This window comes from Lycium barbarum, chromosome 10 (genome assembly GCF_019175385.1).
Source record: "Lycium barbarum isolate Lr01 chromosome 10, ASM1917538v2, whole genome shotgun sequence".
Classification (NCBI taxonomy): Eukaryota; Viridiplantae; Streptophyta; class Magnoliopsida; order Solanales; family Solanaceae; genus Lycium; species Lycium barbarum.
In genome coordinates, this window is record NC_083346.1 from 91,827,575 (window position 1) to 91,899,663 (window position 72,089).

At 37.0% G+C, this 72,089-nt stretch overlaps 2 protein-coding genes across 3 annotated transcripts; one reads left to right on the plus strand and one right to left on the minus strand.

Moving 5' to 3' along the window:
• Nucleotides 1-4,201: 4,201 nt before the first annotated feature.
• On the minus strand, nt 4,202-4,816 carry LOC132613122 (uncharacterized). Its single transcript, XM_060327172.1, has 2 exons — nt 4,583-4,816; nt 4,202-4,453 (listed from the first exon to the last, which is right to left on the minus strand). The coding sequence occupies exons 1-2, from the start codon at nt 4,814-4,816 to the stop codon at nt 4,202-4,204; spliced, it is 486 nt and encodes a 161-aa protein (XP_060183155.1).
• A 30,124-nt stretch (nt 4,817-34,940) lies between these two features.
• LOC132615206 (potassium transporter 6-like) lies at nt 34,941-59,683 on the plus strand. 2 transcript variants are annotated; one of them, XM_060329770.1, is made up of 8 exons: nt 34,941-35,471; nt 36,539-37,031; nt 37,116-37,169; nt 38,314-38,574; nt 38,660-38,712; nt 39,647-39,770; nt 39,860-40,114; nt 59,362-59,683. In XM_060329770.1, exons 1-8 carry the CDS (start codon nt 35,433-35,435, stop codon nt 59,400-59,402), a joined length of 1,320 nt encoding a protein of 439 aa, XP_060185753.1. In that variant the 5' UTR covers nt 34,941-35,432; the 3' UTR covers nt 59,403-59,683. The 2 variants fall into 2 exon arrangements, with proteins under 2 accessions (XP_060185753.1, XP_060185752.1); XM_060329769.1 differs by lacking the exon at nt 59,362-59,683 and adding an exon at nt 40,564-41,760 and having other exon boundaries at nt 34,969-35,471.
• Nucleotides 59,684-72,089: the final 12,406 nt, after the last annotated feature.

The following is a 72,089-nucleotide window of genomic DNA, read 5'->3' on the forward strand; positions in this document are numbered from 1 at the left end:
AGTCAAAAATCGTACCAGAAACGATCCAAACGGACCGTTGGAAAATAATCCAAGCCTTACACATCGAAATAACAGTACAAGGAGGGTGTTTATTGATCAGCAATTCGGCACACACCATTTCCCTATTGTGGTGTGGTGACACAAGATGGCTAGAACCTTTTGGACTCGCCCATGGCATCCCACACCACGGAAAATGATGGGGAAATACCCATAAGGATCAAAAAATGGTAGATGAACGGTGAAATCAAGGTAGCATAGCGGTGGCGCCACCTTATCTAAACCCTAGCCGCCATCAGATTCTCTCAATAGAGAGACATGGTTAAGGTAGAAATGGGGTAAAAATGACGCGTAAATGAAAAAAAAAAGGGGGGGGAGGGGGGGAGGGGGAGGGGTAAGTATATTAATTACTCCCTGCCTTTCATAAAATATAACACATTTTTTTAAAATATAACACATAATTTAAGTTAATTAGCTTAAAATACCCTCGTAAAATAATATTTCGACAAGAAAAAAATCATAAGACGTCGTTTTAAAATACGAGCTTCGAAACGAGCCCAATATTGATATACATTTAAGCAATATTTAAAAATGGAAACAAATGCAACAAAAATGGGCGGTAATTTATACGTCGACTTTAATTAACAATTTTTCCGAGTTGGATGGGGCAAGATATGTATCTTCTTTTCAAATCACGTTTGTGACAGTAAATAACTCATAATTTCTTATAATTATTAATTTTTTATGAAAATAATTATTAAATGTCAATTTTTGCAATTTTCTCGGGATTTTTAAATTTTTAATTTTTAAAGCGCATCCTTGCTCCGTCTTTGACTTGAAAATTTTGAGAATTAAAATACGCGTCTTATGAGGTGAAAATTAGGTGTCAACAATTGCCCCTTCGGAGTTCGAGGATGGCAAGGCCATCCTTGAGCTACGAATTTGACAATCCTATTTTTTACCGAATAATAGAAATTACAGCTCTTTTGCGCAAAATTTTGAAAGTATGGCCGGACCCTGACTTCTGGGCTTCCTGCACAGGCTAAATGATAATTCAGGTCGTTTGTAGTTCTGACTCTATGAGGACTGTATAAAAAAATAGGGATTTTCTTTAAACTACCTCGAGGTGTCTCGAGGTAATTATAGGGTCGAGCCTCGAATTTTGAGTAGCCTACATACCCTTTGCTTTGGGAATCAGGCCAATTGTAGTTCGACTTGATAGCCCGAAAAGGAATATCCCTTTATGTGGGAATCCCTTTGACTATTTCCGGTGAAAAACCCGACTGGAAGCGATTTTCAAAAGTTTATGAGTGCAGTTCCTTAAAGTGATGTTTCAATCTTGGTGTAGAAAGATTGACTCTCGTACACGATTTTTGACCAGTAGCCCAAGAAGAGTTCCACGTTTGCTCCGCATGTCTTGATTCTGGCTCTCTAGCTCCTATCTCGGTAGCTTTCAGCAATCTCCAAATGCTGAGTCCTGCGTGTTAGTTTTTTTGAAAATTTTGATTTTAATATGGTCATACCTGAATGGCGTTTCGCCATTTTGTTGACATTGAAATCGTCTTCCAATATTATGTCCGTCTTTTTGCAAATGCTCATCAGTCATTTTTCTTTTCTCCTGTAAGTATGTGTTTCGTGTATTTTTGAAAAGATGATCTACTCTGGATAATAATCACGATACTTTGACCGGCTCTTTTTTCATTATTTTCAGATGTTTTCATCGTTCAATGATAACTTCTGTTGGGATCTGGGTCGGGCTATACTACATTTTTGCGAACCTACACACCCCAGTCCGATTGTCATTTTCGTAAGCAAGATGTTACTAATGAGAACCATGTTCTCAAGTGCGGGGTCATTTTTGTTTCTTACGACATCCGCCACCCCTGAAAATTTGGACTCATATCATTTTCACATATTGTGGTGATTGTTACAAATCTGGTGTCGACTAAGTCGTTATCCTCATACAAAGCTTAAGGTATACCAGTTCGGGACCACATCCCTTATAGTCAAAAATACCCAAATGTAGACTGCACATCAGAGTGTAGTATCATTTTCCTTTCATGATGACTACTAACCTCTGTGTCCAAAATTACAACATTTAGTCAGAATATTCAAGTTAACTACTGCATATTCAAGTGTGGAGCCTTTTCTCATGACTACCGCTATCCCTGAACCATGATTACATTAACTTAAAATAGACTGCGATAGCGAACGCAAATCTTGATGTAGGAATCACATTTGTACTTCAACGATTTTGGACATCAACCTCAGAATTATGCTACCTATTTTTGGCTATATATATGGATGACGACTCAGCCCCTTCGGTACGTAGTCGTTTAATCCATATCGTCATTTTGAGGAATGAAGTTTACCTCGGTGGCAAGACTGATACCTTCCTTTTTTTGACTCCGGGGAAGAATACCCGCCTTCGACAGGGTTCACATCTTCCAAAAGGACTAGACTCGATTGTGAATACGGCATTTCGATACCGATATCAACGCGTCGTTTTAAATTTTTAGATTTGTATGACGTCCACTCAGTCAATGTATCAAGGAAAGCCATGTGACGTCTAGGCCGGGGTCTCAATACCTTGACACAATACTATTTAGTGGAGACCAAGCTTTTGGTACCGTGATTATATCTTTAAGTAGTCTTTAAAAAATTTCTTTTGTAAAAAATCTTCGTGCTCTGCAAAATGAAAAAACTTATCAGGGTAAAGCAAACTTTACTTAGGGAGGGCTTCGTTACCCTTTCATACACTCTTTTGCGCCGCTATTTCTTGAAGCTTCTTCTTTACTTGGCTTGTTGTCGTTACCCTATTTTAAACATTCTAGCAAATGAGCTAGTGTGAAACATCCATGCTTGTTTGTTCCTGCATCTACAGAAAATTTGTTAGTTTCCAATATGGTTGACCGCTCTCCCTGCGTATGGACTTCTTCCTTTCACATTTCGGCAGGAAAGGATGCTCATTTTCCTTAAAATCTTTTATTTTTCTAGCAGAGCTGAAAAAGTTTTTGGGAGATTATTTTTTCGAGAATATATGTATTTTAGTATATTATATATGTTTCGAAAATGATATATTTTACACACGCCCTTTTAATGTCATAACATTGGTTACTCAAACAAGGTCTCCCGTCTCTTTTTCTCCTTCTTGATGTCGACTTGTGAAATTTTCGAATCCCTTTCGAAAATTTTGCCCCAGATTTTATGCACCTTTATACCAACTCGAATTTTGCTATGTCGAAGGAATTTTTGAGACCCTCTCAAAAATGTTGCCCCAGTGTAAGTGTGTACTTGTCAATTCTTGATTTCACCATGCTTGAGAAATTTTTGAGATCCTTCTCAAAATTTCTGCCCCAGTGTAGAAATTTTAATCAGTGCTTTCCTTAGAGCTGATATATTTAAAGAATTTTTGAGGTTCTCTAAAAAAAACCTCAAAAATTCTGCCCCAGTTTCCTTGTGGGGTTACCTTTATCTTCCTCTCACTAAAACATTTCTGAGGTTTCCTAAGTTTTTTTTTTTTTTTGGGGGGGGCGGGGGGGGGGGGGGGGGGGGGGGGATTTTGTTTGGAATGACTGAGCTCGAGAGAGCTCCTACATATCCCAAACGGGAATCAGGTCATAACGTAGTTCAAAATACATAATTTTGGATTTTTGGTTAAAGCGACCGAGCTTGGAAAAGCGCCTACGTATCCCCTTATAAGTATAGAGAATCAGGTCCTTGCGTAGTTCGTACATGGTTTTGGATTTGGTTTTTTTTCTAAAAATACCAAATTATAAGAAAACGAAACGTAATCAAAGCAGCATAAACTATAAAAACTCTGAATCTTCGCAGTCGTCTTCTTCTTCACACGTAGTATCTCTTGATGGCATCTGAATTTATTTCTCTTGGCCACTCTTGACCATCCATTTCAGCAAGTACTATGGCTCCTCTTGATAGTACTTTTCGCACCATATAGGGCCCTTGCCAGTTTGGTACAAACTTTCCTTTGTATTCTTCTTGGTTTGGGAATATTCGTTTGAGCACCAATTGCCCAATTTGAAAAATACCTGGTTCTTACATGCTTGTTGAAAACTCGTGCCATTCTTTGTTGGTACAATCGACCATGACAAACAGCGATCATTCGCTTTTCATTTATCAAAGCAAGTTGCTCATACCTCTTACGGATCCATTCTGCATCGTCCAACTCAGCCTTTTGTATTATTCAAAGTGAAGGGATTTCTACCTCAGTTGGTATTACTGCTTCAGTGCCATACACCAACAAGTATGGAGTGTCCCCAGTTGAAGTTCTGGCTGTGGTGCGATATCCCAATAATGCATAAGGCAGTTGTTCATGCCAGTCTTTGTAGTTATCAATCTTTTTTCTGAGGATCTTATTGATATTTTTATTGACGTCTTCCACAGGTCCATTCATTTGTGGCTGATATGCAGTTGAATTTCGATGAGTGATTCGGAACTGCGCACACGTGTCTTTCATCAAGTGGCTATTCAAATTAGCCCCATTGCCTGTTATGATTGATTCTGGGATACCAAATCGGCATATGATGTTGTTGCACACAAAATGTATGACTATTTTCTTTGTTACTGATGAAGAAGATGCCGCTTCCACCCACTTGGTGAAGTAGTCTATGGCGACCAAAATGAAGCGGTGTTTGTTTGAGGCATCTACCTCAATTGGTCCTATGACATCAATGCCCCAAGCGGCAAATGGCCAAGGCGGCGCTATGGCATTCAGTTCTGTCGGAGGAACCATTATCAAATCTCCATGAATTTGGCACTTATGGCATTTCTGGACGAATTTGCTATAATCATTCTCCATGGTCATCCAGTAATACCCAGTTCTTAGTATGTGTTTGAACTTGACTTCTTGGAACCGATTTGCCAATCTTTGCACAAGTCCGACATACGGTATGATCTTTTCATTTTAGTGGCCCACTCTCCTCGAACCTGCTGAATTAGCAAATCCGAGTCGCCAATTTCCTGAAGATCTTTCACATCTATGCTGAGGGCTAAACGTCGACCCAGGATACATGCTTGGTATTCAGCCATGTTGTTGGTGCAACTGAAGCTCAACTTGGTTGCCACTGGATAGTATTGGCCTGAGTCTGAAACCAAGACGGCTCCGATTCCTGATCCTTTAAAGTTGACTGCTCCATCAAAGTATACTTTCCATCCTAATTCATATTCATTTTCTTCACCCTTGATTGTCATTATTTCTTCATCTGGGAAGTAAGTCCACAAAGGTACGGTATTGTCATCTACTGGACTTCTTGCCAGTGCTTGCCCTTTAACTGCTTTCTGTGCGACGTATTGAATATCGAACTCACTTTGGCCATTTGGCCAACTTCCCTACGGGCATAGGCTGGGGAAAGTTGTACCTTAGGGGATCCATTCTTGAGATCAAACGAGTCGTGTATGCAGCTATATAGTGTCTTAGTTTCTGAGACACCTATGTCAGAGCGCAACACGTCTTTTCCACCAAGGAATATCTAGATTCACAGGGTGTGAACTTCTTACTAATGTAATAGATGGCTCTCTTTTTCTTGCCTGTTTCGTCATTTTGTGCCAACATGCACCCAAAAGCATTTTCTGATATTGACATATACAGCAGCAAAGGGCTTCCCGGCCTTGGAGGGACCAAAACGGGTGGATTTGACAGGTACCTTTTAAACGTGTCAAAGGCTTTCTGACAGTCCTCCGTCCATTTAGTTGGAGCATCTTTCTTAAGGAGTTTAAGGATTGGTTCTATGATTACTGTGGACTGGGCGATGAACCGTCCAATTTAATTCAACCTTCCTAAGAAACTCATGACCTCTTTCTTCGTTCTTGGCGGTCGTAGTTCTTGGATAGCTTTGTTCTTTGTGGGATCTAACTCAATACCACGACGATTGACTACGAATCTAAGTAATTTTCCAGCAGGCACTGCTAATGCGCATTTAGCAGGATTCAACTTCGAATCGTACTTGCGGAGTCTGTCAAAAAATCTTCTTAAATGTTCAAGGTAGTCTTCACCCACTCGGGATTTGGTGACGATGTCATCCTGTCACACCTCGAAACCCACCCTAGACGTGACCGGCATCCAACGTCATGAACAACATCGGAAGAACCTAAAATATGCAATAATAGCACTTGAACCCGCCAGGTTCAGTATTCACCTCCAACAGTTTATAGAATAAATTCAAACGAAAGCATGATAAATGAATTAAATCAGCAGAAGTCTTTAATAACATAAACCTTAATCAAGCGTATCATATGCCCAAGAGTTAAATAAAACTCAACATCTACCCACAAGAATGTATACTATGGAGCTTCTCAGATAAAAAGTAATTATCTGACACATTGGGACGCAGCCCGCTAAAACTAGAATAATAAATGAATATGCTAAGGGGTGTCCTACGAATGAACATGTGGGCTCACCAAGTTAGCAGCAACAGCAAGTCCTTCTTAACCGCCTGAAGTATCAAGAACCTACTCTTCTCTGTTTGCTAACATACCATCAAAAACAACAATGGTGTGCCTGAGTACTTCGTACTCAGTGAGTGACTCGGGGAAAACAATTAATATGGAAATCAAGTACAATGATGCTTAAATAAATCAATTCTGAAAACCATGTGAAATCAATGTAAAAGCAGTTATTCAACTTGTGTATCTCAATAAGAATTATCAAAACTGATTATAAATCCTCTTGTTAAGTTACAACTTTCAAATATGCATTTCAATTTGATCATGATTGTCAACAACAGTTCCAAGAAAGAATAAGGAATATCAAACTTGCCAATACAGGCCCAAGAATCAATCACATCGAAGGAATGACAGTAGAGGTTCCCTAATCACAGCGCACCACACCGGAATATGTGATTCCCGGTGGCTATCCTTCCTCCCGAATAGCTAGACATTAATCGCACTCCGGGTGGCGAACCCGACAGTGGCCACTCTTCCTCCCGAATGGCTAGGCATTACCACACTAGGATCCGTAGTACTACCCTTCCTCCCAAGCAGCTAGGCCAACACAACAATAAAGTTCATAACATAGAAGCCGATTCACAATTTGTCTCAAGGTAGTCACATCATCAATTAGCATTAAAGCTCATTATGTCATATCATAAAGATAAATCATTTCAAAGAATGTCTTGAAAACGTTTACACTTCTTTAACCAAGATTTCAATGTCATAATTCAACATGAAAATAATATTATTAATACTTAACCATCATTATTGATCATCTCTTATAGAATATGATACAAACTAAGTTTAATGTGGGCTTGTCCGCTCACGCATGTTAACCTTAATTACGGCAAGAAGTAAAGTTTCAATTCATGAAAAGTTCACCTTTTTATTCAATAAAGAGCTTTGTAAAAGAGACATTCATCCAAAACCAATTTTCAAAAGAGAGACATACCTTAATTACGTTATACGCAGTTCAACAAATTACTTTCCTAGAGGAGAATCCCCCAAACCCTAGCTTGAACTCCCTTGAAATAGATTATCTTGCTACTCCTTTGAAATAGGAGGTTTTAAGAAGTAATTTTCGTACTTAGGGTTTTTGAACAACTGAAAAGTGATAAAATTAAATGAACCCTTGTTTTTAAAGTTTCTGAGGAATGCGGGGGAAGTACATCCAAGAAGGACATGACGTACTTCTAAGTACGGGCCGTTCTTTAAGGCCCTACTTCCCCAGAAATTTCCAGAGAGTTAATGTGAAGAGGCGGGAAAAGGACGGGCAACGTCCCATCCTTTGAAGTACGGGCCATACTTCTAGGTCGTACCTTCCCTAAAAATTCCAGAGAGTTCATATTTGAAAATACCAAAGAACGTCCGCAAAGTACGGGCCGTACTTTTGTCATAAAATCTCCCAGTTACCGTTGAAATGGGATTTTCATCCCAACACTCCCCGTTTTGGTTTCTAGGTCCCGAATTGTGAACACAACCTAAATTATAAGGTTCGAAATGACTCGTATAACGCTTTCATATTCCATACATATTTACGGGATATTACACATCCATCCATATACACCTCAACCTCTCTATGCATCATATCATGAAAAATGGTGGTCATCGCCCTCATGTAAGTAGCACCGGCATTCTTGAGCCCGAAGGGCATTACCCGGTAATGATACACTCCCCACGGTGTGATGAATGTCGTCTTATGAGCATCTTCTTCATCCATCAATATCTGATGATAGCCCGCCTAACAATCCAGAAAAGATTGCACTTCATGCTTGGCGCAGTTATCAATGAGTATGTGAATGTTCGGGAGTGGAAAATTATCCTTTGGGCTAGCGCGGTTCAGATCACGATAGTCCACAAAAATCCTTATTTTCCCATCTTTATTTGGTATCGGGATATGTTGGCTAACCATGTCGGGTACGGTGTCACCTTAACAACTCCTGACTGAATCTGTTTTTCTACTTCTTCTTTAATCTGGATGCTGACATCAGGTTTAGGCTGCCTGATTTTCTATTTTACCGGGGTAAATCCTTCAAGGATCAGCAACCTATGGGAAATAATGTTCATACTCAAACCCGACATATCGGCGTATGACCAAGAGAAAACATCTTCATATTCTTTCAGTAAACTCTGATACCCTTCTTTCTCAATTTCTGCCAAATGAACACTTATTCTAGTTTCCTAAACCAACTCCTCATTTCCTAGATTAACTGCCTCTGTTTCCTCTAGGTTTGGCATTGGTCTGTTCTCGTATTCGTCTTCGACATCTATCAACCCTTCTGGTTCAGTTACTATTTTTCTTGATCGTCATCTTGTTCGTCGTTGTTTTTACTTGTTTCGTAACATGTCATGACATTATTTGTGGCCTCTATATTATTACTATAAAACAAAATAGCACGATTATTAATCATGTAAAAGCAATTTTAATTATATATATTATAATTATATATATACTTATATAGGTGAAGTAGAACATTTTTGTCTTATTGTAAACTTCGAGGCATTTTCATTGAAATTTTTTAAAAGGAGCGGTACAAACTATGGTCCTGACTCGGAATGGAACATTGAGCCATTTTCGTTATTTAACAACACGTAATAAAAACATGAAAAGGCGACAAGCCGGGCCTCAAATCCGACTTTCGCTGTTTTTTCTGAAAATGAGCATTCTTTCTACCGCAGAGTGAACAGCGGGTTAGAAGTCCATGCGCTTGTTGTTTCTCCTGGTTCAGCATGATGAATCTCTAATGCTTTAAAGCATTCTTCAATGATGGCTGCGCATTCTTCTTCCCGAAACAACGTCCTTAAACCCTCTTCTGGATCTTCGCTGTTGTGACTCAACGGGCCTGCTGTGAAGGACTGGTATAGATGAGGGAACGGCTTTCTCATTTTAATGGGGCCTCTTGGTACATATTCTTCTTCTTCTTCTTCTGCCTCACATGGCTTGTATCTGACCCCAAATCGATATTTTTCATTTTTGATACTCACTGGTTCTTTGATTCCTTGTAAGTTCTTTCCCGGACCTTTCCTGGGCTCAAACCCATTCCTTATCATAGTTGTAGCAACCATTTTGTAGACTAGTGGCATAGGGATATCTTCATCATCTCCCCTACGATCTATCATGGCTAATTCAACAGTGTGAAAATGTGGTGACTTCTCTATGACTGGCACAGAGTTATCCGAATAGTTGTGGACACTTCATTTACCATAAATCACAACTTCTTGGTCATCCCATATGAATTTGAGAAACTGGTGTAACGATGATGCTACAACTCCGGTGGCGTGCAACCATGGTCGGCCTAATAATAGGTTATAGCTTGTTTTGATGTCCATTATGACGAATTCCACTATGAACTCCGCGGGGCCCATTTGTATGTGTAGATCTATTTCTCCAATTGGGTCGCTGGTTGCGCCATCATAAGTTTTTACGTTGGTTCTACTCTGACGGATCTTGCCAACATCATACCTGAGTTGTTTCAAGTCGTCACGGGGCATACATTTAACCCAGCTCCTCCATCAATCAGCACTCGAGGGATAATCTTGTCATGGTATTTGACTGTTATATGCAGGGCATTATTGTAGGACTTCCCTTCTCTTGGTAATTCATCATCATAAAATGATAGCCTATGCGCTTGTACAACATACCTTACGATCTCAGCCAATGTTTCACTTGTAGTGCCAATGGGCACTTGGACTTCATCCAAGGCTTTCATTAAAGCTAAGCGATGTTGAGACAAACTGAGTAGCAATGACATTACCGATATCCAGGCAGGAGTCTTATACAGGTGCTCAACAATCGAATAATCCTTGACTGGCATTTGCTTCTAGAAGTTTTCAGCTTCGCCTTCGGTGATTGGTCTTTTCTGAGGGTTTTCGCGATGTGGCGCTTCGAGCACAGGTTCTTCTGGGGCATAACACCTTCCTTACCTGGTCATACCCTGAACCACAACAGCTATCTCTTTTTCTTTATTGACCATCATCTGGTGCGACGTTTTGATCACAAAGGGTGTATTCTCAACTGGTCTTGATGTTTTGAGTATGAATGGATCGTTATGAATTCGAGCGACTGTCGATGGATATTTGAGTAGAAAAGGCTCTTTTTTGGCTACAACAGATGTCGCAGATTTCTTCCTCAGAGGGCTTAACAATTCTTTTCTCTCTTGTAGAGACAACGAGGCGACGGTGCTTTCTAAACCTTCAATATCTGGACGAATTGTTGCAGGGCTCTCTTTCTATTCGTCACCTCTTTCTATCATGTGAATTTGATTACCTCTATGTTTTGGGAGGGGATTTGTGTCCACATTTGGAGGCGTTGGTTCCAGGATAAGCTCATGATTGTCAATCATATCTTGTAATTTGTGCCTTAGGTTTATGTAATATTCGGTGGCATAGATAACTTGGTTGGAATGATAGGCGCAAGTGAAATTCAGCATGTACCATCGATCCGTGGGGTTAGCAGGTTTTGGTGGAATATCGTTCATTCGCCCGGCATCTCTTAGCTTAGCAAATCAACTAGTCCTTGATTCTAGCAAAGGAGTGAATGCTCTCACAGGTTTCTTTTGGGGTGCCTCATAGTTTGCTGGCGGAGGCTGGTTTTGGAAAGTCTGTTTTTGTGGAGCTTGGTTATTGGGTGCTGGCATTCGATAATTTGGTCGTGGAGCTCGGTTGCTAGGTGCTGGTATTTGATAATTTGGTTACGGAGCTTGGTAGCTAGGTTGTGCGTAGCACACAGACATTGGGCTATATTGGGGTGAAGTGGTTATATAGTTAGTTGGTGGAGGTGATTGGTAGTTATCTTGATTTTTGTGGGTTATCTCCTTTCCCCGGATTTTTGGGCTAGTTGTTCTAGAAACATAGGCTATATCTTCTCTCTCTTTTTTGCCACCTGTGGCACCAGACGCACCTGATCTATTTAGTAGACTAACAATCCAGCCGGTCTTGAGGCCATCTTCGATATCTTCCCCAACGGCGACTAAATCTGAAAAGGAACTCCCTTTCATAGTTATCATTTTGTCAAAGAAATCAGCTTCTTGGTACCGTATGAATGCGGCTACAAGCTCAGCTTCAGTCATAGGTGACATGCACTGCTTCGTCTCTCCAGCGACTCGCATATTCTTTGTAGGTTTCAGTCGATTTCAGACAAATTTTCTCCAATGAGAAGCGATCAGGCACATTTTCCACATTGAAGCGGAATCTTTCCATGAATGAACTTACCATCTCTTCCCATGTTTTCCATCAGCTAATGTCTTGAGAGATAAACCATTCCATGGTTGTTCCCGACAAGCTTCGACTAAACAACCTCATGAGCAAAGTTTCATTTCCGCCATTTCTAACCAATTGGTCGTAATAAGCCCTCAAGTGGGCTCTGGGGTTTCCCGACCCATTAAAATGATCAAATTTTGGAATTTTGAAGCCTCTTGGCAGACCCAGGTCTGGATGTATGCATAATTCAGAGTATCTCAACTCTTCTTTCTTTTTAGAGCCATGTTCCAGTTCAGCAATTTTCTTCCCTATTTCCTTTTTAATCTTGTCTATTCTTGCTTCAAAGAACATTTCCATGTTCTCCAGTTCTGGTGAAGAGTCAATATGGGTGACATGGTCATGAAAAGTGACATTTGGTTGCACGGGGTGAATCACAGGAACTCCTATCGCTCGAGGGGCTTGATGATAAGTATTCGCGTTTGTAGCATGAGCAGGTGTTTGAAAAGTTGGGTTTTGGTGGGAGGAATTCCCCACATGGGCGATATTTTGGCATAGTGGAGTTTGAAAAGTAGCCCTAGTCTGGGTTTGTGGGAAATGGTTAGGAATTGGTAGATCCAGATTTGGGAAATTGGATGGAGGTCTCCTAGCCTCAACATTAGTAGCATTTTCCTTTTTAGCCCTCAGGCGGTCCGCTTCTTCTCTAACTTCAGCCAATTGTCTCATCAGCAGGCTAACAACCTCTTCCAAAGGCATTCCAGCTATGTCGGCTGTAGGGGTACCCTCAACTAAAGCAGTTCTGTTCGGTGGCGGAGTTTCAGGCATGTTTTCTTCTTGAGGGTTTAAGGATGTTGCGGCCTCTTTTGATCGAGTAACTAGTGTCAGCGAATCGACCCCTATCTTTAAGAGAAAACAACTCAAAAGCTCCTAAGTTAGCGTTAAATTTTGGCACGAAACACAAGACATCACGTTGTTTGCAATTTATAGCACATAGATTCATATATTTTATTTCAACTCTTGACTGATTCACATTCCAAGGGTATTTTGGTCTTTTTATATTTTTGGGAATATTGATTTTTCGGTAACTGATTTTTATAGTTGATTTGCTTTTACCCATCCTATACTAAGGGGGGATTTTTAATTTTATTATAAGGACCGAGTCTTAAATAGACTGCCTACGTATCCCACCAAAGAGAAATCAGATCCATCTGTAGTTCAGGCATACACAGAAAAGGTTTTTCCTATGCTACCCGAAACTTAGTTTTTCACCCTGACCAGGCCTTATGTAGGCTTCCCACGTATCCCCAATCGGACATCAAGTCGACGTGGTTCCGTCTACATAAAAAGGGGAAAGGGATACTCTATCTTATTGAAAGCAGTAAAGGGATACTTATGTTTTTTTACCCAATCATACTAAGCAGGTCTTCATTGTCTTCTTCATCTCCATCTTCTATCCTTATCTTCCCACGACAATCCAAACATGGCCTTCATTGGCGTTCCAGTTCAAGCTTGAAATCCACACATTCTTCAATGTCGTGGCCAGGGCGGCTATGGTGATACACACAAACCCTTTCTTTCAGAGATCCTGGGTGACCCAGATAGGTTTGTGGCACTGCTCTTATATTCTTCATACTACATAGTAGGGAGTGGATCCTGGCGTATCACTCTTCGAATTTGGAAAAGTTGCTCCTCCAGAACCTAACCTTTGATATCATTTCTGGATGATTTCTTTCTTGGTCATAAGTCAGGAGAGAGTGGGGGCCCCACAGTTGGCTAATTCTCTCTTGTTCAATCCATTGGATAAGCTTCCTTTCCAATGCTCCACACTCATTGACCGTATGTCCTGACTAACTTCGGTGGTAGAGGCATCTTCTGTAAATCATAGAAGGAACGCATGGTGGCAACAGATTTGGACTTTGCGTATACACTCCATAACTTCCCAAAGTCTCCAAGAGTTATTATTTGGATAGTGATCGGAATATGGACCAATCAAGACTCCAGATAGCACCTATTATTTGGAGGTATCACCTATTAGCAAATCAACCTTTTAAAAGTGGAGCTAATTTTGGTTTTAGGGGTTGTTTTTTTTTTCATGGTTTTTCTTTTGGATAGTGATCGGAATATGGACCAATCAAGAGTTTCGACAAAATATATGATTGTCACACATCAGTTATATCAAATAAGCATTTAGACAATATATAATTCGCTTTCCTACACCTCGTTGCTTCGAGGTTACTAGCGTACGAAGCAGAATTGTGCTATACGTCTAACAAAATATATCGTTCCTGAAAAATAAAAATCCCAGTGCTTCTCATTAATAGTATTTTCCCAAGTGGGATTACCAAGCTTTTAAAGTAAATGAAATAATCAGAAAAAATCTACTCCAGAGATAGAAATATGCTCTTTATCATCTCGCGCCTTCTTGGTCCTTCGAAGGGCAGCCTGAATGGCTACATGGGCTGGCATCATCTTGATCCACTGACCTCTCTGGTCGTCAGTCAATGACGTCCCCATATCTATGGATTCCTTAACAAAAGTGGCGGGTCATTCCAAGATCTTCAATGAGGCATCTGCCTAGTCTGTCAAACTCTTAATTATCTCTTGGTCATATTCTGATTTTGCTTGATGATCCATTTCTCTTCCTTCTATTTGTCGCTTAATTCTTCTAACCTGAATTGCACTCGCGGCTTCCCTATCTACGGGAAGTTTGTACAGATACGGCCCTGGAACGGCAGTACCAGTTATCTCAGCCCTAAGCCACTCGTAGTAATTTTCATCATGACTTGGATTTTTGGATCCTTATCCAACTTATCTTCCCTTATCACATTCTTCCAATCTTTCTGAGCATCTTTTATACCTTCAATTCGACCTTCTTCATAATCTCGTACAAACTCTCCCATATTGCCAACATTCAGAAGAACCTGTCTCATACCAAACTGTCTAAGTACTCTCAATGGTGCGTAGGGTCTGATTCCCCTAATGCCCATAAGCGGTAGATATGGATGCTTATGGCTCTTTACACAAACAATCTTGGAATGAAAATCAGGTACTCTCCACCTGATAAGTTCTTCTCTCAGTCTAGAAAAAATGTGAGCCCATCCTTTCTTATCTTGAACCCCACAAAACATAGCAGCGACTCCCAAATCATCCTCTCTCAGGGCTGGATCTCGGCAGATAGATATACCACTCCTATCTAAATGCTTAAGTATCCACCATTGGACTAGGAGGTTGCAACCCTGGAAGTAATAATAATGGTCGCGACACTTTCCCAGAGCCCAGTATATATCTGATAAGATAATAGGGATGATGTCAAAATATTTAGTAAGCCCATTCGTTGTAACTCCCCTAAGAACAACATGGGCAACAAAGACAACTCGGGTATTAATAACTAGGGAAGAATCTAGTGGAGATACCTTGGTTCCCAGTAGATAGGTGATAAAGGCTAGTGTTTGGTTGGCTTCCCAGGACTGGAGTGAGCAAAACTCAAGAATGTGGCTCTCGTACCCCTGTTTAGATGAATACCTCCCATATAACTCTCTAAAGTCTATAGTGGGTCCCTGTGCCCAATCGGCTTTGTTGACAGCAAACATGTCTTTGATTTCTTTTGGGGTAGGTTTGTGAGAGATAAGGATATTTTAAGCCAACTTCTTTTTGGATCTGTTAGCGCTTCCTACGCTTTCCAAGACATCTCTAATCTCTTCTAAAGTAGGAGTCATCTCTATCTCTCAAAATCTGAACACCATTCTGTCGTTGTCCCAATAACCAGTAATAATCTCTAGCAGACCCAGATCCCCAGTCATATCCATCAACGAAGGTAGGTGCCATATACAACCCTTTATCTCTTTCTTCTGATCATTAGCTAAACCTTTCCACCACATCACTAAACCTGGTGGTGGACCCACAACCATATCAAACTGCACATCAGGAGACATCTGCAAGACAGAACACTGTTAGTTCCCCGCCCCCAAGAACAGTAATTTATTTCACACATGGCACAATAATGCTTCCAAATAGCAAATAGCGGGATGCAATGTCTTCAGGTTTTTACACCATCTGAACACAGTAAGGTGTCTTTCCTGTTCGATTCAGGTAGGTCTGAGATACCCAAACCGGTCTATGGTTAGCATGCGCTATATCAGTAGAGATTTGGTTTCACTCTATGCTAATTATTCTAGAGTGGTTTTCAAGCGAATGACACAGGTTACGAAAGCGGACAAGCTGGGGTTGGGCTCTCTAAGGCTGGGGGATGACCACATGCCCACTCGACCTTAGAGACCTCCAAAGAATATAACAAAAGGTATGTTAGTGACGGATGACCGCAACTCATCTCACGTCGTCATCCTTAAATGAAATGTAAAATAAATGCCAGAAGTGGCGGAGTATGCATGCATCAATGACAGTTATATTTTGCTGAAATTTAAACACATAAATAATTTATATCACTTAAACAATTTATATCACATAAACACACAAATTATTGGAACCCTTATGGTTAGAACCTTAAATTTTCCCCCAGCAAAGTCGCCATCTGTAGCGGTTCTATTTTTTTCGATTCGTATTTGCACTTAACTTATGTAAAAAGAAAAGTGTCCGGCGGAAGAATGGTTGTCAATCGTACCGGAAAAAAAGGAAAAAAAATATACTTCTACATGAATGGTGCTCTAAATGGACTTATTTTAGAGTTGCCACCTAATTTTTAGGAAATTAGGAAAACCAGTTCGAAAAGGGTTCATTCAAAACGGTTAAATTTTAAAAGAATCCTAATCTAACCAAAGTATGAGTAAGGGTTCTGGTGATCCCCCAGGGAAGGTGTTAGGCACCCCGGTATTAAGGATTCGTAAAATACGGTTGACCTACGGGTTCCACTAATATGCCTTTATTGATATAATTTGTTTATGGTGAAAAAACTGTTTCAGCTTATATTTCCACAACAAAAAGATTTTAGTCATTAATAAAATATTCCTTGCTTCAAGAAATAAAAATGGTTAAAATTTGCCCAAAATTGGGCGTCTTAGTGTCGGACTAGAACACTTAGGCAAATACCCGAAGGCTCTTAGCCTAAGTAGGACTCTACATAAGTCCACCCAAACATAATTTTGAAAAATATTTTAGAGTATAGGAAAATAGTTTTTAAGAAAATAATTTAGGTATACTATTATAGTCCATATAATATTCTACATATATATAGTCCATTTTTTATTCTATCTTTTGCTAAGTTTTAGTCAAATTTTATTTTTAGTCTAAGTCTAGATAATCATAATTAGTCCCACAAGTCTTGAACATCGATCCAAATCAGTCCACATGTCATAAGTCCACAGGTTTCATAAATATTCAAATCAGTCCCAAACTTCATAAAAGTCGGAAGTTTTGGTCCCTTTAAACCAAATCAGTCCCAATTTGTATTAATGCCTCAAAATTAGTCTTATCTTTTATAGTAAACTCATTTTTGGCGACTTTAAAATAAGACAATCTCATAGGGGTTCCAATTGACATAATAATTGCGCAAATAATAATTTAAAGTGCATAATTTAAATGAGGTAGAGAATTTGGGCCGACCAAGCCCATAAAAGGAAATTTTTTGTGCAATCAATCCCGTCTTAATTCCAACGTGTGCTCCATTTCGCTCAAAGTTGGGTTGACTCGATCTAGATACTTTAGTGGGCCCCAACGGGTTTTGGATGGACAGAGAGGTAAAAGACATACATGACATTAGCAAATACTCACAAATTAAATTAAGTACTAGATTAAAAGCTATAATGATAATTATTACCATGCCCCCAAAAAATAAATTACATCAGATTTAGGCCAAGCCCATGTAATGACAACTCAAATACTGCCCCAAACATCGCGAAAAGGAAGCCCAAAACAATGATAGTAGCTCAGATACACAGATCACAAATGACGGGGCCAAGCAGTGGGCCCAAATTCACTCTCTTCTTAAATTTCTCTTTAAGTGTCAAAGCTGTGGTATACACAATATACCACTGATATACTACTTAGTTTTCTTCTTAAATTACTAAGTGTCAAGACTCTAATATACATGATATACTATCAGTGTATCACTAATATATGAAGAGCAAAACCCTTTAAAGGGCATACCCTCCATATACACTTGATATTCACTACACATTCCATTAACATTAATTCCAAAACACCACATTCAAGTCACTTAACAGCTTCAAATTTCTCAAAAAGGAATTCCATATTTTCAAAGTTAAACATTTAACTATCAGTCAAGGCTAGCAGCCAGCAAAACTCCATAGCATGTAATTTTAAATGTCAATTCTCAACACAATTAAGGCATAAGTATCATAAAAGAGTTCGACCAATCACAAAGGTCGTTTCACACAAGCAGGACCCTAGGTGTGAAAGATCATTTTTCTAGTTAAACAAACCATGAATGAAGGCAGCCTCAAACAGGAAGCCATAAAGGTTCACATAATGTAAAACTGAAATTGAGCTGATACATGTCATCATCTTAGACTCAAAATATTATATTACACATGTTATGGTCTCCAACAAGTAGGCAGGGGGGTAGGGAACCATGCCTAAGAACCCCGGCAATTGACAAATAGAGTTATACAAGTAAAGTTCAAATAGTAAGACACCATATTTATCCTTTTAAAAAAAGTAGTTTTGATTTCAATCTTTAACAATGCACTAGGTTCTGCAAATTCCAATTTCAGAGCAGATACATAACTAGAAGCAGTGCACAGAAGAGGCCAAGTGCTCATAAAATGACAAAACAAGTTCATGCCACCTCTCCTAAGTCAAAAAGTAGCCTGCTTAAGATCAATGTAGAAAGATAGTATATAAAAAATAACATATACAAGTGACAAGACTAATGATAGGAAAGGAGAGAAAGGAAGATCTAAACTTGTCATTATACTTAGCTCAGAATTCTCTTTTAAGATTAAACTTAGTCTCCATTGGCTTCTATATGGTTAGCCTCTAGTGATCTAGCAAGTAATAGGAGTTTGAAGTCTTGCTAATCAAACAAGCTCAAACAGGACACTTTACACACAATAATTTGGATTAACAATAGGCTTGAGAGAAAAGAATGAGTCACAGGAAGAACACAAACAACACACCATAGTTTAGCCTCTTATTTTTTCAATTTTAGGCAAAAGAGAAACAGTTTTCCCACTCCATATAGTTTATTTTCTAATGAAAACTCCCAAAAACAGTGACCTAATATTCATATAAAGGCCAAATAGGATGCAGACTCTAAAAACCAACAAGACAAGTCACAATATTCTTCAAGTTTCCATTTTTAAACAAATCCTCCAGTTTTAGAGGATTTAATCCATATTCAGCACTTTCTAGATTCACAATGCAAGTTGACAAGATCATTTTTCACCTTTCCACACAACTTAGTAAGATTTAAAGATGCCTAAGAACCCCGGCAATTGACAAATAGAGTTATACAAGTAAAGTTCAAATAGTAAGACACCATATTTATCCTTTTAAAAAAAGTAGTTTTGATTTCAATCTTTAACAATGCACTAGGTTCTGCAAATTCCAATTTCATAGCAGATACATAACTAGAAGCAGTGCACAGAAGAAGCCAAGTGCCCATAAAATGACAAAACAGGTTCATGCCACCTCTCCTAAGTCACAAAGTATCCTGCTTAAGATCAATGTAGAAAGATAGTATGTAGAGAACAACATATAAAAGTGACAAGACTAATGATAGGAAAAGAGATAAAGGAAGATCTAAACTTGTCACTATACTTAGCTCAGAATTCTCTTTTAAGATTAAACTTAGTTTCCATTGGCTTCTATATGGTTAGCCTCTAGTGATTTTGCAAGTAATAGGAGTTTGAAGTCTTGCTAATCAAAAAAGCTCAAACATGACACTTTACACAATAATTTGGATCAACAACAGGCTTGAGAGATAAGAATGAGGCACAGGAAGAACACAAAAAGCACACCATAGTTTAGCCTCTTATTTTTTCAATTTTAGGCAAAAGAGAAACAGTTTTCCCACTCCATATAGTTTATTTTCTTATCAAAACTCTCAAAAACAGTAATTTAATATTCATATAAAGGCCAAATACAATGCAGACTCTAAAAACCAACAAGACAAATCACAAAATTCTTCAGGTTTCCATTTTTAAACAAATCCTCTAGTTTTAGAGGCTTTAATCCATATTCAGGACTTTCAAGATTCACAATGCAAGTTGACAAGATCATTTTTCACCTTTTCACACAACTTAGTAAGATTTAAAGATGGCAATACGTATACAGGTGAAGCTAAATAGTCATAGAAAGACTCAAAAAAGAAAAAAAACCTTTCTTATCACTTTATCCATCACTTAGTCATAAATAGGAGAAATCAGAGGGGTCTGAAGACTAGTCTAAAAAGATCAAGAATAGGTCCAAACAGTTACAAAACAAGGAATTGGTATCCTAAACACCTTTAAGTCCAAGTTCATAAAAATAAAAATAAAAATAAAACACAGAGCAAACATTACATTTCAGGTTTCCAAAGTTTTTTTTCAGGCTTAAGAATAGCCTTTTGGAGGATCATACAAGATTAAAACATAAGACAAATTCAAAAAATTTAGAGATATTCACAAACAAGCTGTTTCAGGGAAAATGGATTAAAACTTAATACTTTTCAGAACCAGTTTTGTTGAAAGCCATTTAGCCATTTTAAAAGGAAGAAGTTTACGTCATCATTTGGACTAGATTTGATCCATTAATCATGAATGAGGAATCAGAGACCACTTTCAAGTTCCAAACCCGTTCTAACAAAGAGCATTGACAGTAAGCCAAACATCGCATGCTTGTATCCTACTCAAGATCAACATATCTAAGGTTAACAACTTAAACTGAGCCACAATCAATCAACGCATGGCTAAGAAAATTTCACAAAGAACAGCGGCCAAACACAAAAAAAAAAATGGAAAAATGCCTCAGATACCTTAAATTAATCAATGAGACAGTAACTAAGTATCAAAACTTAGCAATCCTGCTTCATTTTTAACCTATTTTAGCCTCAATACTTACTGGTTAGTACTTAAGAACCCTTTTGATCTTAATCATATTAACATTATAACACAATAACTTGATAGACTTAATGAAACAGTAACCATATAACAAAGCTGGAACCTCAAACAACTTAATACAATCAGACTAGACTCCAAACACCATCCTACATACCCCCATTTAGTTCTAAAGTTCTAGAAAGAAACAATAACTTAACAAAACCTCAACATAAACCAGAAAATAGATTCATCACATTATTGCAATTCAAACATCATCAACATTATATTATCAACTAAACATAGGCAGAAACATACCCAAATTAGTGAAATAAAGTTTCAAACACATATTCAAACAACAATGCACTTATCTGAACTCATATAAAGACTAAAATTAGATAAAAGAATAGCATAGGAGTATTACCTCTTACAAAGGCAACCCAGAGATCAAATGGGGAGATTAAACCAAGCCTTTAACAATAAACACCCAAAAAATCTTTTGCAAGCCTTTTCTTTTTAATTTCAAGATGTAATATACTATTTTCGAGTAATATCCTATGTATTATGGTAGTATATGGTAATATATCTCTATATTTTTGTAATGTAGGTATATATATAGTGTGTGTTGGGGATGAATTATCAAGAGACTCAACCATAGCAGTCGAGCCTTAGCCCCTTTTTTTTTCAAAAACAAAAAAATCCTCTTTAGCGTTGCACACAATACCGATTTATAGCATGAAAAAAATCTACCCTAGGGACCAAAATGGAAGATTCTAGGTCCTACCAAATGAATTTCCCCCTCAATTCACAAATCAGAATTCTAAACGAGTAAAACCAAAAAGGGATTCTATCCCAATCGTACTAATGGTAAAAATAATCCCTAAAATCACACGAAATAGTACACCAAAGGACAAAGTGATTCTCAATCGGTACATATCAGGATAACAGAAATCACGAACGCATGCCTAATCACACACAAAGACAAAAATCGTTCCAGAAACGATCCAAAAGGACCGTTGGAAAATAATCCAGGCCTTACACGTCAAAATAACTGTACGAGGAGGGTGTTGATCAATGAGAAAATCTCCATACACCATTTCCCTATTGTGATGTGGTGGCACAAGATGGCTAGAGCCTTTTAGGCTCGTCCATGACATCCCACACCCTGGGAAATAGTGGGGAAATACCCATAAGGATCAAAAAAATGGTAGATGAACGGTGAAATCACAGTGGCATAGCGGTGGCACCACCTGATCGAAACCCTAGCCGCCATCAGATTCTCTCAAAAGAAAAAGAGATGGTTAGGGTAGAAACGGGGTAAAAATGACGCGTAAATGAAAGGGGAGGGGGGGTAAATATATTAATTACTCCCTCCCTTTAATAAAATATAACATAATTTTTTTAAAATATAGCACATAATTTAAGTTAATTAGCTTAAAATGCCCTCGTAAAATAATATTTCGACAAGATAAAAATCATAATACGTAGTTTTAAAATACGATCTTCGAAACGAGCCCAATATTGATATACTTTTGAGCAATATTTAAAAATGGAAACAAATGCGGTAAAAATGAGTGGTAGTTTATACGTCGTCTTTAATTAACAATTTTCCCGAGTTGGACGGGGTGGGATATGTATCTTCTTTTCAAATCACGTTTGTGACAGTAAATAACTCCCGTAATTGTTAATTTTTTATGAAAATAATAATTAAACATCAATTTTTGCAATTTTCTCGGGATTTTTAAATTTTAAATTTTGAAGGCTCATCCTTGCTCCATCTTTGACTCGGGAATTTTGAGAGTTAAAATACGCATCTTTTGAGGTTAAAATTAGGTGTCAAAAATGAGTTAGTGTGGCTTAAGAGAAAGGAATTGTGGAAATCCCTATAATGTGAAGGGTAGAGTTATATTTTCGAGATGAGACCATATTCGTGGAAGTATAGGATGTTGTAGGTGCTACTGATCGGATAGCTTGGGTGAGCACTTTTGGATATTAAGGACTTGGGTGTAGTTGCGTGAGGTTTAGAGCGGTAGTTGTAAGATTTGATACTTTCAGAATTGTTCTGGGCATATCGAGGTGTTACAATGGGAGATTCGATGGTTAAAAGGGTATTATGTGAGGCTACAGGAGTTGCGTCAAAAAGTTCAGGGTTGTAGCGGATTTGCGTATCGGGTGAAGGTTGAGAAGCATGAATATTGAGATCATAAGGTATAGTTCTTCGGTAATAAGTTGACAGCTTGTCGGGCACGACCCTAACGTACATCCATAGTTGTACTAACATACATAAGAGACAACCTGAATAGAACATAAGGAATAGTTGACAAGAAATGACCCCAACATGATATACACAAGATATACGGGCCTATAAGGCCGACATGGACATCCGTATGTCAAACTATAGGCCGACATGGCCATGCAAAACATCTATATACCTAACATCTGTCTACAAGCCTATAAAGAGTACATAAACGTCATAAGGTCGGGACAAATCCCTGCCATACCCATAAACCTGTATACACAAGTAGACTGACTCACAAAAGCAACTTCGGAGCAAAAGAAGTGCAACAACACCTTCTGCTGAGCTGGCAACCTACTGGGAGTACCGTCAACCTGTCTATCGGGACTTGCGGGCATGAAACACAACGTCCCCAGGCAAAGGGACATCAGTATGAATAAAGTACCGAGTATGTAAAGCAGATAACAACATAAGGAAAGACATCAATATAATATAGAAATAAGAAACTCAACCTTGGCTTGTATTGCCACTGTGGCCATGATATACATGAATATAGTATATACGCGCATATAGCGTCATCCATATATATATATATATATATATATATATATATATATATATATATATATATATATATATATATATATATATATATATACACGCGTATATAGCGTCGTCAAGCTTCTGTGGGCATCATCATAATATCCACCTGATCAAGGGTGCGTCTATAGCGCTGTCGTATCATATATATAAGTAGATAACGCCATCAAGCCACTTTGGGAATCAATATTATAATATATGTATATATATGCATGTACAAGAGCCATAAAAATACATCATGAACTTATCAGAGTGATGTAAGGTCGTTGCACCTCCCATTAATGTTATGAACATCAGTACCATCAATATAAACCTCAATGGGACTCAAGGATCATATATATATGCTTAGAATAAAATTATAACTAAAGAAACAACACGGACAATCTTAGTTGCTAGGAGTAGATCCATTATGAATAGCGTATTGTTTATGTTCGGTTCACTTTAGATCATGCCAAAAGAAAAAATTAAGTGTCTTAACATACCTCAACCTTCTTGAATCCTTAATACCTCTCGAGCAGCCCACAAATAATTCAATCTACAATTGCACAATGAGGCTCATGATTAATACTACGTAGAGATTACGTTCGTAACTTAAGCTAGTAGATCGTCTAAGAAAATTTGGACAGCTTCTCCCCTTTATCATGAACTTCCTCCAACTCTATTTATCAACAACAACAACCAGAGCAATCCAGCAAGTACAAACACCAATAACAAGACACCATATAACAACAACAAGTCATTAACATTTCACGATGAGCGACAAGCTCGGATTGAAAATTGTTTAACCCATATCACCCCTTATCAACTTCTTAATTAACTCACCATTATTCTTAACATGTAAACAAATATATTTCCAGCCTTATACCATACAAAATTAACAAGAGAACAGCCCATGGAACTCATCAATCTTAAATAACATCTCTATAAACTAGTTTATACTTTTCTCAACCATTTACATCAACCAGCACCAAAACAACCTTAATCACAAGCAAAAGGATTATATACATACCTTTTACAGCAGCTAAAACTCGAAAATCAAACTCCCCTTAGCTTAAAATAACCCTTAATCGCTTTACAACATCCAAAAGGTAGTATTCTTCTTCTATCTTGACTTTTGACATAGTATTATGGTGTAAACACTAAGGAATCACCGTGGAACCTTTGTAACATGTTGGGAGGGTCTATAGTAGTGTATGGTCAAAGTTTGGTGGTAAAATAATGAAAAATGACCCCTTAAACGAATTTGAAAACAACCAAAGGTCGGCCACCACTTAGGATGTACGCCCAACTTGTACGGGCCATAATTGGCACCGTACTTCTCGGATTTACAAACTGTCCATTGCATTGAAAAGAAGACTCTCTGAACTTGAATTTAGATAGTGTTATGAATTCCATAATTCCTTATATACTAAGAGATATACCTCCAGAAAGTTGGGCCAAAATCCTGTCCAGAATTCTGCCTAATTTTCCCCGAGTTTTGACGAACTTAATTTCTTCGATTCACTTGATCCCGAAATCTTTAGATACATGCTTAACACTTGTTAAAAGCCTCTCCTAACCTTATAGGGGTTCCATGGTCTCTCTGGGCTTACATTAGTTTACTTACGACTCAAACGACGCGAAATTTTTTGAGGTGTAACAAGTATGTATTCCTCATGTGTGTATATGATATTCATGCTTTTATATGAACATTTAGCCTTACGCTCTATCATAAATCGTAAGGTTATGGCCTGACGGTCCAGTTGATTTGATTGATTGACATTCATGCTTTCATATGATATCACATTCATATTATACTTGATGATTCATATAGCTATGCCCGATGAGAAATGGCTTCGGGTAGAGTGATGTGATTTCATCCTGGATTAACTGGTTGTTCGATGGGAAATGGTTCCGAGCGGAGGATGCGATTTTAGCCTAAATTTCCTGGCTTCCCGCTGTAAAATGGTTTTGGATGGAGTGATATGATTTCAGCCTGGATTGGGTGGTTGCCTGATAGGAAATGGTTCCGAACGGAGTGATGCATGTTTGATGAAAAATTATTCCGGGTGGTATATGGACCTCGCGAGTCCCTCATGATTTACAACTCCCCATTACATGAGCATGTGTATACCGTCCTATGCATGGCCACTGCATTACATTACATTTCATTTCTATCTATGATTATTGAGGTGATTTGAGCTTATTATTGGATTATTGAGTTGAATCGCGTTAAACTAATCTATATGCTGATATCCGAAAGTGTATATGATTTTGTGGAGTTATCTTTCCTCTTATTTGTTGATTATTTAACTGTTAAAAAATTTATATGTTAAGAAAGCATTTTCAAGACCAACCCTCGCCCTTACTTTGCTGGGAACAGTCATGAGACTTGCTGAGTATACGTGTTTCCCGCACTCATACTACACTTGTTGTACTTTTAAGTGCAGGTATATATGTGAGTATGAGCTGAGTTCGATGAGACATTGAGGGTTCTGTCATTTGGAGTTCGGGATGAGCTGTTGGTTGATCCGCAACATCGAACTCTGAATCTGTTTTTTTTATGTAGTTGTCTTTCTTATTTCTAGACAGTGGTCTATCAAATCTCTTGTATTATACTTTCAGTTAGGTGCTCTTGACTCACATCACCAGATCTTTAGGGTATTTTGATTGTATCTTCCACAATTATGTTATTTCGAGACATCTTTTGTAATTAATCACTGCTTGTGCTTACTCTATGCATGTTAATAATGGAAATGGATAAAAAGGTGAAAATGGTTCGCCTACCAAGTTGAGTGTAAATGTCATCATGATTTAGGAAATTTTGGGTCGTGACAATATATTTAGTATGAATTTCTTTCTTCTCTATCACCCACCAAAGGACCTTGAGTGGTAATCCATCATATTGCTTAACATGTATAGATCTTTCTTCTTTTCGGGATAGATTTCATCAATCTTTTTATCAAGGATATACCTTTCTTTGTAGATCTATTAGATAAATATAAATCCAAATTGTTTCTCTTTCACTCTTGTCATGTTTCTAAATTCACGCTCTATCATTTCTTTTTTCATATTTCATTGTATGACTCATGAATTTAATGCCACGATAGTTCACACAACTTTGAATATCTCTTTTATACTTGTAAGTCAAAATTAAGGTACTCTTCCTCCACTCATCAAACATTGATCTTGCCACTTTTTAGTATAGTATTAAGTAGACTTTTTAGTATAGTATTAAATAGCAATTAGTGAGTTATTCTATTCCTATCTCTCCAAAACATTTTCAAACCTTTATAGGGATACTGTGTCGAGATATTATTTATATCAAAGTCATTATTATTTGTACTTTTATTGTCATATTAATTTGTGATAGTTACGTTTTTTTTTTACAATATTTCTGCCATTACTTTTTATAATGCTTTAAATTGTTTGTTCTTGTGCCGAGGGTCTATCGGAAACAACCTCTTTAACCTCCCAAGATAGGGGTAAGGTCTGCGTACACTTTACCCTCCCTAGACCCCACTTTGTGAGTTTTTACTGCGTATGTTGTTGTAGTATCAATATCATTATTATGGTGCATTCTAAAGGTACTTCTATTATATTATAACTAGGGGATTATTCTGCGCTACACGTGGTCATAAAAATCATCAGTAGTTTACTAAATATAATACAAAATCACAAATAACTAATTTGAGCCCCAACGAAAATACAGACTTGCGGTAATAAAGAATTCGTGAAAACCAAACTAAAGAGGACCATAGAAAGAACACATAAAAAATTAAACAGAAAAGAAAAAAAAAACACAACACACACATCCTCCTTAGGACCTTAATCATAAGAGAATAGCTGGAAAAAGAAATACAGAATCATTGCATAATTTTATGAGCTCTTATCGATACCCCTTCCGCGACTTGATCAACATTCAAGAGCCCTTCTTCATCGAACCAAACTAAAGCATGAATGTAATACTAAATTAATAATATTATAAGAACATCATAACTTCAGATATGGAATAAAAAGGATAATCTTGGGAGGGAGTCTCGTGAAGCAAAAAGATATGGATTTATATAGATAAAAATGGAGGAATATCATAAGGTATATTAAAATTTTAAATTAAATATATTGGGGTTACACAAATTGTATTTCAGAGCTATACTACGTGAGTACGTGGGTCTTTTTTAAGAAACCAATATTAACTTTAGCAGCTTTTATTGGCTACTTGAGCTTTATTAGGCAAAGCAAACGGATCAGTTTTTTTTTTTTTTAGTACTCCATTATGTTAAATATATTGAAGAAGAAAATGAAAAAAAAATACAAAAACAGAAGATAAAAGATAAATAAAATTCTTGGCTATAGAGAGGTCTCACATCATCTCATCTATGCCTAGCTTTATATATATATATATATATATATATATATATATATATATATATATATATATATATATATATATATATATATATATATATATATATATATATATATATATATATATATATAGATATAGATTTTAACCACGCATTTACTTTGCGAATAGTAGAAAACTATATTAACTCGGTTAGACTATTATAAAGGGATAAGGCATCATTACCCCCCTCACCTAGTAGCGTTTTTGCTACGACACACGCTACCTAATTTTTGGTCCTATCACCCCCCTAAACTATTTAAAACCGTAATATTTTACCCCCTTAAGGTTGACGTGGCAAGGAGAGTGTGTTTCACTCTCTTTGAGAGAGTAAGAAACATAAAAAAGGGGAAAACTTAATTTTTTTCTTAAAAATCTGTATTTTCTTAAAATATGAATATAAATCTAGTTTTCCACATTTTAAAAAAATAATTATTTTTTTCAAAATTTTATAAAAATTCAATTTTTTTTCAAATTTTGACAAGAAAAACACTTTTTCCGGATTTTATTTGAAAAATAAAAGTGTCCTAAGAAAATGAAATCATGAAAATCAAGATCTTTTAAGACATTTTAAAAAAAATAATCAAGCTTTCCATATTTTTAACAAATCCATATTTCCATATTTTAAAAAAAATTCATGTTTTCAGTTTTGTTTATTTCTAAAAAAAAAAAAAACATATGGGTTTTAAAAAAAATCAAATTTTCAATTTTTTTTTTAAAAAAGGGTTTTACATTTATTTTTTTTTAAAGAAAATTCAGTTTTTTAATCCGCGTTTTCAGTTTTTTTTTTTTTTTAAACGGGTTTTAAAAATAATTTTTTTAAAGAAAAATCAGTTTTTTATTTTTTTATTTTTTTATTCTTAAAAATTGACACGTAAGCTGAATTTTTTTAAAAAAAAAAAGGGTTTTAAATTTGTTTTTTTAAAGAAAATTCAGTTTTTTAATTCGCGTTTTCAGTTTTTTTTTTTTTTTTTAAAACGAGTTTTAAAAATAAAGTTTTTAAAAGAAAAATCAGTTTTTTATTTTTTTATTCTTCAAAATTGACAGGTAAGCTGAATTATATTTTTAAAAGGGTTTTAAATTTATTTTTTTAAAGAAAATTCAGTTTTTTAATTCGCGTTTTCAGTTTTTTTTTTTTTTAAAAACGGGTTTTAAAAATAATTTTTTTAAAAGAAAAATCAGTTTTTTATTTTTTTATTCTTAAAAATTGACACGTAAGCTGATTTGTTTTTAAAAGAAAATAAATAAGTGCACATGTGGCAAGGAGAGTGCATATCACTCTCCCATATGAGAGTGGGCATCAGCGTTTAGGGGGTAAAATATTACGGTTTTAAATAGTTTAGGGGGTGATAGGACCAAAAATTAGGTAAGGTGTGTCGTAACAAAAACGCTACTAGGTGAGGGAGGTAATGATGCCTTATCTCCTATTATAAATGATCTTCTCTTTAGCGGTATACGTGATTCCCAACTTAATGCCATTTAATTGATCGCATTTAGTGCTTTTCGTTCTCAATATAGGTTTCTCAGAATATAATTTAATGAACCTTGACTAAGAGCCTGTTTGGATGGGCTTATGCCTATAAGCTTATAAGCTAAAAAAAATAAGTTGGGATAGTTTAACTTATTTTTTTTTTGGCTTATAAGCTGTTTTAGATAAGCTAAGTCAAATGGGTCCAATTATTTTTTTGAGTTTATTTTAAGCACAAAATGACTTTAAGTTGGCCAGCCAAACACTCAAAAAAGCTGAAAACAGCTTATAAGCAACTTATAAGCCAATCCAAACGGGCTCTAATATTAGTGGTGTAACTTTTCTTTATTTTTGATACCCGAAATTTATAACTTGTAGTGCTTATCACAATATTTAGATATCCATGTTTTAATTTAAAATAAATCAACATCATCTAATTTAGCTCAACTGACTTTAAATAAATAAATGTACGTGTTCAACAAAAGCATATCTTTTTCTAACTTGGAGAATATCCTATATAATGAGCACCTGCCCAATAAAAACTACTACTACTTGTGGGTAAGCCCGTTAACCGGGTCAAACTGGACCGGACCAGTAACCGGTTACGGAACCGGCCGATTTCCGGTTAAAAAATCGGAATCGGCCACCAGTTCCAGTTTAACCGGTTCCGGTTTACCGGTTACAAAACCAAAACCGGAACCGGTCCGGTTCCGGTTTACCGGTTACAAAACCAAAACCGGAACCGGTCCGGTTCAAACAGTCCAAAACCCCTTCTTTTTTTTTCGTATAGTATATATATATTATAGTATTTATTAGTATATTGTAGATATATTTACATATGTTATATAAGTTTATAAGTAAAGTTTAAATATTTACTGACTAACAGGCTAACAGCAAGTCAGCAATACAGCATATACGTGTGTATATGTTTAAGTATACATATATATATATATATATATATATATATATATATATATATATATATATATATATATATATATATATATATATATAAGTTATACTTATATGTATACTATATGTTATAAGTATATTCCAAATATATTTTATGTATACTATATATTCTTAATATATATTATATGTATACTATACTTATATATTTAAGTTATACTTATATGTATACTATATATTATAAGTATATTCCAAATATATTTTCTGTATACTATATATTCTTAATGTATATTATATGTATACTATACTTATATGTATACTATAAGTATAACTTAAACATATATATATATATATATATATATATATATATATATATATATGTTTAAGTTATACTTATACAGTTATATGTATACTATATGTATACTATATATTATAAGTATATTCCAAATATATTTTATGTATACTATATATCCTTAATATATATTATATGTATACTATAATATATATTCTTAATATATTTTAGTTATTTTTCAAGTATATAACTTTCTAGTTTTTAATTTAAGTAGATGTATATTATAAGTATATTCTTAGTATATTTTAGGTATATTCCTAACTTAATAAAAGTAAAAATATGAACACAAGTAAATAGAAAAAAGCTCAATGAGCCATATATTTTATTCATTCTTGGATAACATTTATTTACAAGTTGTAGTTTTTTTTAACTTGCAAATAATACATGAGTTGTAAAGAAATAGTTGAATAATAAAATCACCAATTCTGAATCATTTCGTTAATTTCCCCCATATCGTATTCGGCCATGGAAACATCTTCAAAGTCTTCAACTTGGTCCGGTCCACTTGCTATCAAATCTTCAATTTCTTCCTCTTCGCCTTCCTCCGCTTCTGAGTTTTGGTTGCGTCGCTCCGATCTAATCCAATCGCGAATGCACACTAGTACTTGCAAGCTAAAGCCGGATAATGAATGTCTATGGTCTCCAATTTGCTGTCTTCCTTGGCTAAATGCGCTCTCCGAAGCCACGGTTGATACTTGAACCGTAAGGATATCTCGAGTCATTGTTGAGAGTATCGGGTGACTTGCCTTGTACTTCTTCCACCATGCTAAGGCGTCCAATTCATCCAGTTCCTTGATATCCATATTTGGCTGCATCAAATAAAAGTTATATTCATCAAAGTTTGCATTACAAGAAGAATTTGGCTGTGAATGCAAAACTTTTAAATGCGACAAACCCGACAAGCCCTTTTTGCTACTTTGAGAAGTAGTAGGGCGTAGAGCAACAGGTGTAGCACGTTCTTCCAAATTAGAATAATGAGTAAAAACTTTTCTAAACTCGTCATCAATAGCGAGTTCGGCTTCAGCTAAAGATGGTTGAACTCCCTCTTCAATTTCTAAAAATGTATAAATTTGACCAACCAATGCTTTAGTATAAGACACTTTTAAACAAGGATTTAAAAGAGAACCCAAAATAAATAAAGTTGGGATGGGAAAAAAATACTTCTTAAATTTGATTATCATTTCAAAAATAGCCGTTTGATAACCGGGTTTATGTTTATACTCTTGTAAAACTCTAGCTATTTCTGCTAAGTAGGCTAAAATTCCGGTTTCCGTGGGATAGAATTGTCTAGAAAAAGCAAGAGTTGCATTATAAATTTTTTTTAAGAGTTCAACACATTCTTTAACATCTTCCCAATGCGAAAAATTTAACCAATCATCACTATTAATATTATATTTGTTGTGAACTTGTTGTATGGGAATCCTATACTCATATGCTTGTTGTAGCATAATGTAAGTGTAGTTCCACCTAATCTCAATTTCTACTTGAATTTTCCTAGGTCTAAGGTTATTTTCCACACAAGCATTCTTAAAATCTCTAAGTCTTGCCCTATTAACATTACAAAAAAGAAACGCAACCGCATCTCTAACTTTTTGAATAGAATCGTCAAAACACACAAGACCATCTTTAACAATTAAATTTAAAATGTGACAACTACATCTCACATGAAAAATATTTTTTAGCGGAGGGTTTATTTCTCTTTTTAAAAGATCAATCGCCTTTGTATTATTATAAGCATTATCTAAAGCAATACAAAGTGTTTTTCTATAAATATTAAAAAATCTCATTATAGTAGACATTGAATCCGCTAAAAATTTTCCATCGTGACGACCTTTTCCTTCATCATATAAAAAAGTTATAATTCTTTTTTGCATAACCCAATTGTCATCAACCCAATGACATGTAATAGCAAAAATCTAACTTGTTAAGACTAAGACCCAAATCAGCGGTAAGAAAAACATTACAATTTAAAGAATTAAATACATGGCGCAAATAAAATCTATATTTTTTATACAAATCTATAACATCCGCTCTACAAGTACTTCTAGGAATACCCTCAAATAACGGATTATAACAACGTTGAATGTAAGTAACAAATCTCTAACCCGAGGGAAAGGAAAATGGTAAACAATCATAAGCTACCATTTTAGCTATTTCTACACGCTCTTTTTTCTTGTCATACTTAAAATTTCTACCGGTTCGTGGGTCTATCGTTATTTGAATACCCCCCACATTTGAACCCGTTTGCTCTCCCCAAACATCCTTATGTTTTTTTCTCATATGACCATTTAGTGTATCCGTTCCACCATCCTTACTAGTTCCTTGCCTAAAAACAAATACTTGTCCACATAGGGTACATGTAACTGATTGGTTTTCCCCATCCTTAGTCATAAATTTTCAAATTTTAGCGGTTGACTTACGAGTTCTGGGCGGTTTGTCTTGTGTATGTGATTGTGCAGGACATGTATCTCCTATGAGATTTTCGGAGGGTTGTGTTTCATCATCATCACCATCATCATCAATTTCATTAAAAGTGTCGGTAAAATATTGTTGCATTGCCTCATGACCTAAAAGTGGATTATTTCCACCAACATCAATACCTACATTAGGTGTTTCTTCCACAAATGTTTCCTCATTAAGCCCACCCCTAACAATACCACTACTACTACCGGCACCACGTCTAAATCTCTTTGCCATTATTAAATAGAATTAATTTAAATAACAATCAAATAAATCACAAGAAAATAAATTGCAACAAATTAAATTGCTAGAATTAAATTGCGTAAATTAAATTGTGAAAAATAAAGATAGAGTTGGAACGAAGGTACCAAATTGCCGGATTAATTTCCAACAAAGTGAAGGCGGCTAGAATTGCAAATCCACCAAAGCTACTTCGGATTGTTGCAAAATCACCAACTCCACCAACAATATTATAATTGCAAAATTAATAATTAAAACTAGAATAAGTCTTTATAATATTTATTTGAGAGAAATTTAAAGTGGCTAATTATTGCAAAGTAACTATAATTGAGAGATTGAGATTTGAGAGAAAGAGAAGAGTGAATTGGTGTGGATTAAAATGAAAATGAAGAAGGGTTTATATAGGGGTGGGGAATGGGTTAAAGTGTTAAAAAAAGGTTTGGGGAGTTGGGGGGGGGGGGGGGGGGGGGGGAAATGAATTTATGGCCGTTTGGCAACGACCATTTTTGCAAATGGACCGTTGCTAACGGTTCAATAACGGTCAGCATAAGCCCAACAACGGCTATATATATATATTTTTTTTTTAATTTCACCTGTTTAACCGGCCTGGTTTCGATTTTACCGGTTTCAAAAAAATCAAAACCGAACCGATAAAAAATAAACGGTTAACCGGAACCGGTTAACCGATTCTACCTGTTCCGATTTTACCGATCCGGTTACCGATTTGAACCGGACCGGTTGACACGTTTACTTGTGGGTCGTGAAAGCCATCGTTTTCACAATCTATAAAGTCAACTAATAAGATTGTACGCAGATATAGACACTTCACATCAATAAATAGAAAAAATCCAAGAACCGGCAAAAAAATACTATGATTACAAATTTCTGTCTGATATAAGAGCACACGTAGACATGTAGGCCCTCTGCCGTAAACAAAAGTACTAAAGCCTCCCACTAGCAAAAAACTGAATAAAAAAGTCTGGTTTTAACTTCTATATATACATTCTATAATATAAATAATATCTTTATGCAACCCGGTCATTCAAAAAATATTTATATAGTTATCGATAATCTATCCGTCTCATTTATGTGATATTTTTGGTTTATCAAAATTTAAATTATATAACCTTTGATCGGTACCTTAAAATATATTGTTTCATTGTATTGACGTGAGGAGAATTGCATCTTATGATACTTTCAGATAGCTTTAAAATATATGAATTTAAAATTTAAAATATTGAATTGATGTAATTTAATTACTTTTGAAGATTACAAATTGACTCTTGATAACATAAGTTGTCACATTGGGACAGGGGGAATAACTTGTTAGAATGTGTAAAATATATTTATAATGTACTTTTTTCTTACAATAATTTTTTTTTAAATTATCATATTTTACTTGCTATAACTGTCACATTTTAATTTTACATAAAAAAAAGGCAGCCTGGTGTACTAAGCTCCCGCTAAGCGCGGGGTCTGGAAAAGGGCCGGAAAAATATTTATTTTACATGCCTCTTAAAAAATATTTATTAGAAGGGGTATTTGATTAACTTTAATCTCATAATCTTTCTTCATTAATATTTAATCTATTTATGTGTATCTCCATTAATGATAAAATTTTAATAAGGTGAAATAGAAAAAAATAATTGATTGTGTCTTGAATTCTAAAATGATAAAATCTAATATAACTATTTTTGGTAACCAGTAATTTGGACGGAGATAGTAACTCTCAAAAGCAAAAAAATTTAAAAAATAAAATAAAAATTCAAAACCTGAGAAGCAAACCGTCACAAGAAACTCCCACGCACCCCGACCCCCACCCCCACTGCCTTAGCCACCCTCCGGGAGAAACGCACATACACGTTCTTTTTAAAAAAATATATAAGTGTGCTGTCGTATGAAAAAGAGAAGACTCTTTAATGTCATATATTCTCAAATTCCAAGTTTCTTTCTCTTTGTGCATCTCTAAACTGTCGTTTATATGTTCTCTGCTATACAAATTTTCATGCTCTAGGTTTGTGTTGTGTATTTTCTTCTACTTCTTTTTGCTTATAGTTTTTCAGAAGTTACATTGTTGGGTAAGTCCATAGGGACATTAAGGCAATTGGGGTTCAGTAAAATTTGCTATGTAAATAGTTTTGAAAGGACTTGCCATGGATCTTGAAACTGGGTTTTATCAGAATCGTTTAAAGGTGAGTTCTTTTTAACTGTTAATGTAATTTAATTCATCCTAAGTTCAGATTTCCTGATTAAAAAAGTGTTGTTGATTTTATTTTCCTGATAAAATTGTTCTTGATATTATTTTCCTGATAAAAATGTGTTCTTGTTTTTATTTACCTGATAAAAATGTGTTCTTGTTTTTATTGTCCTGATAAAAAAGTGTTTTTGTTTTTATTTTCCTGATAAAAAAGTGTTCTTGGTTTTATATACCTGATAAAAATGTTCTTGATTTATTTTCCTGATAAAAAAGTGTTCTTTGTTTTATTTTCGTGATAAAAAAGTGTTCTTGTTTTTATTTTCCTGATAAAAAGTGTTCTTGATTTTATTTACCTGATAAAATAGTGTTCTTGATTTTATTTTCCTGATAAAAAAAGTGTTCTTGATACTCTCTCTACGCCACTTTTCGTGATTCAAACTGCATGTACTTTGACCATTTGAAGATGTATTTTTTCGCCAAATTGATATGAGAAAGTTGCAACTTATTAGTACTTTGACTGATATTTTTGTATTTTTTTCACCAAATTGATATGAGAAAAGCTGCAACTTATTAGCCTGTATTCTTCATGTAGTGTTCAAATATATAAATTTTAATCTTAAAATATTGAATTAATCTAATTCAATTTAACTTCAAACTTTAGTCAAATTAACTCTCGAAAAGTGAAAAGTGTCACACAAATTGGGACTAGGAAATATTATTTTCCTGATAAAAAAGTGTTCTTGATTTTATTTTCCTGATTAAAAAGTGCTCTTGATTTTATTTTCCTGATAAAAAAGTGTTCTTGATTTTATTTTCCTGATTAAAAAGTGCTCTTGATTTTATTTTCCTGATAAAATAGTGTTCTTGATTTTATTTTCCTGATAAAATGGTGTTCTTGTTTTTATTTTCCTGAAAAAAATGTGTTCTTGGTTTTATTTTCCTGATAAAAAAGTGTTATTGGTTTTATTTTCCTGATAAAAAAGTGTTCTTGATTTTATTTTCCTGATAAAAAAGTGTTCTTGATTTTATTTTCCTGATAAAAAAGTGTTCTTGATTTTGCAGAAAGAATCTTGGAGGACAGTGTTGACATTGGCTTATCAGAGTTTAGGGGTTGTTTATGGGGATTTATGTACATCACCACTTTATGTATATACAAGTACTTTTGCTGAAGACATTGAACATTCAGAGACAAATGAAGAAGTCTATGGTGTTCTATCATGTATCTTTTGGACACTGACTTTGATTCCTCTGTTAAATTATGTGTTCATTGTTCTTAAAGCTGATGATAATGGTGAAGGAGGAACATTTGCTTTGTATTCACTCCTATGTAGACATGCCAAAGTGAGTTCATTGCCTAGTTCCCAGTTAGCAGATGAAGAATTATCAACCTACAAGAAAGATTTTCTTATAAATACTCCTGAGCAAAATACTTTTGGGGCAAAAATTAAATCAAATCTGGAGAGGCATAGAGTATTACAGAGATTTCTGCTTGTTTTGGCTCTAAGTGGAGCTTCTATGGTAATAGGTGATGGAATTCTTACACCTGCCATTTCAGGTATGTCACTAATTTCTGTTTTTTGAAACATTTTGTGTTAGTTTCTGAAAAGTTATATTCATTTTTTGGGGGATTTCCTTGCAGTTTTCTCTGCAATTTCTGGTGCTGAACTTTCTTTGGGAAAAGCACATCACTTATGTAAGACTCTTAACCTCGTTCTCTGAGATCGTTGTTGGTATATGCAGTTTTTAACTTCCTTCGTTTCATTTTATATGACTGGGACTGGGCACAGATTTTCGGAAAGAAAGACGGACTTTTGACACTTGAGCTAAAAATGTATAACACATCCAAAAGTAAGCCCCATAGAATCATGTGGTCTGACATGCCATATCGTTCTTATTAGAGCATGTCATCAAAAGTAATGTTGAAATTAAAAGACTTTTTAACATAGAAAAAGGCCATTTTTTTCGGCAACAGACCAAAAAGGATAGTGTCACATAGAATGGAACGTAAGGATTAGCTACTTAACCCTAAAGAAAATTTGACTGATCATGGGAAATGTTTAGACCCTTCTGATCGTACATCGTCTTATGTTGCCTTCTTTTGTCTGCATAAAATTTCCATGCCTATACTTTGTTGGTTAAATTTTATGTTACAAAAAGCTCTAAGAGAGAAGTAGAAGCTCTGGATGTTCATTATGGATCAGGTCATGCCTGTTGGAAAAGAATTAATGTGCTGAAACTTTCCGCGTTTAACATTTCGGATGGTGTTTGTTTTTAGATTACCATGCTGAGGAGCATGTTATTGTACTGATAAAAAACATTGAACTTATGCAAAAAATATTGCTTCAATGCTAGTAGATGTTAAATCCCTCTAGAATCTCAGAGTTTGAGCAATAGTTCTTATATCTTGACTGTCATTTGGACTCACTAAATTTCATTGGTTAGATATAAAGGGAATGATGAAGGTATAAATCAAAATTGAGTATTGATTGGTTAATCATTCTGTGCTAACAGATACTTTGTGAGATTGTTATGGTAGTTATGGTTGATATGAGATGTCCCACCTTGATGAGAGTTTTTTCAATTGCATGTGCTTGATGTTGATTGCATATACACAGTGAGCAGGAATTGATAATCAAGTAGCGTGATATATCATGTGGAGTTCCAAGATTTTGAGAAATCTTAGGCATTGGGGCTTAATTCACTCTTTTTTCTTCTTTTTTTCATTGCTTGTTGATTGAGTTCCCATTATTTAAAGGATTAAGAATAAAATATAACTCTTAGTACCTATTCCCAAAATGACATGTTATCCTTTCTCTGAAAACATGAAAATTTTGCAGATATAGAAGTTCCAGTTGCTTGTATCGTACTGATAGCCTTGTTTGCCCTTCAACATTATGGCAGCCACAGGGTTGGATTTTTGTTTGCACCTATTGTCGTGACATGGCTTCTGTGTATCAGTGGTATTGGTTTATATAATATTATACACTGGAATCCAAGTGTGTATCGAGCACTGTCTCCATATTATGTGTACAAGTTCCTGAAGAAAACTCGAAAAGTAGGCTGGATGTCCTTGGGAGGAATCCTCTTGTGCATAACAGGCAACTACTTAACTGTGTCTCTCAAATGAATAGAATGACTTCTTTTAGTACTATGATCACCTAATACAACATTTCATTCTTTCAGGTTCAGAAGCAATGTTTGCTGATCTTGGACACTTCTCCCAGTTGTCAATAAAGGTACGTGTTCATCCATCCTGGTACGCGTCCTCTTTATCCAACTCAATAATTTATGTAGCTCGTCAACTTTCACAAATGATGATTTTCAGAGAACAGAAGTTTGAGTGTACTAACTAGGGATTTTAAATCCATAATTTGTTGATGAAGAGTAAAAGTGAGAGAGAGAAAGCAAAGTATACATCAGAAAAACTGATAGATCAGTAGTGTTTAAAAGATCATCATATATGGTTTAATTTCCCTTGTCTAATACAATCTTTTTTCCTAATTGAAAGTGTGGAAGAGATTTCTCTTCAGGAAGAAAACATTTCTGATTGGTCTCCATGCAACCTCATACATATGTAAGTCTTTGACAAATTAATCTTGCATGATTGTTGGAACTTGATCTTGAAATCTTACTCAAATGTCAAAAGTAGTTACAAATAACAGTGAATTCTGATGAAGTAAATGATCCTTAACTGTTATAGTCATTCAAATGGTTAGCATCAATCTTAACTGATTACTTTATTGGAGAGTACGTAGTTCCCACAAAAGAGAATCTTTGAGCAGCCTCTGTTTTCAATCGCTGAATTTATCTATTTAGTTTCCGCAGGGATCAATGCTAGTTCTGCTGAAATGTTTACAACTGCTTCTCAGGTTGATGTCAGTTGACAATTGTTTGTCTTATTGTCTCGGGATATCTTGGTTTACTTTTATTTTAGATTATGATAGATGTCTCATAATCACTTGTATCACCAGTATCACCAGTGATGTGTTTACAATCAGATAAGACTATCAATAAGCAAAAATGATATCTAACTAGAGACATGAATGAATGCAGTTTGAAGATCGATTTTTTAGATACTGTATTTTGAAGTTTCTCCTTTTTGTTGTAGAAAAAGTGAAAGCCAAAACCGTGAGATGTACCATTGTATATGAGACTAGTTCCATTTTGCAGATTGCTTTTACCTCCATGGTTTATCCATCATTAGTTCTTGCATATATGGGGCAAGCTGCTTATCTGTCTCGGCATCATGTTATGGAGAATGACTATCAGTTTGGCTTCTATGTTTCTGTACCTGGTATGTATTTTAGGAGTTGCTTTTACTATGACAAGATAAATTAGGCAAATTCTTGAAATCTTGATTGACATCTCTTTCTATTGTTGCAGAGAAACTAAGATGGCCTGTTCTGGTGATTGCTGTACTGGCAGCAGTAGTGGCGAGCCAAGCCGCTATCACTGGAACCTTCTCAATTATTAAACAATGCTGTGCGCTGGGATGCTTCCCAAGAGTCAAAATAGTTCATACATCATCAAAAATACATGGCCAGGTTTACATCCCTGAGATTAACTGGGCCTTGATGATTCTATGCTTGGCTGTTACTATTGGTTTCAGAGACACCAAAAGGCTGGGCAACGCTGCAGGTACGGATTCAATCCTACACAAAAATACAGGAAAATTTTACTCATACTCAAAAAGTAAAGGAAGAAATTAATCATATCCAAAAAGTATAGGATAATATTTTTAGTGATCACTTTATCTTCCTTGAATTTAGCGGCAGACATAATATGCCACTTTTGTGAATTGGATAGTGTCATGAATCATGACTAGGTCAACTTTATTAAATTTTGCCATCCCTGTCAGGAATTTTTCTGCACTAGTTTCCATAATTTACCTTATTTTGCTGTGTTTTCTCAATCTCTCATGCTTAGATGCTTGTTTTTTTTTTTCCCCTTTTTATATTCATTTTTTCCCCACATGGTGGGATTATACTGGGCTTGTTGTTGTTGTATATTCATTTTTGTCCTTGTTTACGCAGTGGACAAATGATATTAGTGAAGAGGCATCACTTAACTTTTCTTCTTTGCATCAGGTTTGGCAGTCATAACTGTAATGTTGGTCACCACTTGCTTGATGTCGTTGGTAATTGTTTTGTGTTGGAACCAAAGTGTCCTCCTTGCAGTTTGCTTTGTGATCTTCTTTGGGACAATTGAGGCTTTATATTTCTCTGCTTCTTTGATTAAATTTTTTGAAGGAGCATGGGTGCCTATTGCCATTTCGGTCGTTTTCATGATAGTGATGTGCATTTGGCACTACGGCTCACTGAAAAAGTACGAGTTTGATGTTCAAAATAGGGTGTCTATAGACTGGTTACTCAGTGTAGGTCCCAGCTTAGGCATTGTAAGGGTCCGTGGCATTGGCCTCATATACACTGAGTTGGTATCCGGAATCCCAGCAATCTTCCCACACTTCGTTACCAATTTTCCAGCTTTCCACCAGGTCCTAGTTTTCATTTGTGTCAAATCTGTCCCAATTCCTCATGTTAGACACGAGGAACGTTTCCTTGTCGGACACATTGGCCCAAGAGAACACCACCTTTATAGATGCATTGTTAGGTATGGTTATCGTGATGCTCACAAGGATGATCTCCAGTTTGAGAATGATCTTGTATGTAGCATAGCCGAGTATATAAGGACAGGAAAGAAAGGGTTGAATGGTAATGCTGCTGAAGATTTATCAAACGATTTGGAGGACATGACTGTTCTTGGAACCCCTTCAACTCATATATCTGGAGTTCAACTTTGTGCAGACAATGAAATGAATTCTGAATCAGTTGGAACGTCAAAACTTAGAGAAATGCACTCTACACATATAACCAAGCCTAAGAAACGAGTGAGGTTTTCCATACCAGAAACTCCAAAAATGGACAGAAATGCAAGAGAGGAGTTGCGTGAACTGATGGAAGCTAGTGAAGCTGGCATAGCTTACATATTGGGGCATTCCTACGTCCGAGCCAAACAAGGATCTAGCTTAGTAAAGAAAATAGTTATAAATATTGGATATGACTTCTTGACAAGGAGTAGTAGACCACCAGCCTATGCATTAACTGTACCTCATGCTTCTACTATAGAGGTAGGAATGGTCTATCATGTATGATTTTGTGTACAAAAGAGAAACTAATAATAAAATCTCTACATGTGTTTGTAGTTTTTGTAAAAAAAATGCAAGCGAAGTGCTAACAGTTATCTTTATTGAGATTTGAGAATGAGAAATATCTCCATAAACGCCATATTGTGGATTGATGCTATTTGGCAAAGGTAAGACTTCTAAACTACAGTCTTACTTGTGAATACATAAAATATATGGAGAATCATATGGGGGGAAATGTGCTCAAATCTCTAGTCCTGATACGTTATGAGATTTTTTTTCCTTTTTCTAACTGCATAATTTGTAATTTCACTTGTGTGTGTCTCTCAGCCTTTCTCAAACACAGTATACTAGTACCCTTGTGTGACTCGTCCAATCTATTCAAATTTGGTTAGGTTATGTTGTATAAAGGTAAAAATGGGTATGAGCCTGTTTGGATTGGCTTATTTTAGGTGTTTTTAAGTCAACATAGCTTTTAAGCACTTATGTAGTGTTCGAGTAAAATTAAAAAGTGTTTTTAAGCACTTGTTTTTAAGCCAAAGTAGCAAAAATAAGCTAAAAACCAAAATTCATAAGCCCATCCAAACAAGCTCTATATCCTAATCTGACAAAACAATTCCTCAAATACAGCTAAATATCATCAATCATGTACGAGTAGATTTGAGGAATTAAAAAGGGTTTATCAAATAAGAGAAAAATCCTTTTAAACCATAGTTCTGGTGATCCCTTAGGGAAGGTTTTAAGCACCCTAGTATTAAGGATCCTTAGAATACGGTTGACCTATGAGCTTCAATGTGTGATTGTTGTAATTATTTGCTTAAAAGATTTTAATTTCTCGTATAACTTTTCATGACATATCACAATCATTTTTTGCAAAAATTCATTTATTTGAAGATAAAAAGAGTTGGATTTCTTTTAAAATGTGTATAAAGTCTTAAAGTCACTTCATTTCCGGACCAAGACACCTAATATTCTCTTAAGTTGAGTCCAACCTAATTTGGTCCAAATGTTATGCTTTTACTTCTTTATTAATTTATTTGAAACGTTCGAGTGTTTTTTCCTTGTAAGTATGCCATGGATTTATACAAGTATATAAAAAGGGTTGTCACAATTTATTCAACTTTTATCCATTTTTAGGTCAACCATTTTCTCCTTTAAACCTTTATCCCAAATTAAGGTTTAAGCGTATTTCCTCTTGTTTAAATGACTTTACCAAGAATCATTTACCCTTGAGCCCAAAAGGTTTTGAATAACCTTAAGTTTCAAAGTTTGGAAATTCATTTTTTGTAACACTTATACTCTCTTGAAATCAGTTTATACTTTTTTTCCAAGTATACAAAATCAGTCCAGCTTTTATCTTTAAAAACAAAGGCTCAAAAACTTTTTTTCCAGTTTTATGCTCAAAGTCGGTATATCCGTTATACATATATATCCTATGTATTGCTTCCAGTTTTTTCAAAGACTTTACCAAGAATCATTTACCAATTTCATGCATCATTTCATTTTTGCTAAGTTTGAAGCTTTGAAAAGCGTTTCGAAAATTTCCTATCCTTTCTACGCGATTTATCTAATTCTAACCATTCGATTTCAATATTTACATAGCATTCTTTACAAAATACAACTTATGAAATGAAAGGAGAAAAGTTTAGGCTAGTGGGCCTACTGAAGCCTATTAGTTACCATTTTCACTCATGGTTGAGCCTTCTATGTATCAGACTCAATAGAAGAAAGGTGTTGGGCCTTTGTCCCAACAATGGTTTGAAGAAGATGCTTGAATGGCCCAAGTGTATTTCCATGCAAAACAAAGGAGGGGAAAAGAAAATATATGGTTAGAGAGCCCAGTTGATGAAGACTTTGAACCACTTCGAACTTACTTCCCAGACGAAGAAGTACTAATAGTAGAAGAAAACATAGTCGAACCCTATTCAGGATGGAGATTATTTTTTAATGGTGCAGTCAATTACAAGGGTTCAAGAATCGGAGCAGTCTTGGTATCAGAAACCGGGCAACATTATCTGTTGACCGCAAAACTCAAGTTATGATGCACCAACAACATGGTGGAATATGAAGCCTGCATCTTGGGCCTCAGAATGGCTTTGGATATGGACATCCATGAGTTATTGGTCATAGGCGATTCAGCTATGTTGATCCACTAAGTACAAGGCGAATGGGCCAGGAAGAACGCCAAGATCTTACCATATGTGAACCTTGCGCAAAGGTTGTACAAGAGGTTCAAGAAGATTGACTTCAAGAATACACCAAGGGCTCCAAATGAGTTCGCTGATACTCTGGTTACCATAGCCTCCATGATACAACATCCCGAAAGCAGTCACATTGACCCGCTGGAGATAAGTCTAAGAGAAGAACATGCCTACTGCTCCCATATGGAGGTGGAGCCCGATGACAAGCCATGGTATATTGACATAAAGATATATCTGGAAAAGGGAGAGTATCCCGAGAACACTTTAAGCAATCAAAAGAAAGCCATCCGGAGAATGGCCAATGGATTCTTCCTAAACAAAGAACTTCTCTACAAAATAACGCCGGATCTGGGATTACTCTGATGCGTGGATGTCATCGTGGCCACGAAATTACTAGAAGAGGTACATGCTGGAACCTGTGGGCCTCACATGAATGGGTTCGTCCTGGCTAAGAAAATCCTCAAAGCTGGTTATTATTGGATGACAATGGAAAATGACTGTTGCAAATTTGTGCAAAGATGCCATCAATGTCAAATCCATGGAGATCTGATCAGAGTCCCATCGAGCGAACTCAATGTTATAAGCTCACCTTGGCCATTCGTCACCCGGGGCATGGACGTTATTGACCTATCGAACCCACCGCATCAAATGGACACCGATTCATCTTGGTCGCCATAGATTACTTCACCAAGTGGGTAGAAGCTCACTAAGTGGGTAGAAGCCACATCACACAAATCGATGACAAAGAAAGTAGTAGCTGATTTTGTGCGAAACAACATCATATGCCGATTCGGCATACCAGAGTCCATCATAACGGACAATGGAGCAAATCTGAACAGTCAGCTGATGAGGATGTCTGTGAACAATTTCGAATAACCCATCGGAATTCCACCGCCTATCGGCCACAAATGAATGGAGCTGTAGAGGCAGCCAATAAGCATATCAAGAGGATATTGAGGAAAATAACAGACAACTATAAGTGTTGGCATGAACAACTGCCCTATGCATTGCTTGGATACCGAACAACAACTCGGACTTCAACATGGAAAACTCCATACTTGCTTGTCTATGGTACTGAAGCAGTCATACTTGCTGAAGTAGAATTACCATTACTAAGGATCATTCAAGAAGCAGAATTGGACAACGCAGAATAGGTCCGAAACTGATACAAGAAACCGACTCTAATCGGTGAAAAGAAGATGATTGCCGTATGCCACGATCAATTATATCAACAAAGAATGGCACGCGCCTTCAACAAGCGAATCATAGCCTGACTATTTCAAATAGGACAGCTGGTACTCAAGCGAGTGTTTCCACACCAAGACGAGTACAAAGGTAAATTTTCACGCAACTGGCAGCGCCCATACGTGGTCCGTAAGGTAATCTCTAGTGGAGCGGTGATACTGGTAGAAATGGACGACCAAGAGTGGCCCAAAGCAACCAACTCAGACGCAATCAAGCGGTATTATGCGTGAAGACACACTTTTGAATTTGTAATAGTTATTTATTTTCTTGTAATCCTTTTGTAATAGATAGAAAAACTAAATGATTTCCTTGTAATATGAACTACGCAATGACCTGTTTTTCCCATAGTGGGATATGTGGGCAGTCCATTTGGTACCCAGTCGCAATATTACCAAAACTCAATTACTTTATTCCGAACTACATTTCACCTGATTCCTGTTGCGACAGGATACGTAGGCGCTCTTCAAGCTCGGTCGTACCAATAAAAAAAACCAAGAAACACCTGAGAAGACATAGAGATAAGACTTCAAGAGGAACTCGGAATTGGCCTGAGAGGTTGCCACACACATTCGACTGGGGCAGTCTAAAAAGTTCCTTCACAACAGTTCGGTCCGAGAGCTAACCGGCCTAGAGCCTTAAATTGAGAAATAAATTTTGAGAGGGTCTCAAAATTCCTTCCATCAAGATTCGGCAGGAGAGTTCGCCAAAGCAAGACTTCAAACCGGGGCAGAATTTTTGAGAGGTTCTAAAAAATTCCACTCAAGGAATCTGAAGTTCCGACCATAGGGTGCAACATAAGGATGAAGATTCCTCATTCAAATGCATATGTCATGACAACTAATTCAAATAGTTTTTCAAAATTTTATTTTTAACAAACAAAGGTTTGAAAAAATTATGATCAACAATTTGCGAAAAATTCTTTAGTTTAAGATAAGTTCATTTTTCAAAACTACCGAATCCAAGAGGATCGGATCCAGGAGAGCAGCCAAGCTGGCGAAGCAATGACACAACAGAGGACAATAACGTGGATCAACCTTATAGGAAACTAAAACTCTTTGAATGCAGGTCTCCAGTGTCGTCAGGAGGACGACCATTTATTGTTAACTTTGTTTGTTTACAATGATAAAACAGGTAAAAGCAACTCATCAGAGGAGAATCCAGACCACAATTAAGCCGAGGAGGCCGCGCAAAAGCATAAACGCCACGAGGATGGCCCAATCAAGTCAAGAGGGTTATTAAAAGACAAGAAATTCCACAAGGCCAAATATCTAGCCGAAGAGGGCTACAAAGAACAAAATGCCACAAGGGCAACAATTTAGCCAAAGAGGGCTACGAAAGGATAAAAATGCCACAAGGGCAAATATTTAGCCAAAGAGGGATACAAAAGGATAAAAATGCCACAAGGGCAAATATCTCGCCGAAGAGGGCTACAAAGAACGAAATGCCACAAGGGCAATAATTTAGCCAAAAAGGGCTACGAAAGGATAAAAATGCCACAAGGGAAAATATCTAGCCGAAGATGGTTACAGAAGGATAAAAATGCCACAAGGGCAACAATTTAGCCAAAGAGGGCTACAAAATGATAAAAATGCCACAAGGGCAACAATCTGGCCAAAAGGGCTACAAAAAATACAAAAAAAGCCACAAGGGCGACAATCAGAACAAAAGGGTCACATAAGAAACAAAACGACATATAGCTGACCAAGAGGGTCACAGCCAGCATAAAGGACAAAGGAAAGATAATCTAGCCCAAAGGGCCATATATGTCATTTGCATGTCAAGAGGCCATTCATACAAATATCGCCAAGAGGGCTATTCATACAAACATGCCGAGAAGGCCATTTATACAAATATGCCAAGAGGGCCATTCATACAAACATCGCCAAGAGGCCCATTCATACAAACATTACCAAGAGGTACATTCATACAAACATTGCCAAGAGGGTCATTCATACAAACATCGTGATAGAACCTCTGAGTCCACCCTTTTTGTAATTATCACCTGGAGGTTCACTAAAACAGTCTAAGGGACCTGGTCCCTAAGCTGTTTTCATAGGTAATAATGGAAAGTAAATAAGGCAAGATATTTACGTGGAAAATTCCTTGCTCAAGGGATTAAAAACCACAACCTACCCTAGTAGGATTTCCAACTTCACTAAACTAAGCAATGTTCGAGTTACAACTTATTGCAACCTAGGAATTAAACTCTTAATTCCTCTTCCTTACAAATGCTCTATTTGTAAGCAACTCTCGACTACCTCTAGCCAAGAAAACTAATACACCTTGCCTTTACTCAGACAGATGTACCACTCAAAAGGTTAAGTGGGTGAACAACCCACAAACACCTTTTGAGGATTTAAATTAATACACCTAGACTAACTCTAGCCTATTGCACCTCTCAGAACTTGTAAAGATAACCTTCTTACAAGCAGTCCCCTTGGAATTCAATCACCTACAAACATCTTCTTAAAAGAGAAGAGTAGGCTTACAATTTTTATCTCAGCCTTAAACCTTGTCCTCCTCTACTTTTGTGATCTTCGTTCCTTTTCAGAAGATTAAAAAGTCCAAAGAGGAATTCTTCATACCCTTAGAGTTGAGCTCTTTTCAAGTCTTTTTTCACGATCATTTAGACAGAAGGATTCACACTCACACCTCTTTAGATAATTCAGCTTGGACCTTTTTGCACTTAGCCAGCTCACAGTGAATCCTTAGGAACAGGATCTCAGACACACATTCATTTAGCATAGGTCTAATGAAAATACCACCTATCATCATGTCTTAGCAGATTTTTCATGAGTCTTGTCTTTCTTTTCCCAAAGGAGATAGTGAAGAGTTCTAGAGATATAGCACACCGAATACCATTCTCTTATCTTTAGCACACCACTTGTTGTCATTTATTGTTGATCTCATATGAACCTGGTCCTCCAGAATTTGTGCCCTTTTTATTTGTTATTGATAGGGACCACGCATATATCTGCTGACAATATAGGATTAACCATGATGAACTCCCCATAGCTGATCTATCTGAGTATACTTGCAATTCAACCCTTCAGTATGGTGTGCACATTCAAATTCATGAGAGAGTGCCTTGCCGAATTTTGTTCATATAAAGAGTGGATAATCTCTTCATGCTACCACTTGACATACTCCCACCATCAAGGCCTTGAGTGAGAGAAAAGTAACCATTTCTTCAATTTTGTGCTCAGAGCAGTCATATTTACCAACACCTTGTTGGTAAGCTTGGGTCCTAAGTGATGATAGAATGGATGAACTAGATGTCTTCTTGTTCATCTAGGTAATAAGATTTTCTTTGTTTTAAGACCAGGTCCTTCACATCTTGGTTTGCTTTTAACATTCTCTCTGTTTCTCTGTGATGACTGACCTTTGTCTTTACTCAAGTCCTCAGAATGACCAGCATGATCATGATGAGTCCAACGACATCCTTTAAGTCCAAAGATATATTTCTTTTCCTTGTCGTTGTCATCTTCTAATCTTGCCATCAGGGCAAAGTTAGATTTATATCCGAAATCTTCATCATCAATGTTCATCATGGATGTTTCCCCTACATCCTTACCATCTTCAGATTCATCGGAGGAATCTTCCCAATCAGCTAAAGCTTCCTCAACCAAGTGTCGGCTTTCGTTTTTTAGTTGAGCTTGTCCTCGGGGACCAGGTACTGCTCTTTTTTTTCTTCGACATTTCTGATACTTCTTCCTAACTTTGACTAGCCTTTAGTGATGTGCAACATTGCAAACTCATCTCCACTTGAATCACTTTTCTCTTCTGGTTTGACACCTTTTTTCTTCTTCTTCCATCTGTGCTTCTTCATTTCTTCATTTTTTTTAATCTTAACTTATAGATCTTGAGGTCAATGATTAGTTCATCGAGTGTCAGTTCTAACAGATCCATGGATTCAAGAATAGTGCACGCTTTCACTTCCTATGAAGTTGGTAGAGCCCTCAACAGTTTGCAAACTAAGAGATGCTCCTTAATGACTCTATTTAGGGAAAGAAGTTCTTCAATAATGGAGGAGAATCTAGTGTACATACCCATGAATAGATTCACTTTCCTTCATTTTGAAAAAATTATACTTTGTGGTAAGCGTCTCAATTTTGAGATGCTTTGTTCTGCTAGATTCTTCATAGACATTTTTTAGAACATCCAGATTTTCTTTGCCGTTTTGCAGAAGGCAATGAGATACTCTTCTGACCCAAGACTGCGAATAAGGATTTTCTTGGCTTTAAGATCCTTTTGAATGGATTCTTTATCAGTGTTACTGAGTTTCTTCTTTTCTTTTGGATATGTCTTTTCTTCAACCTCACAATCCTTGACAAAAACATGAGGACCATCACAAATAGTGTACCACACTTCAGGGTCCTCTGTCAAGATAAAATCCCGCATCCTTGCCTTCCACCATTCATAACATTTTCCATTGACCTTGGTGGTCTTGTGATAAACTTTCCTATCTCCATGTTTGGTGAACTAGCCATGACAAGGATCCTTTCCAGGTATTACCCTTTTAGAAAGAACCTGCTATGATACCAATTGATAGAACCTATGAGTCCACCCTTTTGTAATTATCACCTGAAGGTTCACTGAAACAGTCTAAGGGACCTGGTCCCTAAGCTGTTGTCACGGATAATAATGGAAAGTAAATAAAACAAGATATTTACGTGAAAAACTCCTTACTCAAGGGATTAAAAACCATGACCTACCCTAGTAGGATTTGCAACTTAACTAAACTGAGCAATGTTCAAGTTACAACCTATTGCAACTTAGGAATTAAACTCTTAATTCCTCTCCCTTACAAATGCTCTATTTGTAAGCAACTCTAGACTACCTCTAGCTAAGCAAACTAATACACCTTGCCTTCACTCAAACAGATGTACCATTCAAAAGGTTAAGTGGGTGAACAGCCCACAAACACCTTCTGAGGATTTAAACTAATACACCTAGACTAACTCTAGCCTAGTATACCTCTCAGAACATGTAAAGATAATCTTTTTACAAGCAGTCCCCTTGGAATTCAAGCACCTACAAATATCTTCTTAAAAGAGAAGAGTAGGTTTACAATTTATAGGACAAAGAAACAAAGACTCAACAACCTACGGACTTAAAGCATCTTCAATTCAGGGATCTGGTCCTTTGTCATGTTGAGGCTTGTTCTTGAGAGCACCTTGATAGGGGTGGCGGCTACACTTGAGAAAGGTATATGTTTTTGGATTTGCAAGTACTAGGTCAAACTGATCCAAACATGTTGTATATATATGAGACCAAAGTAGAGAGCATGTGAGAAACATGTGACCATGGATGGTGACTTTCCAAGGACTAGTAGCTCCTAGCGTACATATAGCTGTGCTGCTACAGTTTTGCAGAACCATGCAACAACTTTACCAGTTGTCATGTTTTGTATAGTGCTCAGGGAACCTTATCAAGGACCTAGCCCTTGGTGTGTTTGTCAAATCATCAAAACAACAACATCTCATAACTCATCACATCACCAAGAGGGCCATCCATGCAAACATCGCCAAGAGGGCCATTCATATGCATGCCAAAAAGGCCATTCATACAGACAATAACCGGAGGAGGTCAAACAAATCAAACATCGCAAGAGGGCCATTCAAACAAATACCAAAAGGTCCATTTCATACAAACAATGACCGGATGGGGTTAAAACAAACCAAATGATGCCAAGAAGGTCACTTTCTTTAAAAACACAAGGCCAGGATGGCCATTTAGTTCAAGAGGTGCCAAGAAGATCACCTCGCATAGTAAAAAATAAGGAGGTACAATCACAAAACTATGCAAGGGTGGTAAAAGTAAAAATAAAAACAAAGACCAAGAGGTCAACCACAACGTTACCCAGCAGGGGGAAACAAGTTAGTAGCCGCCAAAGAGAGAAGCAGGATGATCAAACTAGACCCAGATGCATGTGGAGCAAATGTGAAACTTTTTCTTACGCAGCTGGTCGAGATAGGGTGCCTATGAGAGTTAAGCGCTCCTGCCAGGAATGGGAAGATCACTCCACCCTATGTCTATGTTGAAATGAGATATGGGGTTCTTTATATAGAACTCCAAAATCTGAAATCTAAACCCTAATTTCGATGTGGGACTAAGGGACTTTAGGGGGAATTCTCTTGAATTCCCTCTCAAATTGATACTATCCAATGAATATTGAGGATTTAAATTCATAATGAGATAAAAATAATTAAGCTTTGTACTCGTTTTTCCCTTAGAAATGCAGAAGGGTTAATTCCTCATTTGGTTGAATCACGGTGGTGAGAGGAGGCAAGTTTTCCTCAATCGGCTATGCCAGGCCTGCGAAAAGCATAACACGTCCGACTCATTGCCATTTCCAGCTATGATGACGCGAAGAGAGAGGATAAAGGGAGTGGCAACGAAGGTTTCTCTAGGAGAAAACCTCTTCTACGCGTGAAGGGGGTGTTTGGCATATGCACTGAGTGTATATATTTTGGAAAATGGGGAAATGGGCCGGGTCAGACCCCTATTGGGATGGGGGAAGATGAGGTGGCCCAAAATTTATACATATCTATATGATATACATGTATACTCGTGTATATTCATGTATATATGTATATATGGAGAGGAAAAAAGTTCCACGTTGTTCCGTATATGTCCTGGTCTGGTTTGATCAGCCTGCTCCTCTCCTTGGCGATTGCTAACCTGCTTCCATCTGCTGAGTAACATTGTGGTCGACCTCTTGGTCTTTGTTCTGCTTTACCACCCTTGCGTGGTTTTGATTGTACCTTCTTGGTTTCATCCATGTGTGGTGACCTTCTTGGCACTGCTTAAATTGATTGACTATTTTGGCCCTGCGTCTTTGCTTTACCACCCTTGCGTGGCTTTGATGGCCCTCTTGGCTGCCTTTTTTAAAAGTGAGTGACCTTCTTGGCACTGTTTTCTTTGTTGGACCTCTGCGGTGGTTTGCTTGCTTGGATGACCCTCTTGGTAGTATGTATAGATGGCCATTTTGGTGGTTTATCTGAATAGCCCTCTTGGCAGGATGAATGACCGTCTTGGCAGGATGGCCCTCTTGGCAGAATGAATGGCCCTCTTGGTAGTATGAATGGCCCTCTCGGCAGTTTGTATGAATGGACCTCTTGGCAGTTTGGTATGAATGGCCATCTTCACAGTTTGATATGACTGACCCTCTCGGCAGTTTGATATGAGTGGCCCTCGCGGCATGCAAATGATAGATATGGCCTCTTTGGCTAAATTGTCTTTCTTTCGTCCTTCGTGCTGGCCATGACCCTCTTGGTCAGATGCATCATTGTGTTCCTTTGTGACCCTTTTGGCCCGATTGTTTGCTTTTGTGGCATTTTGTCATTTGTAGCCCTTGTGACTAGATACTTGCCCTTGTAAAGGGCTACATTTTTGCTCTTTTTGGCATTTTGTCATTTGTAGCCCTTTTTGCCTAGATATTTGCCCTTTTTTGGCATTTTGTCCTTTATAGCCCTTTTTGGCCAGATATTTTCCCTTGTGGCCTCCTTATTTTTTAGTAGTTTCCTTGGCTTTTTTGTTAGTCTGGATCTTCCTCCGATAAGCTACTTTTTACTTGCTTTATCATCATGAACAAGCGGGGTTAGCAATAAATGGTCGTCCTCCTGACGACACTGGAGACTTGCATCAGAAAAATGTTAGTTTCCTATAAGGTTGATCGATATTGTTGTCTTTGGTTGCGTCCTTGCTTTGACGGCTTGGCTACTTTCCCGGATCCGATCTTCTTGGATTCGGTAGTTTTGAAAGATGAATTTTAGTTTTGAAAGATGAATTTATCTTAAAGTAAAGTATTTTTGCCAATTGTTGATCATAAGTTTTTCAAACTTTGTTTGTAAAAAAATGTAAATTGTTTAAATTGGTTGTCATGACATGTGCATTTAAATAAGGACTGTTCCGCCTTTTGCTGCATCTGATGGTTGAAGCTTCATCTTCCTTGTGTGAAATTTTTGAGACCCTCTCAAACATTCTGTCCCAATTTAAATCTTGCTTTGGCGAACTCTCGTGCCGAATTTTGATGTGAAATTTTTTGAGACCCTCTCAAAATTTCTGCCCCAGTTTAGGGTTTTGAGTTGGTTAGCTCTTAGGTTGGACTGTTGACGGAATAAATTTTGAGATCTTCTCAAAATTTCTGCCCCAGTTTGAGGTTCTAGGCCGACAACTCTTAGGCGGGACTTGTTGAAGGAATTTTTGAGATCCTCTCAAAAATTCTGCCCAGTTGGGTATGTGTGGCAAGCTCTTATGGAAATTCCAAGCTTTTCTCGAAGTCTCATCTCTGTGGCTTCCTAGGGGTTTCTTGGTTTTTTATTTCGTACGACCGAGCTCAAAGAGAGCCTACGTATCCTATCGCAGCACGAATCAGGTCGAACGTAGTTCAGAATAAAATAATTGAGTTTTGGTTTTTACTAATAATGTGACCGGGCCCCAAATGGACTGTGTACGTATCCCACCATGGGGAAGTCAGGTCATTGCGTAGTTCATATTACAAGGAAATTATCTAGTTTTTCTATCTAGTACAAAATGATTACAAGTAAATAAATAACTATTAGAAACTAAAAAGCGTGTCTTCATGCGTAGTACCGCTTGATTGCATCTGACTTGATTACTTTGGGCCACTTTTGGCCGTCTATCTCTACTAGTATCACCGCTTTTCCGGAGAGTACCTTGCGGACCACGTATGGGCCTTTCCAGTTGGGTGGAACTTTGTACTCGTCTTGGTGTGGAAACACTCGCTTGAATACCATTTGTCCTATCTGGAAAAGTCGAGCTCTTACTCGCTTGTTGAAGGTGCGTGCCATTCTTTGTTGGTATAATTGACCGTGACATATGATGATCATCCTTTTTTTTTGTCAATTAGAACCAGTTGCTCGTATCTGTTTCAGACCCATTCTGCGTTGTCCAACTCTGCTTCTTGAATGATTCTCGGCGATGGTATTTCTACCTCAGCATGTATGATTGCTTCAGTACCATAGTAAAGAAAATATGGAGTTGCTCCTATTGAAGTTTGAGTCGTTGTTCGGGATCCAAGCAATGCGTAAGGCAACTGTTCATGCCAACATTTGTAGTTGTCTGTCATTTTCCTTAATATCCTCTTGATATTCTTATTGGCTACCTTTATAGCTCCATTCATTTGTGTCTTATAAGCGGTTAAATTCCGATGGGTTATCAGAATTGTTCACAGATGTCCTTCATCAGGTGACTGTTCAAATTCGCTTCATTGTCTGTTATGATGGACTCTGGTATGCCAAAACAGCATATGATGTTGTTTTGCACGAAATTAGCTACCACCTTCTTCGTTGCTGATTTGTACGATGTAGCTTTTACCCATTTGGGGAAGTAATCTATGGTGAACCATAATGCATTGATGTCCATTTGATGCAGCGGGCTCGATAGGTCCAATGAAGTCCATGCCCCAGGCGACGAATGGCCAAGGTGAGCTCATAACATTTAGCTCGCTCGGTGGGACTCTGATCGGGTCTCCATAAATATGGCATTGATGGCATCTTTGCACGAATTTGCAACGGTCATTGTCCATTGTCATCCAATAATAACCTGCTTGGAGGATTTTCTTAGCAAGAATGAGCCCATTCATGTGATGTCACGACCCAAATCGGAGGGCCATGACGGACACCCGATGCGCTGCCTGACCGAGTGCCACCCTACCATTCATTCCTTTTCTATTATCCTTACGTGAGCCCATAATCCATTTATCCTTTATTTATTATCAATTTAACATAAAACTCAATAAAACTCTTCGCAGGAAATATACAAGAACATGCGGACCTACATGGTCGCTACAGATGACTGTCGACATCTCGACACACTATACACAGGACACTGTTTGCAAAGTCTCTAACATAGACCAAGATACCATAAAATAAGTCGGGACAGGGCCCCGACATACCCATAAGGCATATGACACAAATATGTACCTATATACTCCGACTCGATAATACTCCGAACTGAAATGGAGTTCACCTAACCAGCTGATAGCCTGCGAACATCCTACAGCAAGTGTCCTCTACTCTTGTCTTCACCTGCATGACATGAAACACAGTGCCCCCAGGCAAAGGGATGTCAGTACGAATAATGTACCGAGTATGTAAGGCAGAAACGAATCAATATATCACCACTCAACTGATAAGAAGAACGTAAGAATTAACCTGTACCTGTGACTGCCACTGAAGGCCATGAATATGCATAATGTACTTTTAAAACATTACATATGTATATATGTATACCTTCACCCATTCACTCCGTTGAGCATCATATCATATCGGCCCCTTCGGGCATCACAATCATCATATACCAGCTGATCAGGTGGTTTGCGTATATAACGCCATAGCCCTCCCCCTTTCCCATAAAATCATGATATATAAGTATGTACACACACACACACACATATATATATATATGTCTATATATATGTATGATATATGCAATGCATGACAGAACTTGTAAAACCTGGAACTCCCTTCGGAGGAACTTTCAAGTTGAATGCCTTCTAGTTGCATAATGAGCATCATTATTATTAACAGGCGCCCCCTTCGGGACGTTAGAACCAATCTTGAAAGTTTATCTGAAAGATGATAACTCTATTTATGCCCCTTCGGGACTTAGGAACTCAAGGAACAACATAATTTAAAGCTCAATTATATGAATGACAAAGAATAGATCACTCTAATGCTCTAAGAGTAGAGTCGTTATGGAGTAACGTTCAATTACGTTTTGTTTCGTCTCATATGGGTCATGCCAAAATAAAGAAGGGATAGCCTTAACATACCTCGTTCGCTTATCGGTAGTATTAATCCCTTCGTCGCTCAACGTTCGTCAATCTAGACAAGACAATCAAGAATTAAAGTCAATTCATTACTATGTCCATAAGCTACATTCAAACTAGTAAGTGTCATGTATAAATTTGGGCAAAACTTCCTCTGTAATATTGATTCCTATCCAACGCCAAATTTAGCCAACCACAACACCATAATATTTACAATAGCATACGTGTAATCGTCTCACAAAGATAGTCCTTAAAAACTTTATAATCCTAATCCAACATCCCACAAGTAACATGCTTAGTTCTACTTTCCCGATTAAAGATTATGCCTTTCTTTTTGCTGATCTAACCACGAATGCATGAACATGTATGCAACGACATCAAAAATGTCTAACTCATACCATTAACCATGTCTTTCATTTATTATAACACTCATAATCTGTAACACCCCGTAAACTTGAACTAGGTGTGAATATGTAAAAATCTAGTGTTAAGATGATATTTTATATATATGAAACCATTCTTGATGAATTCGGGTGGAAGATGGTCGTTTTGAAGTCAAACCAACTAGTGAAGTTCTTAAGGGCTCTTAAATTCGCCTAAGTTTTGGTAGGTCTGTCTTCTAGGCGATTTTTGTGAAAATCTGTTGAGAATTTGGAAAAGCTTCCTCAATGAAAGTTGTATATAATTGAAATACCTTTCCAACCATAGGTCGTGGGCCTTCATGTGACATCGGCATAAGGAGATATGGACGTTTTGATGCAGAAAGGTCAAGCTGTTGGCCCAACCTGATTCCAAATCGGGTCAGGCCCATTTCCCTTGGTATTTAAGGGAAATGTTCAGCCCTAGCAGCCACATTTACCCTACCAACAATTCAGAACTTTTAGAGAGATAAAGGGAGGAAAGTTAGAGAGAGAAAGTGGAGAATCGATTAAGTTCGAGGCCCCGAATCCCGAGGTTCGTGAAGGATAAAGTGTAGTACAAGTTGTTGCCATCGTTCTAAGCTAAAAATTGAACTTGGGGGATGTTGTTTTCGTGGTGGCTGCTCATATAAGGTATGCCTAAGATTTTAATGATGTTCTTACCCTTATCATTGATAGATTTGACGGGTTAGAATAGAGAAAATGACATTGAAAGTTCGGTTATAATTTTTGGATATCAAATTATTTGGGGGCTGTTTTGGTATGATTAAATGGATAGGATTAGTTGGATATTGATATAAAATAATTGTTGATATTGTTGTTGATGTTGTTGATAAGTTGTTGTTCTTGAAATTGGGAGAATAAAGTGTATGAAGATATTGTATACAAAGCATATACCGGGCTGTTTTGTGACGATATTTGGGGGCTGTTTTATATGATTTTCGTGGCTGTTTTGTGACAATATTTTGGGGCTGTTTTATATGATTTTCGTGGTTGTTTTGTGACAATATTTTGGGGCTGTTTTATATGATTTTCGTGGCTGTTTTGTGACAATATTTTGGGGCTGTTTTATATGATTTTCGTGGTTGTTTTGTGACAATATTTTGGGGCTCTTTTATATGATTTTCGTGGCTGTTTTGTGACAATATTTTGGGGCTGTTTTATGTGATTTTCGTGGCTGTTTGGTGACAATATTTTGGGGCTATTTTATATGATTTTCGTGGTTGTTTTGTGACAATATTTTGGGGTTGTTTTATATGATTTTTGTGGCTGTTTTGCGATGATATTTTGGGGACTGTTTGGTGGTTGTTATGAACTGTTTTGTGGGCTGGAATATCGAGGGATTGGCTGTAGTAGTAGTTGTTGTTATACTATGGATATACGGAAATAAAGAAGTGTATACAAGCATTGGCGTCCGAATGTATATTGGGTTGTTCTGTTTTGGAAGTAATTTAAGGATAGATTTAATTTCAAGATCCTTTAATGAATGAAAGGAAAAACAATCTTTTCATGTTCCTTGAACTCTAATTCATGCTTAAATGGTGGTTAATGTATGTGAGGGGACAAACCAACATTAAACCTAGATTGTAACAAACCCTATATATGTATATGATATTATGAATGTTTTCCTCTATAAGATATGCTTAATAATGATGGTTAAGGGTTGATAATGATATTCTCATTGATGATTTAAGACATGGAAATCTTTCGTAAAGAAGTGATTCGTTTTCAAACATTGGTTGGAATGACTTATCCTTTCAATATGGCATAATGGTCCGTAATGATAATTTGACTAAAAAGATGATTTCTTTTAGACAAGGTCATACGTGTGTAGGGTCAAGCCGCATCAAACCTTACACGAACTATACTACTTTGTGAAACTCGCTTTTCCCTATTATTGGATGATTGAACTTAATCTTCTAAAGGTTGGACCTTAAACTTGTTTTGTTGTTGAATGGGTTTCTTGAACTTGAAATTGAATAAGATTCTAAATCAGTTGTAACTTGAAATGCCTCTATTTGAGATGATGACTTGAGAAGTGAGATTCGGCTCTAAGCCATGATTGATAATTTGGTAATATGACATGATTTGTATTTTGTTTGTGTTTGGGCCTGTATGGGCAAGCTGTGCTAGTCCAGAGGAAGATTAGCCTCCGTTGCTTCCTAGACCGGAGTATCAATTGCTTGATTAGTTTGCCTATGAGTGGTTGTTTCGTATCTTATTGCCTCTGAGCGGCTTGTGGTGATATGGAATTCATAAGTGAAATACTTAGCATGGTAAATGGTAAGGACTTAAGTTAATATGTCTTTCATTGGTCGATATGCGTAATGAACTTTGATGTTATTGATGGTGTGACTGCTTTGAGATAATTTGTGAATTGGCTTCTATGCCATGAACTTTATTGTTATGTTTATGCCTAGCTATTCGGGAGGAAGGATAGCCACCGAGAAGTATATGTTCCGGTGTGGTGCGCTATGCGCGATATTTATACGACGGCCAGAACAAAACCGTGAGGCGCCTCAGCTGCGGGCTGCAGGTTAGCCAGAGCGGATGGCCAGAACAAAACCGTGAGGCGCCTCAGCTGCGGGCTGCAGGTTAGCCAGAGCGGATGGTCATAACAAAACAGTGAGGCGCCTCAGCTGCGGGTTGCAGGTTAGCCAGAGCGGATGGCCAGAACAAAACCGTGAGGCGCTTCAGCTGCGGGCTGCAGGTTAGCCAGAGCGGATGTATGACATACTTATTCTTTTATGGAATTGTTGATGACTATCTTAATTGATGAACAAGGCATATTTGAAGTTATAAATTGACAAAAGGCTTTGTAATCGATTTTTGATAATTCTTACTGAGGTACATATGCTTAATACCTGTTTTTTTTTATATATTGATTTATGGGTTTATAAACTGCTTAACAAATGATACTAAGGATCATAAAGTGGAATGACTGTTTTTATGCCATCTTTTCAGAACTGATTTCTTTATGTATTATTATATTTTATTTTCATAATACTTGTTGTCCCCGAGGCACTCACTGAGTACGAAAGTACTCAGGCATACCATTGTTGTTTTTGATGGTATGTTAGGTAACGGAAAAGAGCAGGTTCGTGATACTTTCGATGCTTAAGAGAATTTGCCGCTTCTGCTGATTTGGTGACCCACATCCTTGTTCGTGGGACACTTCCTGTTTCGTTTATTATTCTAGATTTTCGGGCTGCGTCCCGAAGTTTGACGATTGTTATGTCTCTTAGAAGCTCCATAGATAGTTGTCAGAATTGTGGGTAGATTGTCAAAAGTCTCGTACGACTTAATGGGTGTCTTCCACGTTGATGGCTATTACTTATAAAGACTTCCGCTGATTTAATTCATGTGTTCATGATGTGTTACATTTAATTTATAAATTGTTGGAGGCGAATGTTGAACCTGGCGGGTTCAAGTATTATTATTGTGTCGTTTAGGTTCTTCTGATGTTGTTCATGACGTCGGATGCCAGTCACGTCTAGGGTGGGTTTTGGGGCGTGACATAATCATCTCAAATCAGTCCATCAATAGAACACCAACATATATGTAGTCTTTTACTTTAATCTCAAGATTCATCAACTAGCCAACATCATCAACACTTTAGTCCATCAAACATGTAGATAAGGGGTGAAATCTTACCTTTGTAATGTTACTTCATCCCAAGGTATCCTTTAAAATCAGCAACACAACATAAACTTCAAAGTTCCCTTCCTATCAATAGCTCTCTTATGATTCTCTTACCTGGAAGTGGTTTATTTGGGGTTAGATCTTGTAGAACTTGGTCTATGAACTTAGGAGAGGTTTGGGGGTTGTGTATAGAGAGTTTTAGGGTCAGGGGCGAGGTGGAAATGAAGATAAATGAACTGGATATCTATATATATAACCGCAAATGTCGGTTTGGTCAGCCACCACCTAGGTTTCACGCTCCGTACATTGCAATCGTGCAATTTTGTACGGGCCGTAAATTTCACCGTACCTCTCTAAATTGCGTTCTGTCAGTTGCATTGGAAAGAAAACTCGCTGAACTTCAATTTACATAGGTTACGCATTCCATAACTCCTCATATTCTAGGAGATATACCTCTCTCAAGTTGGACAAAAAATCCTGTCCAGAATTCTGTCAAGTTTTCCCAATGTTTCGAAAAACATAATTTCTTTGATTCACTTGATCCTGGACCCTTTAGATACTTTATTAATACTTGTTTAAAGTCTTACTCAACCTTATAAGGGTTCCGTGGATTATTCCACGGGCCGTGAATCCCACCGTGAAATAGTCCACTTGCCAAATTCTGACGAAACGTATTCTTTCCTATTCGTTTAGCTTCCAACTCTTACATCCTCTAGGAAACATTTCGATGATCATATACTACCTTAAGGCGTGCTCGTAGGCTGCTTGTACGACTTCCCAAAAGGTTCTCAACACGAGTCTGTATCAATTGGATTATAACGATACCTAAACGTACAAAAAGGGTGGAGTGCAACCCTTAATCTTTACTGATTTTAAAGGAACTTTATAACTTGCCCCGCCTATGTTGGCCTGCATACGACTCGAATAACGCAAAATTTTCCAAGGTGTAACATCCTTCCCCCCTTAGTCGTCCTCGAATGTTAAAGTAGAATACAAATTACTCTCGATGTCGATGTCGATGTCGATGTCGATGTCAATACCTGCACTTCCATTCATTTACCTCAGTTCTCCTCGATCTCATAATATGTCGATTGTCTATTTATTCTGATTCTCATTTCTTGTCTCTTATCAACTCGCCTATACTTTCGTGTTCTTCCTTTAAACTTGTACAATCGTCGTCTCTTGCGTCATTCATTAAATTATTCACTTGAATCTTCTGTCATTAACTTGTAAATATTCATAAGGCTTAAGCGGTGAAAACACCCCCAAACTTGGCGCGTTTTATAACTTTAGTCCCTGAACTATTGACACACTTAAAAACACCCCTAAGCTTGGCCAACTCGATTTAAATTAATCCCCGAGTGTACACATACACAACAAGTGTGCTCAATCGCTATCTACTTGGAGTTTTCCTCCCATGTGGCATCCACGTAGATAAAATAAAAGCCAGCAAATTAAAAGAAAACCAACCCATCAAAATACTCGACCCATTGACCTGTCGACCAAATAAATCTAACCCAAATACTCAATACACCTAGTACCTTCCTTCAGATTCAAAACACTCTCCAAATCGTGAAACCCTATCCATTGAAATCTTAGGGTTTCTTGCGGTTAAATTTCGATAAACACTTGACACATTTTGATAGTTGTTGGGTTCACCAAGTGTGGGTGGCTGAAATTTCGTGGATTAGGGTTTCAGTGGTGTTGTTTGGTCGCGGCTTAGGGTTTTGGTGGGGTTCTTTTGGTCCATCGTCTTCTTTACTCCAATCAATCATCTTTTCTGCTCCAATCGATCTTATTTTCAGTTGCATTCGTCAAAGGTTTGTGATTTCAACCTTTCTTTTCGATTAGGGGTTTTGAACGTCTATTAGGGGGAAACCAACTCTGAATGCATAATAATCTCTGTTTTTTTAAGAACATGAGTTTATGGCTACTGAAATTGAACGATAAAGACTTGATTTTTTGCATGCATGTGTTTAGGTATTTCTGTAATAAGTGAAATATTTTAGGGCTTTTTCTGATTTTAATATCTTGAGTTGTTCTGAAACATGTGTTTTTGGGTTTTTTTCATTATATGGATGATATGTGAACGTTATGTTGGGAATTTCATTTGTTTCTTGTTTGTATTTGCATCCCAAAGTTCTATGTAAATGTGTTGCCTTTTTCTGTATTCAAACATGCTTTTGGGGTTAAATTGCTATTGTTTCTGTATTCAAGATGCCTATGTAAATGTAAAGGACTAAATTGCTACCATTTTCTATGTTCAAGCATGCCTAAGTAAAAAATGATTTAATTGCTACTGTCTTCTGTTACTTCTCTTTCATGTTTCCATGATATATTGTTAATGTTTCTTCTAATTAGTACAAGTTATGCATCTATTTGATTGTTTGGCTGAACTTTCAAAGTGTTGATGAATCTGTAGGTTGTCCAATGGCTACTAAGTACTTTAATTTTAGATGGAAATTTAGTGGTATCTTGGTGAGTGAAGTAGGGCTAACTTTTGTTGGGGGTAGGACTGTTCCTTTAATGTTGACTTTGATCATTTGTCTATCCCTGAATTGAAAGATCATGCTAAAGAATTTGGGGTTAATAAGTTAGGGACAACTTATATTGCACCTAAGGGTGGTAATTTGATAAAATTAACAATAGACAGATATTTATTAGACCTAGGAGTACTGTTGAATGATGGGGAGACAATAGAGATTTATGTGTGCAATGACTCATCTTTTGAGGATGGGAGGCCCATTGGATAGCATGTGATTGGTGGGTTTATTGGCAATTTACCAAAGCCAAGTGGGGACAGGGAATCTGCCAGTTTATTTATTCCTTATCCACCACTCATTAATACATCACCAACTACAGATCTAGATGTAGAAATCCCTTCTCCAAACTCTTTTGAAGGGGCTGAAAATATAAGAGAGGAAGATGCTGCTAGTGGTGAAGAGGTTATAGACAATGCCAACTCTTTCTCTGATGAAGAATTAGTGAATGGGTCTGATTCTGAGCTTTTTGAGGATTATGGAAGTGATATTCATGAAGAACTTAGGGTGGTGAGAGAAGATCTAAGGGAATACAAGAAAAATAAAGCTATTAGGGTTGCTGCTAAGGAGAAAGTTGATGGGTTTTGGGTGAAGCTGGAGTAGATAAAGGCTATGAAGACATTGATAGAGGCATAACAAATCTGAGGGATAAATTAGGAGGTGATGATGATGAGCCATATTATGACTCATCAGATGTAGATAGTTTTGCTAGTGAATCTGATGCTGAACCTGTCAGTAATGATGATGAAGTTGAAGGAGGGACTGAAATGAGGCAAAAAAGAAAGGGTAACAGGATTGTGTATGAGGTTGGTCAAGTCTTTCAAAATGTGAAAGAGTTCAGAGAAGCCTTGACCAAATATGCATTGAAAAAAGGTGTCCAGCTGGACAAGAAGAAGACTGACACAAGGAGGGTTAGGGTTAAGTGCAAAGTAGGCTGTCCTTAGATGATATATGCTAGCAAGGAAGGTAGGAGTACAAACTTTATAGTCAAGACATACAATCCTAGACATAAATGTCATAGGACCAACATCAACTTCTTGTGCAATTCCAAATTTCTGTCCAAGCACTACAAGGAGAGGATCACTTCTCAACCTACAGTTAAAGGGTGGGAAACCCAAGATGTGATTAGGCATGATTTTGGTATTTATGTGGGAAAGGCAATCTGTTTGAAGACTAGGAAAATTGTTTTGAAAGAATTCATGGGAGATCATATTGCTGAGTTTGGTAGGCTGTTTGACTATAGGGATGTGTTGCTACAAACTAATCTTGGCAGCACATGTATAGTGAATGTAATAGATAAGGATGATGGTAAAAAGGAGTTCAAAAATTTCTATATCTGTTTTGTTGCTATGAAGGTGGGGTTCATGAATGGTTGTAGGAAGTGTATAGGCCTTGATGGTTGTTTTACTCAAGTGGATATGCCAAGGGCAGTTATTAGTAGCAGTTGCTAAAGATGGAAACAATCAAATATTTCCAATAGCTGGGCTGTTAGTGGGGCAGATACAAAGGATACATGGATATAGTTTATGAGAATCCTCCAAGATGACCTACAACTTGGAGATGGGACTGAGGTCACTATAATCAGTGACGTGCAAAAGGTACTGTTTTTTTGTTTAATGTTTTCTACTTATGTTAATTGTTTTCTGCTTCTTTTTACTAGTTCTGTTTTTATTTGCAGGGATTGGTTAACTGTTTTTTTGTTTAATGTTTTCTACTTATGTTAACTATTTTTTGCTTCTATTTACTGATTCTGTTTTTATTTACAGGGATTGGTTAGTGCTGCTGAAGAAGTGTTTCCCGCTTGTAAGCACAGAATGTGTGCTAGACATATTCTGTCAAACTGGGCACAAAATTGGACCGATATCGAGAGGACGAAGAAATTCTGGAAGTGTGTTAGATCAACTTTTGAATCTCAACTGAAAGCAAGACTGGATGACTTAAGTAAGTTGGGTAGAAACATTGTTGAAGACCTTATCTCATACAACAAAGAAAAATGGTGCAAAGTGTACTTCAAGGAATTTTCAAAATGTGATAGTGTTGATAGCAATATGTCAGAAAGTTTCAATGCTTGGATATTGTCAGCTAGACACAAGACAATTATGTAAATGCTAGAAGAAATTAGAATCAAGGTGATGAATAGGATAGCTAAAATGAGGGATTTTTCAGAAACTTGGGTAGATGGGGTATCCCCAATGGCATTAAAAGTATATAATGAAAATGTTGAGAGGTCAATGAACTGTTCCTTACATTGGAATGGAGACTTTGGGTTTGAAGTCAAAGAGGGTTTATATAATCATATTGTCCACTTGGCAAGGGAGTATTGTAGTTGTAGGTCATAGCAACTAAAGGGTATTCCTTGTGCACATGTCATAGCAGCTACGCACTATAGGAGACTTGATCCAGCTGAGACAATTGTGCATTGGTATAGAAAAGAGACCTATCTGCAAGCTTATTCCAACTTCATACAACCTGTTCCAAACATGATAATGTGGCCAGATAGTTCAAACCTAAAAATAGAGCCTCCTGAAGTTAAAAAAAAATGCCTGGTAAGCCTAGGAGGCATAGAAGAAAGGAGATAGGAGAGGTGAAAAGGGATAGAAAATTGACAAAAAGGGGAATAAAAATGACATGTTCTATTTGCAACTCCAGTTCACATAATAGAAGAGGATGCCCTTTAAGGCCACCAACATCAACAACAACACCAGCAGCAATAGAGCATCAACATCAGCCCCTTCCAGGAGAAGATACTCAATGCCACCAGCAGAAGCAAGAAGAAGGCCAAGAGGAAAAGCACCAGCAGCAGCAACAGCAACTGCAGCAGGAGCAGCAGCAAAGCCAAGAGGAAAAGCACCAGCAGCAGCAGCAAATCCAAGAGGAAAAGTGCCAGCAGCAGCAGCAAAGCCAAGAGGAAAAGCACTACCAGCAGCAACAACAAAGGCAACAACAAATAAAGCATCAATTAGAGCACCAGATACAGCAACTGCACCAGCAGCAGCAGCAATGGCAAGAGGAAAAGCACCAGTAGTACCAGCAACAACTGCAGTCCCTTCCAAGAGGAAATACACAAAACCACCTGTCCCTCCAAGGCCTAAAGCAACTACAAAGGTAACTCTAATACACCTTACTTTACTTACAATGAATTAGTCAACTATTAACTTGTATTCTGTTAGGTTAATTCTTCCCAGCAATCATCAACTGGAAGTACAAGAAAGAGCGGTGTTCTTGACAATCAAGAAGCATGTACAAGCATGGAAATGAGCAGGAGTAAGTACAAGAGGCCAAGAGTTATTGGACGAGGTGTTTTTGTGTCAGAGTCTGGATATAGTTGTGTTAATGTAAGTGTTTCTCAATCACTTTAGTGTTGCATTTGTTTTTAGCCACTTTATGACACTAACAAATGATAATTGCAGCAAGGGATGCCTAGCAACAGGTTGATATCCACACCTAGGATGATGAATTCAACCATTGTCACAGGTGAAATTGGATACAAACCCAGCAAGGGCTTGAAGTGGAGAGGAAATGTAGCAGTTACACAAAGACAACTCCAACAGAAAAGTGCAATGCATAGAGTCCAAACAAGATCAAAGGCTCTTGGAGTTCGAACAAGGTCAAAAGGTGGAAAATCTCCAATGAAGAAGAAGTCTTAGATTTCTATGTTTAAGGGTATTTATTTTTGGTGAAACTTGGGTATGTAAGCAAACAATGTAGCTTGGTAGTTTTGATCGACAATTGGAAAAAATGTCCAATTATTTTGCATATGACAATGATGACTGATGTCCCTTAATTTTGCATATGACTGATGTCCAGATTTGTTTAATGGTACTTGGTGTGTTTTTGACATATTTTGCATTGAATGGTATTTTGGAGTTTCTGTCCATATTTTTCCTATATTTTGCATTGAATGGTATGTTTTTGTCCAGTTTTTGCACCATTCGACTTTGTGTGTTTGTGGCAGATTTTGCATTGATATACATGGTGTTTTTGTCCATTTTTTGCACCATTCGACTTGTGTTTGTTGTGTAGATTTGATACTGTCCATTTATGGATTGTTCAACAAATTAGATGGTATAAATGTAGCTTATCATTAGAGAAAAATATTGAATAGAATCCTCATAATCGTATTGTGATAAGGGGATAACCAAAATCAGATGACATTGTTAATCATCATAACCATTTCAACCAAATTAGTACATACATAATAGAGCTTCAACTAAATAAGTACATAAATAGAAGAACTTCAACCTAATTAGTACTACTTCAACTAGAACCAGATTATGTGCCAAGATAAAACATCAAATTACATAGCACACTAATGCATAGGCAAATCTTCAATGTTCTTGACCACTTCAATTCTTGCTCATATCTATTTTTCTTCTTTAACAAACCCCAAATAACAATATTAGCTTGCTCCGGAAATGGTGGCTCATACCAATCGAATTTTTTTCAAGAAGACCGACCTCTCACCTATACAAAGTGAATGAAAATCAGTTAGAAACCTAGCAAAATTATGTGAAAATTGAACCTTCTAAATAGAAGAAACCCACGAAAATTATACTAAAATTGAGATACCACAAATAAAAAATTACATACCTTATAGTTTGGACAACCCCAAAATCTCCTTCCGGATTGTCATCGGATCATGAAATCCTTAACACCACCGGAAATCCACATCTACAAACTCTAGTCATGAATACAATTTAGAGAAAAACCAACAAATATGACTGCTTAGGGTTTCAATTACAAACGATGAGGTGTATTTAAATGGAAGTGAAGAAAGAATCTTGAATTTTCAAGTTCTTGTGTATTTTAATGGAGGAGAGTTTTAATAAGGGAGGAAAGGGACGAGTTAGCCGTTGGGATGGGATTTTTTTTTTAGGAAAAATATAAAAATAGAATTTTTTTACCGTTTGAAGCTAATGTGGAAGCTTCTGAGGCGCCTGTCAGCGCATGAGCACACTTCCTGTGCCATGTGTACACTCAGGGATTAATTTAAATCAAGTTGGTCAAGCTTAGGGGTGTTTTTAAGTGTGTCAATAGTTCAGGGACTAAAGTTATAAAACGCACCAAGTTTGGGGGTGTTTTCACCACTTAAGCCTATTCATAAACATATCTTTACCATATCGAGCATCTAATTCTTGTTTAGAATGCTGCTTGATTCACTTTCTTCTTATGTATTTTCCTTAATCCAGTTTCATGAAATAATCCTGCCTTATCATTGGTATCCTTATCCGAGGATTTCATAATCCACTCCTAATTTCCAAGTTACACTTCCTACCATCCCACTCTCGATCTTTCATACACTAACGCTACCTTATGAAGTCGTGCTTGACCTTTATACTCTTTCGGCTTTGTCCTTTAAAATCCGTTTACTTGTTAAACCATACCTTAGGTATTCCCGTTATAACTTCCCTATCCTGTCTTCAGATCCTGCTTAACTTAAGCATTTCCCACAGTAGATAATACATGTAAACATATCCATAATCTTTTCCCAATTCCAATGTCACGACCCAACCCCGTAGGCCGTGACTAGTGCCCGTGCTGGACACCCAAACGTACCCAACAACCCAAACCAGCATACAAGCAGAATATTTAAATATAAAAATCAATTGGCGCTGCTAGATATCGCAGATGAACAGATATGGCACGTGGAAGCCGATAAGGCCATCACAGATCGTAACAATTCAAAACATATATAGAACCCACATGTATGTCTACAGACCTCTACAGAACATAACAGAATCATAAGACGGGACAGGGCCCCGTCGTACCCCTGAATAATATACATATATACAATAGCAGAAGACTGTACCAAAATATAGGCTCTGGATAAAAGAGCGCTCCAAAATAGCAGAATAAGATCCTAAGCGGGCGGATCAGCAAACCTGTCGTCTGTACCTGCGCGGCATGAAAACGCAGCCCCCGAAGAAAGGGGGTCAGTACGGAATGTGTACCGAGTATGTAAAGCATGGAGTACAGAAAATAAAACCATAACTGGGGCAATAGTACAGAAATAAATATATAATCCAAAATTTCCAAGGCGCTATTTCCAGATCACAAATCGTGTATACAAATTTCGGATGTCAGATAATGCGGGCCCGAAATATCGGGTCATATAAGCTGGAGTCACGTGTCAGAAGAAGTACAGACCCAGAATGTTAAAATGTTTGTTTTTCAGACACGGATCTTGTATACCGGCATCATAGGTCAGAGGAGATATAGGAAGTGATTAGCTTACCAACATATCAGAGTCATGCATAGGGCACAGGAACGTGGTCGCCACTCCTGCCTTTGGCGTCACCACATATCATATCTCAGAAGATTTCATATCTCTGAACATCTCCGTCACATAACACATCATATCATAACCACGGTAACCCCGGGGACATATCACACGCCGGGGAACCGGACACATCATACTTCGTATCATATACACGGTAACCGGGGACGGACATATACCACAGTACCCCGGAACCGGACACATCATACTTCGAAATTCATGTATGGAACCCGGCCCCTGACAAGGGACTCGGCGACCCATCCGCACGATACATACCGGCCCGGGATCCGGTGAAAGGGAACATAGCACATGCACGAGCAGAATAGTGAGTAACTAAATGCACATAAATCGTGACTCGATAGAATGATCGAACGTGCCATCAGAATGTTCATAGCAGGTTATTTAAACAGAATGCTTATATCAGAACATTTATGTCAAAATACTTGTGTCGAAATACTCATATCAGAATACTTATGTCAAATTACTCGTATCGGAGTTAGTATGTGAAAGTTACGGACATTTCAAAGCAAATCCATACGACAGATCAATTCGAAGGAATCGAACGGTAGTTATAATGTACGTATACCTGTTGGATAGCACGATAGATTGTGTCGAAACAAAACCTCTGGAATTATTTTTGCATATCAAAATATATTATAAGACTCATCCTAATAATCAGACGTACTATCAGAACATTCGTAACAAATTACTCAAACAAAATACTCGTATCCGCATACTTATGTCGGAATGCTTATATCGAAGTACTTATATCAAAGAGGGCATATCGCGTGTCAAATCGTAATGATGTAGTCGGACAGGATCATGGTAAGCGTATGTCGGATATCATAATGAGTTACAGGAAAATAATCCTTCTTGGGTCGTTTTCATATTCCAAAATAGTTTACAAGGCTCAAGGGAATCATTAAAACAATTTTCCTTTAGTAGTTAGAAAGATAGTTGAAACGTTTCATTTTATATTGTTCGAAATTAAGGCAACAGTACAACAAGAGGCAACGCGGGAATAGTGGGAAACTGACTGCAACACAAAATTTCATACTTTTACAGAGACTCAATAAAGTATTTAGAATAAGTATCATTAGTAGTTAAAATGTTTCCTTTTAAAATCGCTTGAAGTCAAGTTACAAATTGCAATAAGGGTGGAATCGGAAATAGTGGGCCCACCTCGGGCCAACCGAGGTGGCCAACACAAATTATGTGTAAGAAACTTTATGGAGTCGCTTATGAGGGTTTTAAGGTAATCGGATTTTGTTTACACAAGTTCTAGGTATTTCGAAAATTTTCCTAGCCAATTGCAACATAATTAGTTCAATTCCACTGAATGAAAAACGGGGCAAATTTAGTCGCGGATTCCGAAGAGTAGAGTAGTCCCCGAGGTCCAAATTCAAACCTAATACATCTAGGACATGCCAAGAGAAGGAAAGGTGGAGCTTTACATACCTTTCTTGCCTTTTTACGCTCGCCAAACCTCAAACATCGTTTCGTCCGAAACCTACAAATGGTCACATTTACCAAATGTTACTATAAGGCTTTTGGCATCCAATCTTGAATTAGTACTTGTCTACCGAAATTTCGGCAGCACCTCCCCTATAAATACGACACCCCGAGAATTCAACACGGCCAAAATAATTCAACAACAACCCAACAACAACACCAACAACAACAACAATCACAATAACTTACAATATGTCACAACTAAACTTCTTTCCAACATAATGCAATAGCTTTCATTCCGACTTCGCATTTTCAAATCAATACCAACATGATCATATTCATTACTAATCAAGATCATTACAATATAATTCAGAAACATTTCATATCATTTCCACAATATATTCACAAGATATAGAAAATATACAACTTTCCACCAAAGCCATAATTCATTCAAAACTTCTAATCTTAACATACTTATTCATAACATGTTTCCATCTTCTAATTTTCATCAACAACCATCCCAACTTGCACCTTAACAAATTCATTTCCATAATATCATAAAATTATACTAAGATGACCTATCCTTCTACATTCCATTTCTATACCAACTTAAACCATTTAACCATCATTTGCATTATAATGATCACAACAACACAACTAACATATTAAACAAAATTAATTCATTTCCATTTCAACTTCCACATACCACACGGCCATACCCTATATTTCCAACTTCAACCAATTTCATTCAACTTTCATTTCCAATACAAATTCCACCATAACCACAACTAGATTACAACATGAAATTCAACTCACATTGTCTATACATTAACACACACACACGGCCACATGTTCATATGCATACCCACTTTGCAAACTTCCATATTTCTATGATTTCTACTCATTTCCACATATTACAACATAAACAAACCTTCATAACATATAAAAGGAGATGAAATCTTACCTTTCTTCACAACTTCTCCCCTTAACTAAGGTTGGGATTTTATTCCAAAGAGTGATTCTCTCCTTCCAACAATCATACCATGTTGAAGAGGGCCTTCAAATTAGTGGAAATACATGAAGAAATAATTTTTTTGGACAAGATTTATGATCTTCCTTTTTCTCCTTCTTTGGCCGAAATTGGGGTGGTCTTTTTGTTCTTCAAGTTTCTTGAATTTTCTATGGGTTGAAGACTTAGTCATCTTTTATAAATTGGTCAAATGAATTAATTTTAAATGGGCTTGGGCCATTCATCTTATGGCCGGCCACCCTATGCTCTTGGGCCTCTCCTTCTAATTTTTTTTTTTGAGCCCAATTGCTTATGAGCCACATTTTATAATTCACGAAACTAATTTCCGAAATTTCAATTTTTGCCCTTAGCCTCCCTCGATATTTCCGCGTCAATATTTTTCATACACAAGACATATATATTGAATAAAAATCAAATATAGCCTTATTACTTACAAATCAAATTTATTTCGAATTTTCTGAGTATGCCAACATACGGGATATAACATCCAATTCTGGGACATATTGTTTTAGCCGTTATGTTCGTACTCAAGCTTACTCCTTTCCTACCTTAAAGGTTTTATCTTATGATATCATAACAGCAAAAACATTCCATTTACATTCGTAACCATAACGATCCTCATAAATACTTGAAATGATCTAACAAACATTAGAACAGTACCTGGCCCATTTTCGGGTTTTACCTTGTCTTTCTTTACTTATATCACACAATCCACGTCGAGATAACCTTAAGCCTAACCACGGTTATCCTATACTTACCCTTGGCAATAACGTTATCTTGACACCCTAGCTTAGGTTGCTTCGTAGTTTCTCTTGATCTTATACTTATAGTAGTCACCATACTGGGTAGATGTTAGCTTTTCTTTCT

What these genes read in the sequence shown, in the direction of transcription:
- LOC132613122 (XM_060327172.1), bottom strand. Translation starts at nt 4,816, where the DNA reads ATGGAGAATGATTATAGCAAATTCGTCCAGAAATGCCATAAGTGCCAA. An exon ending in AAGCGGCATCTTCTTCATCA is followed by an intron (nt 4,454 to 4,582) that starts GTAACAAAGAAA and finishes ACGTGTGCGCAG; the next exon opens with TTCCGAATCACTCATCGAAA.
- LOC132615206 (XM_060329769.1), top strand. Translation starts at nt 35,433, where the DNA reads ATGGATCTTGAAACTGGGTTTTATCAGAATCGTTTAAAG. An exon ending in TCTTACACCTGCCATTTCAG is followed by an intron (nt 37,032 to 37,115) that starts GTATGTCACTAA and finishes ATTTCCTTGCAG; the next exon opens with TTTTCTCTGCAATTTCTGGT. An exon ending in GGGAAAAGCACATCACTTAT is followed by an intron (nt 37,170 to 38,313) that starts GTAAGACTCTTA and finishes AAAATTTTGCAG; the next exon opens with ATATAGAAGTTCCAGTTGCT.